The 71939-nt window shown below is 44.7% G+C and overlaps 3 protein-coding genes and 1 long non-coding RNA gene across 13 annotated transcripts; 2 read left to right on the top strand and 2 right to left on the bottom strand.

The window, feature by feature from the left end:
- Window positions 1–43630: 43630 nt before the first annotated feature.
- LOC109756127 (uncharacterized) lies at window positions 43631–49686 on the top strand. Of its 10 annotated transcripts, none has more exons than XM_073510760.1 (8): window positions 43821–44208; window positions 44708–45070; window positions 45464–45589; window positions 45677–46953; window positions 47044–47735; window positions 48509–48624; window positions 48808–48899; window positions 49215–49686. In XM_073510760.1, exons 2-8 carry the CDS (start codon window positions 44740–44742, stop codon window positions 49350–49352), a joined length of 2772 nt encoding a protein of 923 aa, XP_073366861.1. In that variant the 5' UTR covers window positions 43821–44208; window positions 44708–44739; the 3' UTR covers window positions 49353–49686. The 10 variants fall into 10 exon arrangements, with proteins under 10 accessions (XP_020170582.1, XP_020170579.1, XP_020170578.1 ...); XM_073510759.1 differs by having other exon boundaries at window positions 43831–44231; XM_040404277.3 differs by having other exon boundaries at window positions 43989–44208; window positions 44689–45070.
- A 5063-nt stretch (window positions 49687–54749) lies between these two features.
- LOC109756128 (calmodulin calcium-dependent NAD kinase-like) lies at window positions 54750–58465 on the top strand. The gene is made up of 8 exons (XM_020314996.2): window positions 54750–54771; window positions 55319–55542; window positions 55652–55710; window positions 55855–56085; window positions 56182–56311; window positions 56385–56704; window positions 57999–58140; window positions 58220–58465. Exons 1-8 carry the CDS (start codon window positions 54753–54755, stop codon window positions 58463–58465), a joined length of 1371 nt encoding a protein of 456 aa, XP_020170585.2. The 5' UTR covers window positions 54750–54752.
- A 2426-nt stretch (window positions 58466–60891) lies between these two features.
- On the bottom strand, window positions 60892–65939 carry LOC120962007 (uncharacterized). The gene is made up of 4 exons (XR_006672330.1): window positions 65359–65939; window positions 65201–65250; window positions 62769–65119; window positions 60892–62665 (listed from the first exon to the last, which is right to left on the bottom strand). It is a non-coding gene; the product is annotated as an uncharacterized lncRNA (long non-coding RNA).
- A 450-nt stretch (window positions 65940–66389) lies between these two features.
- On the bottom strand, window positions 66390–67534 carry LOC109756125 (transcription factor BHLH148). Its single transcript, XM_020314988.2, has 3 exons — window positions 67115–67534; window positions 66724–67023; window positions 66390–66530 (listed from the first exon to the last, which is right to left on the bottom strand). Exons 1-3 carry the CDS (start codon window positions 67532–67534, stop codon window positions 66390–66392), a joined length of 861 nt encoding a protein of 286 aa, XP_020170577.2.
- Window positions 67535–71939: the final 4405 nt, after the last annotated feature.

The following is a 71939-nucleotide window of genomic DNA, read 5'->3' as shown; positions in this document are numbered from 1 at the left end:
TAGATCGCGAGCGGAAGCGTTCAAGTGAACAGGGTTGATGGAGTCGTACTCGTCGTGATCCAAATCACCGATGACCGAGCGCCGAATGGACGGCACCTCCGCGTTCAACACACGTACGGAGCAGCGACGTATCCTCCTTCTTGATCCAGCAAGGGGGAAGGAGAGGTTGATGGAGATCCAGCAGCACGACGGCGTGGCGGTGGAAGTAGCGGGGATCTCGGCAGGGCTTCGCCAAGCACAGCGAGAGGGAGAGGTGTCACGGGAGGGAGAGGGAGGCGCCAGGGGCTGTGGTGCGGCTGCCCTCCCTCCCCCCACTATATATAGGGCCCCTGGGGGGGGCGGCCCTGGGAGATGCAATCTCCAAGGGGGGCGGCGGCCAAGGGGGTGGCTTCCCCCCAAGCCAAGTGGGGGCGCCCCCACCCCTAGGGTTTCCAACCCTAGGCGCAGGGGGAGGCCCAAGGGGGGGCGCACCAGCCCACCAGGGGCTGGTTCCCCTCCCACTTCAGCCCATGGGGCCCTCCAGGATAGGTGGCCCCACCCGGTGGACCCCCGGGACCCTTCCGGTGGTCCCGGTACAATACCGGTGACCCCCGAAACTTTCCCGGTGGCCGAAACTGGACTTCCTATATATAATTCTTCACCTCCGGACCATTCCGGAACTCCTCGTGATGTCCGAGATCTCATCCGGGACTCCGAACAACTTTCGGGTTACCGCATACTAATATCTCTACAACCCTAGCGTCACCGAACCTTAAGTGTGTAGACCCTACGGGTTCGGGAGACATGCAGACATGACCGAGACGACACTCCGGTCAATAACCAACAGCGGGATCTAGATACCCATGTTGGCTCCCACATGTTCCTCGATGATCTCATCGGATGAACCACGATGTCGAGGATTCAATCAATCCCGTATACAATTCCCTTTGTCAATCGGTACGTTACTTGCCCGAGATTCGATCGTCGGTATCCCAATACCTCGTTCAATCTCGTTACCGGCAAGTCACTTTACTCGTACCGTAATGCATGATCCCGTGACCAACCACTTGGTCACTTTGAGCTCATTATGATGATGCATTACCGAGTGGGCCCAGAGATACCTCTCCGTCATACGGAGTGACAAATCCCAGTCTCGATCCGTGTCAACCCAACAGACACTTTCAGAGATACCTGTAGTGTACCTTTATAGTCACCCAGTTACGTTGTGACGTTTGGCACACCCAAAGCACTCCTACGGCATCCGGGAGTTACACGATCTCATGGTCTAAGGAAATGATACTTGACATTGGAAAAGCTCTAGCAAACAAACTACACGATCTTTGTGCTATGCTTAGGATTGGGTCTTGTCCATCACATCATTCTCCTAATGATGTGATCCCGTTATCAATGACATCCAATGTTCATAGTCAGGAAACCATGACTATCTGTTGATCAACAAGCTAGTCAACTAGAGGCTTACTAGGGACACATTGTGGTCTATGTATTCACACATGTATTACGATTTCCGGATAACACAATTATAGCATGAATAATAGACAATTATCATGAACAAGGAAATATAATAATAACCATTTTATTATTGCCTCTAGGGCATATTTCCAACGGGAGGAGGGCCACGGAAGGAGCGATGCCCACCATGGCCTCGCACAGGAAGGCGAAGACGGCAAGAAGGGCCACAGATTGAGGGTCGAGGTGGAGCATGTGGATCTGATAATGCTCGAGCACCGCGTTGAAGAAGGCTGAGAAGGGAGGAATCAGGCCAGCCCAGAGGGCCTCTATGAAGATCGGAACTTCAGTGGCTGCCCGAGCCATGCGAGTGCGAGACGCGGGCCCAGCCACCGTCTCTCCCCACTCGTTGAAACCGGAGGCAAGCATGGGGTGCACCTTGTCCATGGCCTCGTCGTTGAGCACTCGAGGCCGGCCGAGCGCTGGCTCAAAGGGCGGAGGCACAGGTAGCGGAGACAGAGGTTTCTTCCCCTTTTCGGTTTGTTTCGGCGCCATGGCGATGAAGCGGGCGGAGCGCAAGTCAGATTAGAAGGGCAGAGCAGGGCCTCGAAGGAGCAGGGAGATTGGGAGAGCCAGGCGTGGGCGAAGGAAGAATAACTGTGTGAGAGGCGGGGGCCGCATAGCCATGCGGATTCAAGGGCAGCGTGGGGAAGCGGAGACGCCCACGTCCAATCAACCGCCACGCGTCAACCGAGGCCGCAGGCTTTTGGGGCCCGCGGTGCTCTGCACTTGACCCTTGGCTTCGCCGCGAAGCCAAGCCCGACCGCACCTTTGGCCCGGGGGCTACTGTCGGCGTTCTAGGAACGGGGGTCCCCAGACTTGCCTGCCTGCGGCCCACGGCGTGGCTAAGCCAGCAGGCCGTACGGCCCATCTTCATCAACAAGGCATCCAAGACCCTCGCGAGGGGCCAAGCCTCGTGAGGCGGATGACGCAAGACCTCCTCAGGAGTGGCCTAGTCAGGCAGGCTCACGAGGAGCGGAGATATCAAGGCGGGGCAAACCTCACAAGGCTCTCATGACGTGAGCCATGATGATCGGCACCAGGCGGGTGCCAGCGCGCGCAACGTCCTTGTTTCCTCTTTGGTGCTAAGGAGACCAGCGCAGGCGAAGAGTACCGAGGCATCAGGCAAAGGTTGCTATATCAGTGCAACGAGACCAAGACTAGAAGGACGGCAAGACGGAGGTCATCGTGGAGCCCAGGATGGCGTCACCACCAGAGCCTTTCGCAGGCGAAGACCACTTTTGTCAGGATAGCTTGTACTAGCTGCCCCCTTCAAATTTGCCCGCCGTTGTTGGCTCCCTTCCCTCTCAACATTTGGGAAGAGGACCAGGGCCTATATAAGTAGAGCTAGCCACCACAGTAGGGGCATCGAGCAGTTCATCCAGCTCTCACCCACTAAGTCACCAAAGCACAAGAACACCTCAACCTCAGGAGGTTGTTCCTTCCCTTGTACTGTTCATCATCAGCCCAAGAGGCAATCCACCACCACACACTAGAGTAGGGTATTACACCACAACGGTGGCCCAAACTAGTATAAATCTCGTGTCTTCCTGTGTTGCGAGTTCGTCGAGTTCGGCCGCGAGATCTTAGTGAGGTAGGGCGTAGATCGGTAGGAGGGAAAGTCTTCGTGCGCACCCCAGTGTTCGAACCTTAAGGGTTTGCCGGAACCCCACATCTGACAGGAGCGGCCTCCTCAGGCGGCTTCCCGATGACGCAAGCCATGACGACCAAGGCAGGCGGGCGCCAGCGGGCGCAGAAGAGGCAGTTTCCTCTTTGGTGCAAAGGGGGCAAGGACAGGCGTGGGTTCCCGAGGAATCTGGCAAAGGTTTCCATTCCGGTGCAACAAGACCAAGACCGCCAGGACGGATGTCATCGTCAATCCCATCGCTGCATCATGACCTGAAGCTTTGCAGGCGAAGACCACCTTTCGTTAGGATAAGATGTACTACTTGTCCCCTTTCAAACTGGCCACTTTGGGATCCCTTCCCGCCTAAGTTTTGGGGGAAGAGAACCGAGGCCACTATAAATATAGGTTAGCCACCACCGTAGAAGGGGTCGACTCATTTCCTCACCCCTAAACCTCTGTCCCCTGTACCAGTTCATCCTCAACCCCTCATGAGGCTAATCCACCATAAAGGAGGAGTAGGGTCTTACACCGCAAGGTGGCCCGAACCTGGGTAAACTACCGTGTTCGTCTTCTTCCTTGCTCATGCAAATGGGGCTAAGCTGTGGGGCGATGGACCGGTAGGCTGGATAGTTTGAGTTCTTCGCACACGCCCGTTAGTTCGAACCTTTCTTGGGTCTGTGGAGCCATGAATCTGACATTTGGCGCGCCAACTAGGGGCCCGTCAAAGCTCGGCCTCTTCATCAACCGCGATTCGCGGTTCCCATGGCAGGCGTCGTCCTGCCCGCCGGGCCGCCGGGCGCTTACGGAGGTGCTGCAGGCCTTTACCCCCAGCCTGCAGCAGGTGCAGTGGCCAGAGAAGTTAAGGTCTACGCTGCCCCCGCGTTATGGACCAGAAGGAACGTAATGGGCCCTGGCTGCGCCTGGGGGTGCCCCGAGGGGGGCACAACCCACCAGGGCGCGCCAGGAGGCCCGGGCGCGCCCTGGTGGGTTGTGCCCACCTTGGGTGCCCCCCGGACCGCCTCTTTGCTCTATAAATACCCCAATATTCCAGAAACCCTAGAGGCATCGACGAAATATTCATCCAGCCGCCGCAGAGTTCAGAACCACCTGATCCAATCTAGACACCATCTCGGATGGGGTTCACCACCTCCATTGGCGCCTCTCCGATGATGCGTGAGTAGTTCTTTATAGACCTTTGGGTCCGTAGTTAGTAGCTAGATGGCTTTCTCTATCTCGCTGGATTCTCAATACAATGGTCTCTTGGAGATCCATATGATGTAACTCTTTTTGCGGTGTGTTTGTTGGGATCCGATGAACTTTGAGTTTATGATCAGATCTATCTTTTTATATCCATGGAAGTTATTTGAGTTTCTTTGATCTCTTATATGCATGATTGCTTATAGCCTCGTATTTCTTCTCTGATATTTGGGTTTTGTTTGGCCAACTTGATCTATTTATCTTGCAATGGGAAGATGTGCTTTGTAGTGGGTTCGATCTTATGGTGCTTGATCCCAGTGACAGAAGGGGAACTGACATGTATGTATCGTTGCTACTAAGGATAAAACGATGGAGTCTATCTCTACATAGATAGATCTTTTTTTTTGACCTGGTACTGTAGGGTAAAACACCCCATAGCTCTTGCAATTTTATTTACTGTACAAAGATACAAGGTATGTACATCATAAAAAAGAAAAGATCTAAAGCTAAGAAGATACAAAGCTCACCTCAAGGTGGCAAAAAAGCAATCCATCTAAGAAGATCATCCTTATACTTAGCTTTAATCCTATGGGCAAGCAGAGAAATGTCATGAATAAAACATGCTCTCCACCTTCTAAAGGAAGGGTTTATGTTCCTGAAGACTGTATCATTCCTCACAGTCCAGATATTCCAATAGGCAAGGAAGACCACTTCAGCAAAGAAAGGCTTCTGAAAGTCCCTTCTTGCAGCATAAGCAATGACAGTCATATTATCACCATGCGGCCAACACACTTGTAGATAAGTCCATACCCTGCAGCTGAAGTCACATGAGAAGAAGAGGTGATCTCTGTCCTCTTTAGTCTGAGTGGGGCACAACACACAATGATTACAATCAGAGACATTCCAATGCCTTCTGTCCGACATATCCTGGGTATTAAGTCGGTCCATGATGAGCATCCAGGCAAAGAATTTGATTCTCATAGTACAATAGCTAGACCAGACCCATGACAGCAAAGGATTGGGGTTGATATGCATATGCGGGAAAGAGTAGTATTTTTTAGCTGTATAAGGCTTGCCATCTTCTCTCCACGTCCAAACATCAGGCTTACTAATGTCAGGAGAGAAATCAGACATTAGCTGCTGCAGAGACAACAACTCAGAATGGGCCCTCTCAAAGAGAGGAAGGTGAAATAGAGTAGTGATATCCTGAGTTGCAAAAACCTCCTTGACAGAAAGGAGAGGATCCTTAACAAAGGAGAACAGCCTCTGAAACACCTGATCCAAAGGACCAGCAGGAGGGGTAAGATCGATCTTGTCTACATCATGTCATCGTTCTTATTGCATTACTCCGTTTTTCCATGAACTTAATACACTAGATGCATATTGGATAGCGGTCGATGTGTGGAGTAATAGTAGTAGATGCAGGCAGGAGTCGGTCTACTAATCTTGGACGTGATGCCTATATAATAATCATTGCCTGGATATCGTCATAATTATTTGAAGTTCTATGAATTGCCCAAGAGTAATTTGTTTACCCACTGTTTGCTATTTTTCTCGAGAGAAGCTGTTAGTGAAACCTACGGCCCCCGGGTCTTCTTTCTAATATATTTGCCTTTGCGATCTACTCTTTTTCCTTGCATTTATTTTCAGATCTATTAAACCAAAAATACAAAAATACCTTGCTGCGTTTTATTTCCATTTATTTTATTTGCGATCTATCTTTCAATCTACTACAAATTTATCTCACGTCTGTTTGCCTATCTTGAGGCCCCATTACCCGGAAGGGGTTGACAACCCCTTTAACACGTCGGGTTGCAAGGATTTGTTATCTGTGTGCAGGGGTTGTTTACGTTGTGTTGCTTGGTTCTCCTACTGGTTCAATAACCTTGGTTTCATCACTCAGGGAAATACCTACCGTCGCTGTGCTGCATCATCCCTTCCTCTTTGGGGAAATACCGACATAGTTCTAGCAGACAGGAACTTTCTAGCGCCACTGCTAGGGAGTCATCAAATGGAATTTCTGGCGCCGTTGGCGGGGAGCACCTTCAACATATACCAGGTTCCTAATCACAAATCTCATCTCCTCGCAATTTACATTACTTGCCATTTTCCTCTCGTTTTCCTCTCCCCCACTTCACAAAAATTTGCCGTTTTATTCGCCTCTCTTTTTCCGTTCGCCGTTTTCTCATCAGATCTATTCTTTGCTTGCAAACACGAGTGATTTTGGTATGGCACCAACAGATGATGGCCTAACTCCTAAGATAGGACGTACGGGCGATCTGGATGCTAAAGCTTTTATCTTGGGGCAAGGGAACGTTATGGGAAAAGAACGTATCCAAGAATTTTTCAACTGTGTTGGAAATCTAAGTCTTGATGAAGCTCCTACACTTAAAACTACTAGATCTTATGCGGATGCTATTTCAGCACTAGTTCTGAAACTCGAAAGTAAATTTATTTGTACCCATCCTACTTTGCAAAGATTGTTTTTTGAGCTTCCCGACATAAAGAATCCTAGGGCTAAAAAGTTGGCCACTCTTGTTCTTATGAATGAGTTTGACTACATAATACGGGAAGCTAGGGAAATCTTTGATTTTTATGGTATGAATCATGAAAAACCTGTGATAGGTGAAATTCTTTACAATAGTGACTATGCTTGGAGACATTTTCTTGGGGACAATAAAATATTTGATGAGAATCTTAAAAAGGAAGTTCCCGTTTTAGATATAATCCAACAAGTTTTCAATAATGTTAATCAACATTACGCTTGGATTGTTGCCGGAAACCAAAGGGGTTATGATGAAAACCAACTAAGGAATGCTAAAGTTTCTATGGATAATATGTTTTATGTTGTGTTTACAAAACCCCATGATGAAAATACCTCTAGGAAAATGAAGAACAAGGATGACAAAACTTAGATCCTTGCTTTATGCCTAGCTAAGGGCGTAAAACTATAGCGCTTGTTGGGAGGCAACCCAATGAATAAATTTTATTTTTGCCTTTTGATTTCTGTTTTTGTGTGTTTGCACAATTATGCTACTGTTATGATTGTGTTTTAATTAGTGTTTGTGCCAAGTAGAACCGATAGGATCTTCTTGGGTAATAGTTGTTTGATCTTGCTGAAAAAGACAGAAACTTTGCGCTCACTAAAACAATTCTCATTTTTTATCAGAAGAGATTTTGCCCTGATTCTTTTTGCAGAAGATTAATATACAAATTTCCCTGGTCTTCAAAGTTTATCAGAATTTTTGGAGTTCCAGAAGTTTTCGAAAAAGTCAGATTGCTACAGACTGTTCTGTTTTGACATATTCTGTTTTCTTTGTGTTGTGTGCTTATTTTGATGGCTCTATGGTTTTCTTTGATGAGTTTTTGCCATAGAAAAGTTGGAATACAGTAGATATAATACAAAAAAATATGAATTGGGTTGATACAGTACTTATAGTAGTGGTTTGCTTTCTTATACTAACGGATCTCACGAAGGTTTTGTTCAGCTTTGTGTGATTGAAGTTTTCAAGTTTTGGGTTATCTTACGATGGATGAAGGAAGGATAGAAGAGCCTAAGCTTGGGGATGCCCCGGCATCCCAAGCTATTATCCAAGAATGGGCAACCAACTAAGCTTAGGGATGCCCCCGAGTGGCATCCCCGCTTTCTTCCGACGACTGTAACAGCCCCAAATTGGGTTATCAATTTTTGTGTTGTTATTCCTTCCTGGCAATCATTATTCAAATTTTTCTCCTGAGTTTGCTGGACGACTCTGATGATTCTTGCCATTTCCAACCTTTCAAAACCTTCCTCATGTCTTTGTCAGTGGGCAAGACTTCATTTGCATCATCTCAAATCCTTTTCAAACCCTAATTCCAATTTTTTGGAATTTGGATATGCCCTTTGTGCTTACAAAGGAGCCATCATTTTCCTTGATCTGTTGATCCTCCCAATTGTTCCCAGAGATCCTCCTATCTTTCTGAACCTTGGATATGCAAAAATATTGCTAAGTCCCATGCAATATTTTTGAATTGTGATTTATTCCTTTTCTTGCCTTTCTGAGGAATAAAATCCAAAGGCATAGCTAGCCATCTCCTAAATTCATGAGAATTGGTGGAGCTGATACTTATGCCTAATCCAAGCTCTGGCAAGTATATTGGCCATAATTAAATAAGGAAAATTGCCTTTTCCTATTTAATGCCAATATTGCATTTCTCCCATTTTCCAAAGGAACTACTATTTTTATAGCAGAGAAAATTCCCATATAAATTGTGGAGCTTGTCCTTGCTATATAATCACTAGTTCCATCCTAATCTCATGTTCCTCAGTTCAAAAATTTGGCACATGATCCAATGCAAGTTTCTGCCTTCTCTGAAATTTTGCAAAGGAAGTGCTTTATTACTAATTCCAATGGAGCTGAAATTTGGCAGGGTGATTAACATGGATAAATAACCCATGGATGCCAAATATGAGCTCAATCCATTCATCCTAGCTCCCTGTGCAATGTTTCGAAGTTTCTGACCAGAATACAACTTTGTGAAGGAAGTACCTTCATAGAGTTTCCATATGGGATGAAACTTTTCCATCCTCTCAAGTATCTCAAATCATTAGCCTCCACCCAAATTCAGTTCATTTAATTGAACTATGTGAGCACAGGAGCAAATCTTGGTTTCTGTCCAATTTTTCAGTTTGTGAAGCAAGTGCATTTTATCTTGCTCCATTAGGGCTGATAATTTTCCCAGGCTTTCTACTATCTAAATGATCCATCTCCACAAGATTTTGGCTCATTTCATCTAGCGATTTGCCATGAGGATTTTTCTGAAGTTTCTGGGCAAAACTGATAGCTGTGAAGGAAGTACCATTTTGGCAAGTCCGTTTGGTATAGTATTTTTGCAGCATCTACCTATGCTCAAATCATCAAGCTTTGCCAAGTTGTAGCTCAATCCATCACTCCTAGTGAGTGTTTCTTCCTCATCTAGTTTCTGGACATATTTTAGCAGTTGTACAGCAACTATGCTAAATATTTGTCCTGATGACCTCATAATCTCCAGGACCGTAGTCCTTTCTACCCTAAGCCTCCCAGACATCAATTTTACCTTTTACCCTCTCTGGTTTAATCTCTGAAGTGTGGCCAAGTTTGAAACAGCAAACTTGTGAAGCTTGGTTTACTCAGCTCCATTTGTCTCTGCCCGATCCTTTACTGTAGTAACACTCTATCTTCGAAGGACTACGCGGTAGACATGAGCTGGCATTAGTAAAAAAACTCCAGAGTGCGCCATGCCAGTGGTGACTACGAGGGAAGCCAGCCAAAACGGTGGTCTAGCCACTATTCGCGTCGGCATTGCTGCTCCGACCGGCTCTGGCCTCGCCATTAATGTCCTACAACTCCCCCTCGACGTCGTATTCCCCCTGGACCTCTGGCCCCATTCGTTTTCTTCTTCGGCGAGCCGTGCCAACGACCGAACAGTGAGCTGCTGTAGCCATCGTCTTCTTCCTCGCTCCTGTCCTCTTCTCCCTCTCGTTCGCGAGCGTTGCTCGATTCTGTGAGCCTCAGGCGCTCGTCTGGACCCTCCTCGTCGCCTTCCCACCGCTTCCCGTGAGCTTTGGCCACACCTGCCGACGTTGTGCCCCTCGCCGGCGCACGGACACGTCGCCTGCCGCGTGCCACCTCCTCCCCTCCTTCCCGAGCTCTCCCCGCGGGTATAAAGAGCGCTCCCGAGCCCCCTTCACAGTCCACAACCCTTCCCAACCACTCGCAGCTCTCCCCCTCGCCTCGGAGCTCCCCATCCCCTCCAATGGCCGAGCCATCACCGCCGCCCCATCAGACATTTCCAACCGTCCCCTGCCCCGTCCGAGCCCTCCACTAGATGAGCCACTCTCCGGCGACCCTTCCCGACCCCTCGCCCGTCTGTTTCCCACACCAGAGCACCTACCTCACCGGCGACCGAACCCCCTCTCCACCGCAGGCCCTGCTGCTCTCTGTCCAGCGCTCGTCGGCGGCAGCGGCTACCACCTTCGGATGCGCCTCCCTTCCCTGGTCATCTGGGTAGGTCGCACGACCCCCGTCGTGGCCGGAATCGCCGGCAGTCGCCGTCGGGGTGTCCTCCTCCCTCGGCCAGGCGCGAGCCCGAGCGTGAGGTTGAAGAAGCCAGGCCAGGCAGGTCCCTTCCCGCGCGACCCCACCTGTCGGCGAGAGAAGGGCGTGGCCCAGTCTGCCACGTCAGATAAGTGGACGCGCCCAACCCCGAAGTCGTTTTCACCGCGCGAAAGCGCATTTCTGGAAAGTACGCTTTCAATCTCAGAAAGCGTATTTTTCCTCTCCTTTGGCCGGGAATATGTTTCCCTCTCCGGAAAACGTATTTTTAGAAAAGACACGTTCTGTTTAAACTACCAGGGACCTGTTTGTAGAAGTACTTTTACAGACTAGTCCCTAAGCTTTAAACATCCGTATCTTTTTACCCGTAGCTCCGAATCAGGTGATTCCAACGCTCACGTTCTCTGTTCGTTGAGCTCTTTCCGTTGGTATCATTTTCATAATGTTTTCACATAGTAAAAATGACCATTTTGCCCTTTCCCGTAAACAGCCCCCTTCGAGGGAGAACTATTTCCGACAAATCTTTCCATGATCGCTCCGCATTTTTTTCCGAAGTATTCCTCGACCCCCAGGCAAGCCAACCTCTTATCATGAGCCCCGAACTTGCATGTTGACTTTGCTTGCACCTTGTGTGTGTGTAGTTGCGGTTGTTTCATATCGTTTTCGTCTGCAGTTATTCCATTATGCCTGTCATGCATGCTTGTGTTTTCATGATATCGTTTGCCATGCTAATTAGAATGTTGTTATTGATAATGCCATGTCACTACTCTACTTTATTTGCATGTCATCGTTATAAAATGTTATGAGGATTGTAATGCACCATTGAATATGCTATTACTTGGTATTGTCCTGTTCTTTATGCTATAGTTGTGCACTTGCCAAGTTCAATATTTTGTTCATGCATTTGTATGCTGCATGCTCATTGTTGCATTCATGTTCATGATGATGGAGAAGGAATTAAAATGACTTAATAATAACAAACCTCCTCCGTCATCGATGGGATCGAGTCATAGTGCCACCAAATCGAACTTTTTCAGTGCAGCCACATTTGCCTTTTTGGGAAGGCCTTAATGCGATCTATTGTCATGCCTCTCGCTGGTGCCTCCAACTAGGGAAGGTTATGGGCATGCTTACCCTGATCAGGTAGGCGGACATAACCTTGTGTGCCCGTTGTTAAAAAATTTGGTACCGGTCCCCGTGAGGGACGTTTTGGCCACGACGGTGGTCGTTGTGTCTTTGGTAGACACGGGGCCACCCAGGACTAGCCCAGTTGGGAGTGGGTCGGAGTGGCCGGGAGAGTGTCATGGCAGTAGGTCGGTTTTGTCGGAATGACGTTGGTCCACCCGAATGGGATGACGAGGCCATGCGTTCTGTGGTGTGGGTACAGTGTGCTACCTTTGCAGAGTGTATTCAATCTATCGATAGCCGCGTCCTCGGTCATGGGCATAAGTTCGTAGTAGGTCCCACTATCAGGTCTTGGTCGAAATGGAGGATAAACCTGAAATAATTAAGTTGGTAAATAAATATGTGATAACGAGAATATGGTGACTTGGACTATGAGATAGTCGTGAGAAGTCACGACGATGTTTTGATATGATCAGGAGACGAGGTCTCGATGAGTGTTGGAGACCAAGTGTTGGTCATGGTTGTGATCGCCGGAAAGATCACCGTTCGGTTGCGAGGCAACCCATTGGTAAGAGAGTCCGAGGGACTCGGTGCACAAGTTTGGTTGCATTGCATGAGTAATATGTTGCATTTAAAGAACCATGGCAGAACAGAAGATGGTTGCATAAAGTTAACATGCTATGTCTGCATTGGGTATAATCGGTAGTTTATTTTCAGCATAGTTTCATTATGCCATGCCATGCTTTGATTTATATGTTAAATTATGCCATGACTGAGATGATATGCTATGTTTTGCTATTGCCATGTTATAAGTATGTTTTGATATGCCATGTTATTGCCATGTTAGTAGATGCTATGATATTGTTCATGCTTGGTTGATCTATAGCATGCCGTGTTTAGTAATTGATATGAGATAGATGGTTGCATATGCTTGGTTCTTGCTTTGTCTTCTGCTTGTTTGGATGCTATGTATTTGGTTATCTTGCAAGTACATTCAATGTACTGACCTGGCGTGTCATGCCAGTTTTGTAGGTCGTACCCGAATTGTTCGCTTGGTCCTTCGTGCTAGGCCGTAACCTTGCCAGTCCTGTGAGTTATGGAGCCCAGCCAGAGTTGATGAGCCGCCAAACCAAGACTTCCGCCGCCATTTAAATAGCCTTAGGGCTATGCCAGATAATTGTATTCCTCAATGATGTAAGCTTATGCACATGTATTTGATGAATATTATTGTACCTGGATGCTGTATTATGGACCTGTCGTGCGTCAGGTGTTATCCTGGGCTGACGTGCGAAGGCTCCCTGCTCCATGCGGATCGTGTTGGGGAACGTAGTAATTTCAAAATTTTCCTACGCACACGCAAGATCATGCTGATGCATAGCAACGAGAGGGGAGAGTGTTGTCCACGTACCCTCGTAGACCGACAGTGGAAGCGTTATCACAACGCGGTTGATGTAGTCGTACGTCTTCACGATCCGACCGATCAAGTACCGAACGCACGGCACCTCCGAGTTCTACACACGTTCAGCTCGATGACGTCCCTCGAACTCCGATCCAGCCGAGTGTTAAGGGAGAGTTTCGTCAGCACGACGACGTGGTGACAATGATGATGTTCCACCGACGCAGGGCTTCGCCTAAGCTCCGCAACGGTATTACCGAGGTGTAATATGGTGGAGGGGGGCACCGCACACGGCTAAAATATCGTATATCAAGTGTGTCCATGGGGTGCCCCCCTGCCCCCGTATATAAAAGAGCAAGGGGGAGGCCGCCGGCCTAGGGAGGAGAGGCGCGCCAGAAGGGGGAGTCCTACTCCCACCGGGAGTAGGACTCCTCCTTTCCTTGTTGGAACAGGAGAAGGGAAGGGAGAAGGAGAAAGAAGGAAGGGGGCGCCCCCCTTCCCTAGTCCAATTCGGACCAGATCATGGGGAGGGGCGCGGCCACCTTTTGAGGCCTTTCTCTCCTTTCCCGTATGGCCCATTAAGGCCCAATACGAATTCCCGTAACTCTTCGGTACTCCGAAAAATACCCGAATCACTCGGAACCTTTCGGAAGTCCGAATATAGTCGTCCAATATATCGATTTTTACGTCGCAGCCATTTCGAGACTCCTCGTCATGTCCCCGATCTCATCCGGGACTCTGAACTCCTTCGGTACATCAAAACTCAATAAAACTGTCATCGTAACGTTAAGCGTGCGGACCCTACGGGTTCGAGAACTATGTAGACATGACCGAGACACCTCTCCGGTCAATAACCAATAGCGGGACCTGGATGCCCATATTGGCTCCCACATATTCTACGAAGATCTTTATCGGTCAGACCGCATAACAACATACGTTGTTCCCTTTGTCACCGGTATGTTACTTGCCCGAGATTCGATCGTCGGTATCTCAATACCTAGTTCAATCTCGTTACCGACAAGTCTCTTTACTCGTTCCGTAATACATCATCCCGCAACTAACTCATTAGTCACAATGCTTGCAAGGCTTATAGTGATGTGCATTACCGAGTGGGCCCAGAGATACCTCTCCGACAATCGGAGTGACAAACCCTAATCTCGAAATACGCCAACCCAACAAGTACCTTTGGAGACACCTGTAGAGCACCTTTATAATCACCCATTTACGTTGTGATGTTTGGTAGCACACAAAGTGTTCCTCCGGTAAACGGGAGTTGCATAATCTCATAGTCATAGGAACATGTATAAGTCATGAAGAAAGCAATAGCAACATACTAAACGATCGGGTGCTAAGCTAACGGAATGGGTCAAGTCAATCACGTCATTCTCCTAATGAGGTGATCCCGTTAATCAAATGACAACTCATGTCTATGGCTAGGAAACATAACCATCTTTGATTACGAGCTAGTCAAGTAGAGGCATACTAGTGACACTCTGTTTGTCTATGTATTCACACATGTATTATGTTTCCGGTTAATACAATTCTAGCATGAATAATAAACATTTATCATGATATAAGGAAATATATAATACTTTATTATTGCCTCTAGGGCATATTTCCTTCAGTCTCCCACTTGCACTAGAGTCAATAATCTAGTTCACATCACCATGTGATTTAACATCAATAATTCACATCACCATGTGATTAACACCCATAGTTCACATCTCTATGTGACCAACACTCAGAGGGTTTACTAGAGTCAATAATCTAGTTCACATCGCTATGTGATTAACACCCAAAGAGTACTAAGGTGTGATCATGTTTTGATTGTGAGATAATTTTAGTTCAACGGGTCTGTCACATTCAGATCCGTAAGTATTTTGCAAATTTCTATGTCTACAATGCTCTGCACGGAGCTACTCTAGCTAATTGCTCCCACTTTCAATATGTATCTAGACCGAGACTTAGAGTCATCTAGATTAGTGTCAAAACTTGCATCGACGTAACCCTTTACGACGAACCTTTTGTCACTTCCATAATCGAGAAACATATCCTTATTCCACTAAGGATAATTTTGACCGCTGTCCAGTGATCTACTCCTAGATCACTATTGTACTTCCTTGCCAACATCAGTGTAGGGTATACAATAGATCTGGTACACAGCATGGCATACTTTATAGAACCTATGGCCAAGGCATAGGGAATGACTTTCATTCTCTTTCTATCTTCTGCCGTGGTCGGGTTTTGAGTCTAACACAGGCAAGAACTGTTTCTTTGACTGTTCTATTTTGAACTACTTCAAAATCTTGTTAAGGTATGTACTCATTGAAAAAAACTTATCAAGCGTCTTCATCTATCTCTATAGATCTTGATGCTCAATATGTAAGCAGCTTCACCGAGGTCTATCTTTGAAAAACTCCTTTCAAACACTCCTTTATGCTTTGCAGAATAATTCTACATTATTTCTGATTAACAATATGTCATTCACATATACTTATCAGAAATGTTGTAGTGCTCCCACTCACTTTCTTGTAAATACAGGCTTCACCGCAAGTCTGTATAAAACTCTATGCTTTGATCAACTTATCAAAGCGTATATTCCAACTCCGAGATGCTTGCACCAGTCCATAGATGGATCGCTGGAGCTTGCATATTTTGTTAGCACCTTTAGGATTGACAAAACCTTCTGGTTGCATCATATACAACTCTTCTTTAATAAATCCATTAAGGAATGCAATTTTGTTTATCCATTTGCTAGATTTCATAAAATGCGGCAATTGCTAACATGATTCGGACAGACTTAAGCATAGATACGAGTGAGAAACTCTCATCGTAGTCAACACCTTGAACTTGTCGAAAACCTTTTTGCGACAATTATAGCTTTGCAGATAGTAACACTACTATCAGCGTCTGTCTTCCTCTTGAAGATCCATTTATTTTCTATGGCTTGCCGATCATCGGGCAAGTCAACCAAAGTCCACACTTTGTTCTCATACATGGATCCCATCTCAGATTTCATGGCCTCAAGCCAGCGGAATCTGGGCTCACCATCGCTTCCTCATAGTTCATAGGTTCGTCATGGTCAAGTAACATGACCTCCAGAGCAGGATTACCGTACCACTCTGGTGCGGATCTCACTCTGGTTGACCTATGAGGTTCGGTAGTAACTTGATCCGAAGCTTCATGATCATCATCATTAACTTCCTCACTAATTGGTGTAAGTATCACTGGAACTGATTTCAGTGATGAACTACTTTCCAATTTGGGAGAAGGTACAGTTACCTCATCAAGTTCTACTTTCCTCCCACTCACTTCTTTCGAGAGAAACTCCTTCTCTAGAAAGGATCCATTCTTAGCAACGAATATCTTGCCTTCGGATCTGTGATAGAAGGTGTACCCAACAGTCTCCTTTGGGTATCCTATGAAGACACATTTCTCCGATTTGGGTTTGAGCTTATCAAGATGAAACTTTTTCACATAAGCATCGCAACCCCAAACTTCAAGAAACGACAACTTTGGTTTCTTGCCAAACCACAGTTCATAAGGCGTCGTCTCAACGGATTTTGATGGTGCCCTATTTAACGTGAATGTAGTTGTCTCTAATGCATAACCCCAAAACAATAGTGGTAAATTGGTAAGAGACATCATAGATTGCACTATATCCAATAAAGTACGGTTATGACGTTCGGACACACCATTATGCTGTGGTGTTCCAGGTGGCGTGAGTAGTGAAACTATTTCACATTGTTTTAACTGAAGGCCAAACTCGTAACTCAAATACTCTTCTCTACGATCAGATCGTAGAAACTTTATTTTTCTTGTTACGGTGATTTTCCACTTCACTCTGAAATTATATGAACTTTTCAAATGTTTCAGACTTATGTTTCATTAAGTAGATATACCCATATCTGCTCAAATCATCTGTGAAGGTGAGAAAATAACGATATCCGCCACGAGCCTCAATATTCATTGGACCACATACATCTGTATGTATGACTTCCAACAAATCTGTTGCTCTCTCCATAGTTCCGGAGAACGGCGTTTTAGTCATCTTGCCCATGAGGCACGGTTCGCAAGTATCAAACGATTCATAATCAAGTGATTCCAAAATCCCATCAGTATGGAGTTTCTTCATGCGCTTTACACCAATATGACCTAAACGGCAGTGCCACAAATAAGTTGCACTATCATTATTAACTTTGCATCTTTTGGCTTCAATATTATGATTATGTGTATCACTACGATCGAGATCCAACAAACCATTTTCGTTGGTGTGTATGACCATAGAAGGTTTTTATTCATGTCAACAGAACAACAATTGTTCTCTAACTTAAATGAATAACCGTATTGCAAAAAACATGATCAAATCATATTCATGCTCAACGCAAACACCAAATAACACTTATTTAGTTTCAACACTAATCCCGAAAGTACAGGGAGTGTGCGATGATGATCATATCAATCTTGGAACTACTTCCAACACACATCGTCACCTCGCCTTTTACTAGTCTCTGTTTATTCTACAACTCCCGTTTCGAGTTACTACTCTTAGCAACTGAACCAGTATCAAATACCGAGGGGTTGCTATAAACACTAGTAAAGTACACATCAATAACATGTATATCCAATATACCTTTGTTCACTTTGCCATCCTTCTTATCCACCAAATAGTTGGGGTAGTTCCGCTTCCAGTGACCAGTCCCTTTGCAGTAGAAGCACTTAGTCTCAGGCTTAGGACCAGACTTAGGCTTCTTCACTTGAGCAGCAACTTGCTTCCCGTTCTTCTTGAAGTTCCCCTTCTATCCCTTTGCCCTTTTCTTGAAACTAGTGGTCTTGTTAACCATCAACACTTGATGCTCTTTCTTGATTCCTACCTTCGTCGATTTCAGCATCGCGAAGAGCTCGGGAATTACTTTCGTCATCCCTTACATACTATAGTTCATCACGAAGTTCTACTAACTTGGTGATGGTGACTAGAGAATTCTGTCAATCACTATTTTATCTGGAAGATTAACTCCCACTTGATTCAAGCGATTGTAGTACCCACACAATCTGAGCACATGCTCACTAGTTGAGCGATTCTCCTCCATCTTTTAGCTATAGAACTTGTTGGAGACTTCATATCTCTCAACTCGGGTATTTGCTTGAAATATTAACTTCAACTCCTGGAACATCTCATATGGTCCATGACGTTCAAAACGTCTTTGAAGTCCCGATTCTAAGCCGTTAAGCATGGTGCACTAAACTATCAAGTAGTCATCATATTGAGCTAGCCAAACGCTCATAACGTCTGCATCTGCTCCTGCAATAGGTCTGTCACCTAGCGGTGCATCAAGGACATAATTTTTCTGTGCAGCAATGAGGATAATCCTCAGATCACGGATCCAATCCGCATCTTTGCTACTAACATCTTTCAACATAATTTTTTTCTCTAGGAACATATCAAAAATAAACACAGGGAAGCAACAACGCGAGCTATTGATCTATAACATAATTTGCAAAATACTATCAGGACTAAGTTCATGATAAATTTAAGTTCAATTAATCATATTACTTAAGAACTCCCACTTAGATAGATATCCCTCTAATCATCTAAGTGATTACGTGATCCAAATCAACTAAACCATGTCCGATCATCACGTGAGATGGAGTAGTTTCAATGGTGAACATCACTATGTTGATCATATCTACTATATGATTCACGCTCGACCTTTCGGTCTCCGTGTTCCGAGGCCATATCTGCATATGCTAGGCTCGTCAAGTTTAACCTGAGTATTCCGCGTGTGCAACTGTTTTGCACCCGTTGTATTTGAACGTAGAGCCTATCACACCCGATCATCACGTGGTGTCTCAGCACGAAAAACTTTTGCAACGGTGCATACTCAGGGAGAACACTTTTATCTTGAAATTTTAGTGAGAGATCATCTTATAATGCTACCGTCAATCAAAGCAAGATAAGATGCATAAAGGATTAACATCACATGCAATCAATATAAGTGATATGATATGGCCATCATCATCTTGTGCTTGTGATCTCCATCTTCGAAGCACCGTGCTTGTGATCTCCATCTCCGAAGCACCGTCATGATCACCATCGTCACCGGCGCGACACCTTGATCTCCATCGTAGTATCGTTGTCGTCTCGCCAACTTATTGCTTTTACGACTATCGCTACCGCTTAGTGATAAAGTAAAACTATTACATGGCGATTGCATTTCATACAATAAAGCGACAACCATATGGCTCCTGCCAGTTGCCGATAACTCGGTTACAAAACATGATCATCTCATACAACAAATTATATCACATCACAACATGCCCTGCAAAAACAAGTTAGACGTCCTCTACTTTGTTGTTGCATGTTTTACATGGCTGCTACGGGCTTAGCAAGAACCGTTCTTACCTACGCATCAAAACCACAACGATAGTTTGTCAAGTTGGTGATGTTTTAACCTTCGCAAGGACCGGGCGTAGCCACACTCGGTTCAACTAAAGTGAGAGAGACAGACACCCGCCGGTCACCTTTAAGCAACGAGTGCTCGCAACGGTGAAACCAGTCTCGCGTAAGCGTACGCGTAATGTCGGTCCGAGCCGCTTCATCTCACAATACCGCTGAACCAAAGTATGACATGCTGGTAAGCAGTATGACTTATATCGCCCACAACTCACTTGTGTTCTACTCGTGCATAGCATCAACGCATAAAACCAGGCTCGGATGCCACTGTTGGGGAACGTAGTAATTTCAAAATTTTCCTACGCACACGCAAGATCATGTTGATGCATAGCAACGAGAGGGGAGAGTGTTGTCCACGTACCCTCGTAGACCGACAGTGGAAGCGTTATCACAACGCGGTTGATGTAGTCGTACGTCTTCACGATCCAACCGATCAAGTACCGAACGCACGGCACCTCCGAGTTCTACACACGTTCAGCTCGATGACGTCCCTCGAACTCCGATCCAACCGAGTGTTGAGGGAGAGTTTCGTCAGCACGACGACGTGGTGACAATGATGATGTTCCACCGACGCAGGGCTTCGCCTAAGCTCCGCAACGGTATTACCGAGGTGTAATATGGTGGAGGGGGGCACCGCACACGGCTAAAATATCGTATATCAAGTGTGTCCATGGGGTGCCCCCCTGCCCCCGTATATAAAGGAGCAAGGGGGAGGCCGCCGGCCTAGGGAGGAGAGGCGCGCCAGAAGGGGGAGTCCTACTCCCACCGGGAGTAGGACTCCTCCTTTCCTTGTTGGAACAGGAGAAGGGAAGGGAGAAGGAGAAAGAAGGAAGGGGGCGCCCCCCTTCCCTAGTCCAATTCGGACCAGATCATGGGGAGGGGCGCGGCCACCTTTTGAGGCCTTTCTCTCCTTTCCCGTATGGCCCATTAAGGCCCAATACGAATTCCCGTAACTCTCCGGTACTCCGAAAAATACCCAAATCACTCGGAACCTTTCGGAAGTCCGAATATAGTCGTCCAATATATCGATTTTTACGTCTCGGCCATTTCGAGACTCCTCGTCATGTCCCCAATCTCATCCGGGACTCCGAACTCCTTCGGTACATCAAAACTCAATAAAACTGTCATCGTAACGTTAAGCGTGCGGACCCTACGGGTTCGAGAACTATGTAGACATGACCGAGACACCTCTCCGGTCAATAACCAATAGCGGGACCTGGATGCCCATATTGGCTCCCACATATTCTACGAAGATCTTTATCGGTCAGACCGCATAACAACATACGTTGTTCCCTTTGTCATCGGTATGCTACTTGCCCGAGATTCGATCGTCGGTATCTCGATACCTAGTTCAATCTCGTTACCGGCAAGTCTCTTTACTCGTTCCGTAATACATCATCCCGCAACTAACTCATTAGTCACAATGCTTGCAAGGCTTATAGTGATGTGCATTACCGAGTGGGCCCAGAGATACCTCTCCGACAATCGGAGTGACAAACCCTAATCTCGAAATACGCCAACCCAACAAGTACCTTTGGAGACACCTGTAGAGCACCTTTATAATCACCCATTTACGTTGTGACGTTTGGTAGCACACAAAGTGTTCCTCCAGTAAACGGGAGTTGCATAATCTCATAGTCATAGGAACATGTATAAGTCATGAAGAAAGCAATAGCAACATACTAAACGATCGGGTGCTAAGCTAACGGAATGGGTCAAGTCAATCACGTCATTCTCCTAATGAGGTGATCCCGTTAATCAAATGACAACTCATGTCTATGGCTAGGAAACATAACCATCTTTGATTAACGAGCTAGTCAAGTAGAGGCATACTAGTGACACTCTGTTTGTCTATGTATTCACACATGTATTATGTTTCCGGTTAATACAATTCTAGCATGAATAATAAACATTTATCATGATATAAGGAAATATATAATACTTTATTATTGCCTCTAGGGCATATTTCCTTCAGATCGGGGTGCCACAACGACCATCGGTATTTTACTCGAAACTATATTTTTATTCGTCACATGATATGTGTTTTGCTTGGAGCGTCTTGTATGATATGAGTCTTTGCTTGTTTTATTTTGTGTTTTAAGTCATCAATCCTTGCTGGACACACCTATTTGAGAGAGCCAAAATTATGTTATGACTTGTTATAATTTCTCTCTATGCTTCACTTACATTTTTTATGAGCTATGGACTTGCTCTAGAGCTTCACTTATATCTTTTTTAGCACGGTGTGCTTTAGTATTTTTGAAGAAATGCTCTCTTGCTTCACTTTGATTGATTTGAGAGTTAGTAAAATTTTCAAGAAATTCTCTCTTGCTTCACTTAAATTATTTTGAGAGAAAGAAAAAATTATGCTCATGATCTTCACTTATATTTGTTTGAGCTTATGAAAAGCAACACATGAAAATTAGTCCCAAAGTGATAGCTATCTAAGAAGGATATAAAAAAACTTTCATGAAGATCATTGGACAAAATAAACTTGATTCTTAGTAATAGTTTTGAGATATGATGATGTGATATGTGAGTTATGTTGATGAGTAATTATGCTTTAGTAAGAATATTGGTGTTAAGGTTTGTGATTCCCTATGCAAGTACGGAAGTCAATAGTCATGCAATGAAATTATATCCTACTTGTGGTGCATTATTCGGTGTTTATTATGCTTAATGCTTGCTTATGAGATTATTCGTTTCTTGGTTGGTCGCTTCTCAATCTTTTTGCTAGCCTTAATTTTGCACTAAGTATGATCTCTACTTGTGCATCCAAAATCCTTTAAACCAGTTTTGCCACATGAGTCCACTCTATATACCCATATGCAGTATTCTTTTGCCGTTCTAAGCAAATTTGCATGTGCCATCTCTAATTTTCAAAATAAACTTCTCTTTTGTGTATTTGTTTCGCTTGCGGAGCGGTGAGGGGTGGCTAATATTTTCCATGCTGGATGTGTTATTCTCACGATGAGTGTTTATTCACTTGTCATTGCACGAGAGTAAGGCAAAGGTTTTAGGGATGCCCAGTTCCAAAATACAAAAATGAATTTACTTTATGTTGTCAAATAATAAATTCCTTGGAAAGTGTTGGTATGGAGGGCAACCGTGGATTCGGCTAGCCATGGAAAGTGAAAGTATGGTGAAAAAAGGAATAAACTTATTTTATGTTTGGGAACCGCCTATGATATATCTAGCATGGAAAGTGTTGGGAACTCTAAGTCATTTTCGTTGGTGGGATGGATACACCTCCCAAAATGTTTCTATCTCTAAGTTTTTCGCTTTGAGCTCTGTCACCTCTACAAATCCCTACTTCCCTCTGCGAAGGGCCTTTCTTTTACTTTATGCAATTTTTATTTTTGAATTTGAGTCTCCATCTTCTCTTATAAAAACACGAACTAGGAGGCAATATGATCGTACTTAAGTATTGGGTATAGCTAATATTCGAGTGTGTTTCATGAATGGATCAATGGTTGAGCATGATGGGCTAGGGATAACTTATTTTAGCGTTGATATTTTGAAAGACATGGTTGCTTGTTGATATGCTTGAGTATCTAAATTATTATGTCAAAACTAGACTATTGCTTTGAATCACATAAAAGTCCAAATGTCCATGCTATAAAGAAAAGACTATGATATGACATGTTAGGCATCATTCCACATCAAAAATTCTGTTTTTATCACTTACTGCTCGAGGACGAGTAGGAGTTAAGCTTGGGGATGCTGATACGTCTCCAACGTATCTATAATTTTTTTGATTGTTCCATGCTGTTATATTATCAATCTTGGATGTTCTATAATCATTTTCTAGTCATTTTATATCATTTTTTGGTAGTAACCTATTGACATAGCGTCAAGTGCCAGTTGCTGTTTTCTGCATGTTTTTTACATCGCAGGAAATCAATATCAGACGGAGTCCAAATGCAACGAAACTCCACGAAGAATTTTTATGGACCATAAGGAACGTAATGGACCCTGGCTACGCCTGGGTGGTGCCCCGAGGGGGGCACAACCCACCAGGGCATGCCAGGAGGCCCAGGCGCGCCCTGGTGGGTTGTGCCCACCTCGGGTGCACCCCCGGACCGCCTCTTTGCTCTATAAATACCCCAATATTCAAGAAACCCTAGAGGCATCGACGAAATATTCATCCAGCCGCCGCAGAGTCCAGAACCACCAGATCCAATCTAGACACCATCTCGGATGGGGTTCCCCACCTCCATTGGTGCCTCTCCGATGATGCGTGAGTAGTTCTTTGTAGACCTTCGGGTTCGTAGTTAGTAGCTAGATGGCTTTCTCTCTCTCGCTGGATTCTCAATACAATGGTCTCTTGGAGATCCATATGATGTAACTCTTTTTGTGGTGTGTTTGTTGGGATCCGATGAACTTTGAGTTTATGATCAGTCATATCTTTTTATATCCATGAAAGTTATTTGAGTTTCTTTGATCTCTTATATCCATGATTGCTTATAGTCTCGCATTTCTTCTCTGATATTTGGGTTTTGTTTGGCCAACTTGATCTATTTATCTTGCAATGGGAAGTGGTGCCCGGTAGTGGGTTCGATCTTACGATGCTTGATTCTTTGATCTCTTATATCCATGATTGCTTATAGCCTCGTATTTCTTCTCCGATATTTGGGTTTTGTTTGGCCAACTTGATCTATTTATCTTGCAATGGGAAGTGGTGCCCGGTAGTGGGTTCGATCTTACGATGCTCGGATCAAGCATCGTAAGATCGAACCCACTACCGGGCACCACTTCCCATTGCAAGATAAATAGATCAAGTTGGCCAAACAAAACCCAAATATCAGAGAAGAAATGCGAGACTATAAGAAATCATGGATATAAGAGATCAAAGAAACTCAAATAACTTTCGTGGATATAAAAAGATATGACTGATCATAAACTCAAAGTTCATCGGATCCCAACAAACACACCGCAAAAGAGTTACATCATATGGATCTCCAAGAGACCATTGTGTTGAGAATTCAGCGAGAGAGAGAACGCCATCTAGCTACTAACTATGGACCCGAAGGTCTACAAAGAACTACTCACGCATCATCGGAGAGGCACCAATGGAGGTGGTGAACCCCGTCTGAGATGGTGTCTAGATTGGATCTGGTGGTTCTGGACTCTGCGGTGGCTGGATGAATATTTCGTCGACTCCCCTAGGGTTTCTGGAATATTGGGGTATTTATAGAACAAAGAGGCGGTTCGGGGGGCACCCGAGGTGGGCACAACCCACCAGGGCGCGCCTGGGCCTCCTGGCGCGCCCTGGTGGGTTGTCCCCTCCTCGGGACCCCCCCCCCCCCAGGTGCAACCAGGGCCCAACATCATCCATCTAGTCCATAAAAATTCTTCGTGGAGTTTCATGGCATTTGGACTCCGTCTGATATTGATTTCCTGTGATGTAAAAAACATGGAAAAAATAACAACTGGCACTTGGCACTATGTCAATAGGTTAGTACCAAAAAATGATATAAAATGACTATAAAATGATTATAAAACATCCAAGATTGATAATATAATAGCATGGAACAATCAAAAATTATAGATACGTTGGAGACGTATCACTAGGGAGTCATCAAAAGGAATTTCTGGCGCCGTTGACGGGGAGGGATTGACAACCCCTTTAACACGTCGGGTTGCGAGGATTTGTTATCTGTGTGCAGGGGCTGTTTACGTTGTGTTGCTTGGTTCTCCTACTGGTTCGATAACCTTGGTTTCATCACTGAGGGAAATACCTACCGTCATTGTATTGCATCATCCCTTCCTCTTTGGGGAAATACCGACGTAGTTCTAGCAGACAGGAACTTTCTAGCGCCACTGCTAGGGAGTCATCAGCACACGCTACAACTACCGCACCGAGCTCATTGACTTCGACGTTGCCCACATCGGCCTCCTGTATAACGCCATCCTTGGGTATCCGGCCCCTGCCAAGTTCATGGTGGCGATGCACCCTGGCTACAACGTCGTCAAGATGCCTGGAAGCAGCGGCATCATTACCGTGGCGGGGGACACCAGGGATGCACTCCTGGCCCTCAAGCTCGCCTACAAGGCTATGGCGGCCGCACGGCCAGGCACTGGGGACGCTCCAGAGACCCCGGAGGCCGCGCTCGTGAAGAAGAAGCAGTTGTTCTCCCAAGACCGGGCCGAGACGAAGCAGGTACCCATCGACGACGAAGATTTAGGCCCCACCTTCACCATAGGTGCCGGCCTCCCCCTAGAACAGGAAGATGCCTTGGTCGGTTTCCTCTGCGTGAACAAGGATGTGTTTGCGTGGGAGGCAATAGACTTGGTTGGCGTCCCGCAGGATGTCATCAAGCACCACTTAATGGTGTGCCCCAGTGCACGCCCGGTGAAGCAGAAGGCGAGGCGGTAGGCTCAGGAGAAGCAGTCGTTCATCATTTTGGAGGTCCGCAAGCTACAGGAAGCCGACGTCATTCGGGAAGTGCGGCACCCGGATTGGCTGGCTAACCCGGTCATTGTCCCCAAGAAGGGCGGCAAGGAGCACATGTGCGTCGACTTCACGAGCCTCAACAAGGCATGTCCTCAGGACTCGTTCCCTCTTCCATGCATCGATCAGATCGTGGATTCCACCGCCGAGTGCGACTTGCTGTGCTTCCTGGACGCCTTCTCGGGCTTCCACCAAATCAAGATGGCAGTGCAGGACGTCGAGAAGACGACCTTCCTATCCCCGTGCGGGGTGTACTGCTACATCTGCATGCCCTTTGGGCTACGGAATGCTGGCGCGACCTTCCAGCGATTGATGCACATCGCTCTGGGCCGGCAGCTCAGGAGGAATGTCGAGGCCTACATCGGCGACATACTGGTCAAGTTGCAGGAGACAAGGACCCTTGTCGAAGACCTAAAAGAAACGTTCGCCAACCTGCGTAAGGTGAACCTGAGGCTCAACCCGGAGAAATGCGTGTTCGGTGTCCCATTCGGCAAGCTGCTGGGATATGGTGTCATATAGGGGGATCGAGGCCAACCCCGAGAAGGTCAAGGCGAAAGAAAGGATGAGCCTGCCGCAGACCCTCAAGGAGATGCAAAAGCTCACGGGCTGCGTAACCTCGTTGGGGAGCTTCATCTCCAAGCTTGGCGAATGCGCCCTCCCATTCTTCAAGCTGATGGAAAAGAAGGGCCCTTCGAGTGGACTCCGGAAGCCGAGGCGGCCTTTCAAGACCTCAAGAGGTATCTCACGAGCCCGCCGGTGATGGTGGCGCCTCGTCCTCTTGAGCCCTTGGTGCTCTACCTGGCCGCCATGCCCCACTCGGCTAGCGCAGCGCTCGTGGCAGTCAGGGAGGAGCGTGCAGGTGCGGGTGCGCGGCGTAGCGCCCCGCGTACAGCCGCGCCGTCGCCACCTCAAAATAGTCGCCATACTCACCTATCATGGCATTTCCATAGCCATTCCAAGATATATTGCCATGCAACTTCCATTACTATCCACATGACTTGTGTGTTCATCGTCATTTTGCTTTGCTGATCATATATAGTTGACATGATATTTGTGGCAAAGCCATCATTCATCATTGTATTACATATTACGCTAGATCATTGCACATCATGGCACACTGCCAGAGGCATTCATATAGAGTCATATCATTCAGTTTATCAAGTTGTAAATAAAAAGAAGTGTGATGATCATCATTATTAGAGCATTGTCCCAGTGAGGTAAAGAATGATGGAGACTGATGAGTCCTCAAAAATGTGGGGATGAGGTTCATGACATTGTTCTGAAAAAATATAAAAAATAAAAATGAGAGAAAAAGAGAAAAGGGACAATGCTACTATCATCTTACCACACTTGTGCTTTAAAGTAGCACTATGTTCTTCATATAAAGAGTCTACATGATTTTTCGCTTTCATATACTAGTGGGAATTCTTACATTATAGAACTTGGCTTGTATATTACGATGAAGGGCTTCCTCAAATGCCCGAGGTCTTCATGAGCAAGGAAGTTGATGCACACCTACTTAGTTTCACGAGCGAGCTTTGATATATACACTTACAACTCTAGTACATCTGTTGCATGGAAATCCCTACTCCTTGCATTGATATCGATTTTAAGGCTTCTCCATTGCCTAATGATCCACCTAGTTGATGCAAGACTTTCTCCACTTTTTGTTTTCCCTTATAAACCTCTACCAACATATTCTACTCCACCCGTAGCGCTAAGTCCACGTCTCACTATCATATATTGAGTGAAGTTGAACATGCTGAAGCGAGAAAAGGTATGATGCAATTGCTTGGTTTGGCACCGGGGTGCTCATGATTTGTACTTATGTTAGAAAGACGGAGTCATGCCATGCTAACATAATTCAATGAGTAGGGATAACATTCGTTAAGCATCGTATATTTTGAAGAGTAATGATTATTTTCTAGTATTCATGGATATTATTATGTTGATATATTTCAGCATTGTAATATTCATACCGTAAAAGAGATTACATGATAAGACATGTTAGGTAGCATTTAACATCAAAATTTCTATTTTTACCATTTACCTACTCGAGGACGAGCATGAATTAAGCTTGGAGATGTTGATACGTCTCTAACGTATCTATATATTTTTATTGTTTCATGCTATTATTTTATCAATCTTGTATGCCTTATATGCAATTTTATATAATTTTTGGGAACTAACCTATTAACCTAGTGCCCAGTGCCAGTTCCTGTTTTGCCTATTTATTGTTTCGCAGAAAACCATACCAAACAAAGTCCAAACACTATGAAACTTTACGATGATTTTTTCTGGACTAGAAGAGACCCTAGAAGCTTCGAGGGGACACTAGAGACTGCACGAGAGAGGCACAAGCTCACACGGGATGCCCCTAGGGGGCGGCACCTGAACTTGTGGAGAGCGATGCAATGCTTTCCAGAGAGGCACAAGCTCACATGGTTCTCTCTCTCTCTCCATTTGATCTTCAATACAATGTTCCCTTCGCAGATTGATATGATGTAATCCTTGTGTGTGTGTGTGTGTGTGTGTGTGTGTTTATTGGGATCTGATGAATTGTGGGTTTATGATCAGATTATTCATTGAAAGTGGTTGAGTTATTTCTGAACTTTATTATGTGTGATTGTTATATCTATTTAATGCTTTCCGGTCTATTACTTTTCTTTGGCCAAGTTGATGATTAGATCTTCAGTGGAAGTGGTGCTTAGTGGTAGGTTCAATCTTGCGGTGTCCTCACCTCACAACTGAAGGGGTAATGAGGCACGTATCTGTCTTGTTGCTACTAAGGGTAAAACTACGGGGTTCAATCATATTGATTGGTCATATTTTGTCTACACTGTGTCATCATGCTTAAATCATTACTCTGTTTGTTATGAACTTAATACCTAGAGAGGCAAGCATAGAAGTGCTCTCGAAGTGGAGTAATAGTAGTAGATGCAGATGGATCTCGTTCTACTTGTCATGGACATAATGTCCGAGTACTGATCATGCCATGAATAACATCATAACTATACGCTTTTCTATCGATTGCCGAATAGTAATTTATGTATCCACCGTTTGGTATGTTCTTGTGAGAGATGCCTCTAGTGAAAGTTATGGCCACCAGGTCCATTCACCTCATATTACTAAAACCCTAAAAACCTTGTTGCCATTTATTTACTTTTATTTATTTTTGCAATTTATATATCTACCACTATCAGAATTAATCCTTGTAATTAACGAGTACAAGGGAATTGACAACCCTCTTTCCCACATTGGGTGCAAGTATTTGTTTGTGTGCGTGCAGGTACGGTCGACCTTTGTTTGTGTGAATCTCCTATTGGTTCGATAAACCTTGGTTCTTTACTGAGGGAAATACTTTCTGCTACTATACTACATCACCCTTCCTTTCCGGGAAAATTCCAACGCCTATCACAAGTAGCAACGCGCATAATGAAAGAAGGCCTACTATACGAGCGCAAGCACTCGTATCTCCAGTCGTATGAAGTGCCAGGGGCTCCCCCTCATCTATAGAAGACACTTTGGTAAATGACACATCATCATTGGAGAAACCTAGCTAGCCGCTGATACGTCCATTTTGCATCATCCTTTTATATCGATATTTATTGCATTATGGGCTGCTATTACACGTTATGTCACAATACTTATGCCTATTCTCTCTTATTTTACATGGTTTACATAAGGAGGGAGAATGCCGGCAGCTGGAATTCTGGGCTGGAAAAGGAGCAAATATTAGAGACCTATTCTGCACAACTCCGAAATTCCTGAAACTCCACGAAAGTTATTTTTGGAAATAATAAAAATACTGAGTGGAAGAAATACGTCAGGGGGGCCACCAATTGTCCACGAGGGTGGGGGCGCGCCCTACCCCCCAGGGCGCGCCCCCCTGCCTCGTGGCCCCCCTGTTGGCTCTCCGGTGGCCATCTTCTGCTATATGAAGTCTTTCGTCCAGAAAAAAATCATAAGCAACCTTTCGGGACGAGACTCCGCCGCCACGAGGCGGAACCTTGGCGGAACCAATCTAGGGCTCCGGCACAGCTGTTCTGCCGGGGACACTTCCCTCCGGGAGGGGGAAATCATCGCCATCGTCATCACCAACGCTCCTCTCATCGGGAGAGGGCAATCTCCATCAACATCTTCACCAGCACCATCTCCTCTCAAAACCCTAGTTCATCTCTTGTATCCAATTCTTGTCTCCAAGTCCGGGATTGGTACTAGTAGGTTGCTAGTAGTGTTGATTACTCCTTGTAGTTGATGCTAGTTGGTTTATTTGGTGGAAGATCATATGTTCAGATCCTTTATGCATATTAATACCCCTCTGATTATGAACATGAATATGCTTTGTGAGTAGTTACGTTTGTTCCTGAGGACATGGGAGAAGTCTTGCTATTAGTAGTCATGTGAATTTGGTATTCGTTCGATATTTTGATGATATGTATGTTGTCTATCCTCTAGTGGTGTTATGTGAACGTCGACTACATAACACTTCACCATTATTTGGGCCTAGAGGAAGGCATTGGGAAGTAGTAAGTAGATGATGGGTTGCTAGAGTGACAGAAGCTTAAACCCTAGTTTATGCGTTGCTTCGTAAGGGGCTGATTTGGATCCATATGTTTCATGCTATGGTTAGGTTTACCTTAATACTTTTATTGTAGTTGCGGATGCTTGCAATAGAGGTTAATCATAAGTGGGATGCTTGTTCAAGTAAGAATAGCACCCAAGCACTGGTCCACCCACATATCAAATTATCAAAGTACCGAACGCGAATCATATGAACGTGATGAAAACTAGCTTGACGATAATTCTCATGTGTCCTCGGGAGCGCTATATAAGAGTTTGTCCAGGCTTGTCCTTTGCTACAAAAAGGATTAGGCCACCTTGTTGCACTTTATTTACTTTTGTTACTTGTTGCTCGTTACAAATTATCTTATCACAGAACTATCTGTTAACTATTATTTCAGTGCTTGCAGAGAATACCTTGCCGAAAACCGCTTATCATTTCCTTCTGCTCCTCGTTGGTTTCGACACTCTTACTTATCGAAAGGACTACGATAGATCCCCTATACTTGTGGGTCTTCAAGACTCTTTTCTGGCGCCGTTGCCGGGGAGTGAAGCGCCTTTGGTAGGTGGAATTTGGTAAGAAAAAATTTATATAGTGTGCTGAAATTTACTGTCACTTGTTACTATGGAAAGTAATCCTCTGAGGGGCTTGTTCGGGGTATCTTCACCCCGACCAGTAGAGCAAAGAGTTGCTCCTCAACCTACTGAACCTACTGAAAATGAAAATGAAAATGTCCACTTTGAGATTCCTTCGGGTATGTTAGAAAAACTGCTAGCTAATCCTTTTGCAGGAGATGGAACAAAGCATCCTGATGAGCACCTAATATATGTGGATGAAGTTTGTGGATTATTTAAGCTTGTAGGTATACCCGGTGATGTTATTAAGAGGAAGGTCTTCCCTTTATCTTTGAAGGGAGATGCATCGACATGGTATAGGCTATGTGATGATACGGGGTCATGGAACTACAAACGATTGAAATTGGAATTTCATCAGAAATTTTATCCTATGCATCTTGTTCATCGTGATCGCAATTATATATATAATTTTTGGCCTCGCGAAGGAGAAAGCATCGCTCAAGCTTGGGGGAGGCTTAAATCAATGTTATATTCATGCCCCAATCATGAGCTTCCAAAAGAAGTAATTATTCAAAGTTTTTATGCTCGGCTTTCTGATAACAATCGCAGCATGCTCGATACTTCTTGTGCTGGCTCTTTTATGATGAAGACTATTGAATTCAAATGGGATTTATTGGATAGAATTAAACGCAACTCTGAAGATTGGGATCTCGACGAAGGTAAGGAGTCAGGTATGACACCTAAGTTTGATTGTGTTAAATCTTTTATGGATACCGATGTTTTCCGTAAATTTAGCACTAAATATGGACTTGACTCTGAGATAGTAGCTTCTTTCTGTGAATCTTTTGCTACTTATGTTGATCTCCCCAAGGAGAAGTGGTTTAAATATCATCCTCCCATAGAAGTAAAAGTAGCTGCACCTATTAAAGTTGAAGAAAAGACTATCACTTATAATGATCCTGTTGTTCCTACTTCTTATGTTGAGAAACTACCTTTCCCTGTTAGAATAAAGGATCGTGCTAAAGCTTCAACTGTGGTTCGTAAAAGCAATATTAGAACTTATACACCTCCTGAGCAAATTAAAGTTGAACCTAATATTGCTATTGTTAAAGATCTCTTGTCTGATAATATTGATGGGCATGTTATTTATTTCTGTGAGGAAACTGCTAGAATTGCCAAACCTTGTGCTAAAGATAAACATAGACCTGTGGTAGGCATGCCTGTTATTTCTGTTAAAATAGGAGATCATTGTTATCATGGCTTATGTGATATGGGTGCTAGTGCTAGTGCCATACCTATTGACTTATACAAAGAAATTAAGCATGATATTGCACCTGCTGAGTTAGAAGATATTGATGTCACAATTAAACTTGCCAATAGAGATACTATTTCACCAATGGGAATTGTTAGAGATGTTGAAGTCTTGTGCGGGAAAACTAAATATCCTGTTGATTTTCTTGTTCTTGGTTCCCCACAAGATAGCTTTTGTCCCATTATATTTGGTAGACCCTTCTTGAACACCGTTAATGCTAGGATAGACTGCGAAAAGGATGTTGTTACTATTGGTCTAGGTGATATGTCTCACGAGTTTAATTTCTCTAAATTTCGTAGACAACACCGTGAAGAGGAATTATCTAGTAAGGATGAAATTATTGGTCTTGCTTCTATTGCCGTACCTCCTAGTGATCCTTTAGAACAATATTTGCTAGACCATGAAAATGATATGTTTATGAATGAAAGGAGGGAAATAGATGAAGTATTCTTTAAACAGGAACCCATTCTGAAACACAATTTGCCTGTTGAAATCCTAGGGGATCCTCCTCCACCCAAGGGTGATCCCGTGTTTGAGCTCAAACCGTTACCTGATACTCTTAAATATGCTTATCTTGATGAAAAGAAGATATATCCTGTTATTATTAGTGCTAACCTTTCAGAGCATGAAGAAGAGAGATTATTGAAAACTCTAAAGAAGCACAGTGCTGCTATTGGATATACTCTTGATGATGCATTAGTCCCACTCTATGTCAACATAAAATAAATTTGGAGGAAGATGCCAAACCAGTTCATGATCATCAACGACAGCTGAATCCTAAGATGAAAGAACTGGTAAGAAAGGAAATACTAAAGCTCCTTGAGGCAGGTATAATTTATCCTGTTGCTAATAGTCAGTGGGTAAGTCCTGTCCATTGTGTCCCTAAGAAGGGAGGTATTACCGTCGTTCCTAATGATAAAAATGAATTGATTCCGCAAAGAATTATTACAGGTTATAGGATGGTAATTGATTTCTGCAAATTAAATAAGGCTACTAAGAAAGATCATTACCCGTTACCTTTTATCGATCAAATGCTAGAAAGATTATCCAAACATACACATTTTTCCTTTCTAGATGGTTATTCTGGTTTCTCTCAAATACCTGTGTCAGCCAATGATCAATCAAAGACTACTTTTACTTGCCCTTTTGGTACTTTTGCTTATAGACGTATGCCTTTTGGTTTATGTAATGCACCTGCTACCTTTCAAAGATGCATGATGGCTATATTCTCTGACTTTTGTGAAAAGATTTGTGAGGTTTTCATGGACGACTTCTCCGTCTATGGATCCTCTTTTGATGATTGCTTGAGCAACCTTGATCGAGTTTTGCAGAGATGTGAAGAAACTAATCTTGTCTTGAATTGGGAAAAGTGCCACTTTATGGTTAATGAAGGTATTGTCTTGGGGCATAAAGTTTCTGAAAGAGGTATTGAGGTTGATAAATCCAAGGTTGATGCTATTGAAAAGATGCCATGTCCCAAGGACATCAAAGGTATAAGAAGTTTCCTTGGTCACGCCGGTTTTTATAGGAGGTTTATTAAGGACTTCTCAAAAATTTCTCGGCCTCTGACTAATTTATTACAAAAAGATATACCATTTGTCTTTGATGATGATTGTGTAGAAGCATTTGAAATACTTAAGAAAGCATTGATCTCTGCACCTATCGTTCAGCCACCTGATTGGAATTTACCCTTTGAAATTATGTGTGATGCTAGTGATTATGTTGTAGGTGCTGTTCTAGGGCAAAGAGTTGATAAGAAATTAAATGTTATTCAATATGCTAGTAAAATTCTAGACAATGCTCAGAGAAATTATGCTACTACTGAAAAAGAATTTTTAGCAGTCGTATTTGCTTGTGATAAGTTCAGACCTTATATTGTTGATTCTAAAGTAACTATTCACATGGATCATGCTGCTATTAAATATCTTATGGAAAAGAAAAATGCTAGACCTAGACTTATTAGATGGGTTCTCTTGCTACAAGAATTTGATTTGCATGTTGTTGATAGAAAGGGAGCTGAGAACCCCGTTGCAGACAACTTGTCTAGGTTAGAAAATGTTCTTGATGACCCACTACCTATTGATGATAGCTTTCCTGATGAGCAATTAAATGTCATAAATGCGTCTCGTACTACTCCATGGTATGTTGATTATGCTAATTACATCGTTGCTAAATTTATACCACCTAGTTTCACATACCAGCAAAAGAAAAAGTTCTTCTATGATTTGAGACATTACTTTTGGGATGACCCACATCTTTATAAGGAAGGAGTAGATGGTGTTATTAGACGTTGTGTACTTGAGCATGAACAGGAACAGATCCTACGCAAGTGTCACTCCGAGGCTTATGGAGGACACCACGCTGGAGATAGAACTGCACATAAGGTATTGCAATCCGGTTTTTATTGGCCTACTCTCTTCAAGGATGCCCGTAAGTTTGTCTTATCTTGTGATGAATGTCAAAGAATTGGTAACATTAGTAGACGTCAAGAAATGCCTATGAATTATTCACTTGTTATTGAACCATTTGATGTTTGGGGCTTTGATTATATGGGACCTTTTCCTGCCTCTAATGGATACACACATATTTTAGTTGCTGTTGATTACGTTACTAACTGGGTAGAAGCTATTCCAACTAGTAGTGCTGATCATAACACTTCTATTAAAATGCTTAAAGAAGTTATTTTTCCGAGGTTTGGAGTCCCTAGATATTTAATGACTGATGGTGGTTCACATTTTATTCATGGTGCTTTCCGGAAAATGCTTGCTAAGTATGATGTTAATCATAGAATTGCATCTCCTTATCACCCACAGTCTAGTGGTCAAGTAGAATTGAGTAATAGAGAGCTCAAATTAATTTTGCAAAAGACTGTTAATAGATCTAGAAAGAATTGGTCCAAGAAACTGGATGATGCATTATGGGCCTACAGAACTGCATATAAAAATCCTATGGGTATGTCTCCGTATAAAATGGTTTATGGAAAAGCATGTCACTTACCTCTCGAACTGGAACATAAGGCTTATTAGGCTATTAAAGAGCTCAATTATGATTTCAAACTTGCCGGTGAGAAGAGGTTATTTGACATTAGCTCACTTGATGAATGGAGAACCCAAGCTTATGAAAATGCCAAGTTGTTTAAAGAAAAAGTTAAAAGATGGCATGACAAAAGGATACAAAAGCGTGAGTTTAATGTAGGTGATTATGTATTGCTATACAACTCTCGTTTAAGATTTTTTGCAGGAAAACTTCTCTCTAAATGGGAAGGTCCTTACGTTATCGAGGAGGTCTATCATTCCGGTGCCATAAAAATCAACAACTTTGAAGGCACAAATCCGAAGGTGGTGAACGGTCAAAGAATTAAACACTATATCTCAGGTAATCCTATAAATGTTGAAACCAATGTTATTGAAACCGTAACCCCAGAGGAATACATAAGGGACACTTTCCGAAACGTTTCAGACTCCGAAAAGGAATAGGTATGTGGTACGGTAAGTAAACCGACTCCAAAACAGTTTTTATGGCAATATTTCTCCGTTTTGGAATATTTATAAAAATAGAAAAATAAGAAGCAGTCCGGGAAGGACACGAGGGCTCCACGAGGGTGGAGGGCGCGCCCTACCCCCCTGGGCGCGCCCCCCTACCTCGTGGGCACCTCGTGAGCTCTCCGGACTCTGTTTTATTGCACATTACGTATTTTGGTCGGTGAAAATTCATTATATAATCTCCTGAAGGTTTCGACTCCCGTATCACGCAATTATCCTCTGTGCTTGTTTCGAGCTGTTTTCTGTCAGGGTTGTCAAGGCCGGGCATCATGTCGTCCCCCTCCTCCAACAATGGTGACAACGATGCTTGTCTAATGAAGATAGAGCTGAAAAGGCAGGAACCCATGGAGATCAACAACGATGAAGGGATCAAGAAGGCCACGGAGGACCAAGTTCCGGCAACGGAAGACATCCTTCAACTTGATCACAATCTTCTTACCCCAACTGAGATCAAAGCTCTCAAGATGATTGAGTTAGCTCGTATACAGAACAAGTATCTCACACGTGAAAATATTTTGTTGAAGGAGCATATCGTTGCACTCAAGGGCATTATCCGCAAGCTGGAGGACCTCTTACGCTCGATGTGCGACTATCCATCATCACCTCCACCCTCACCAACAAAGGAGACATAATCACATGGGTATGGGCACTCCCCTTGGCAACTGCCAAGCTTGGGGGAGGTGCCCCGGTATCGTATCACCATCACACTCCTATCTTTACCGTTTTCTTAGTTCGATCCTTTTAGTAGTATCTTGATCTAGTAGAATAAAAGTTTATGCCATGATCTAGTTTTGAGTTTTGCTTTATGATCTCTCTTTGTAATCGAGTCCGTGAGCTATATAATAAAGATTAGTGTTGAGTCAAGGGCTTGATTATTTTGCCATGATCTTGAGTGAATAAAAGAAAAGAGAAAAGAAAAAAAGAAATAAAGAGATCATATTGATCTTATTGAGAGTAATGACTTCACATAGAAAGAGTATGATGATTAAAAGTTGTTGGGAGTTGGCAAACATAGCTTTGGTCATCGTTGCAATTAATAGGAAGTAATAAAGAAAGAGAGGTTTCACATATAAATATACTATCATTGACATCTTTTATGATTGGGAGCACTCATTAAAATATGACATGCTAAAGAGTTGATGTTGGACAAGGAAGACAACGTAATGGGTTATGTTTTCTTATATTTGAGATAAAGTATATTGTCATGGATCATCCAACATGTTGAGCTTGCCTTTCCCCCTCATGCTAGCCAAATTCTTTGCACCAAGTAGAGATACTACTTGTGTTTCCAAAAACCCTTAAACCAGTTTTGCCATGAGAGTCCACCATATCTACCTATGGATTGAGTAAGATCCTTCAAGTAAGTTGTCATCGGTGCAAGCAATAAAAAATTGCTCTCTAAATATGTATGATTGATTGGTGTGGAGGAAATAAGCTTTGTACGATCTTGTGATGTGGAAGAAATAAAAGCGACGGACTGCATAATAAAGGTTCATATCACAAGTGGCAATATAAAGTGACGTTCTTTCGCATTAAGATTTTGTGCATCCAACCTTGAAAGCGCATGGCAACCTCTGCTTCCCTCTGCGAAGGGCCTATCTTTTATTATTACCTTCTACCTTATGCAAGAGTCATGGTGATCTTCACCTTTCCTTTTTACATTTTATCCTTTGGCAAGCACAATGTGTTGGAAAGATCCTGATATATATATCTAATTGGATATGGGTTAGCATGAACTATTATTGTTGACATTACCCTTGAGGTAAAAGGTTGGGAGGCGAAACTATAAGCCCCTATCTTTCTCTGTGTCCGATTAAAACTCCGTAACCACAAGTATTGCGTGAGTGTTAGCAATTATGAAAGACTAAGTGACAGTTGAGTATGTGGACTTGCTAGAAAGCTCTGACATAGACTCTTTCTGATGTTATGATAAATTGCAATTGCCTCAATGACTGAGATTATAGTTTGTTAGTTCTCAATAAAGTTTTTGATCCATATTTTTGCATTGTGAATGGATTATTACTTGAGCATAAGAAATCATATGACAATATCCATATATGTTGCTGTTATGAGAATAATCATGATGCCCTCATGTCCGTATTTTATTTTATCGACACCTCTACCTCTAAACATGTGGACATATTTATCGTTATCGGCTTCCGCTTGAGGACAAGCGAGGTCTAAGCTTGGGGGAGTTGATATGTCCATTTTGCATCATGCTTTTATATTGATATTTATTGCATTATGGGCTGCTATTACACGTTATGTCACAATACTTATGCCTATTCTCTCTTATTTTACAAGGTTTACATAAGGAGGGAGAATGCCGGCAGCTGGAATTCTGGGCTGGAAAAGGAGCAAATATTAGAGACCTATTCTGCACAACTCCAAAAGTCCTGAAACTCCACGAAATTTATTTTTGGAAATAATAAAAAATACTGAGCGGAAGAAATACGTCGGGGGGCCACCACCTGTCCACGAGGGTGGGGGCGCGCCCTACCCCCCAGGGCGCGCCCCCTCCCTCGTGGGCCCCCTGTTGGCTCTCAGGTGGCCATCTTCTGCTATATGAAGTCTTTCGTCCAGGGAAAAATCATAAGCAACCTTTCGGGACGAGACTCCGCCGCCACGAGGCGCAACCTTGGCGGAACCAATCTAGGGCTCCGGCACAGCTGTTCTGCCGGGGACACTTCCCTCCGGGAGGGGGAAATCATCGCCATCGTCATCACCAACGCTCCTCTCATCGGGAGAGGGCAATCTCCATCAACATTTTCACCAGCACCATCTCCTCTCAAAACCCCAGTTCATCTCTTGTATCCAATTCTTGTCTCCTAGTCCGGGATTGGTACTAGTAGGTTGCTAGTAGTGTTGATTACTCCTTGTATTGATGCTAGTTGGTTTATTTGGTGGAAGATCATATGTTCAGATCCTTTATGCATATTAATACCCCTCTGATTATGAACATGAATATGCTTTGTGAGTAGTTACGTTTGTTCCTGAGGACATGGGAGAAGTCTTGCTATTAGTAGTCATGTGAATTTGGTATTCGTTCGATATTTTGATGAGATGTATGTTGTCTATCCTCTAGTGGTGTTATGTGAACGTCGACTACATAACACTTCACCATTATTTGGGCCTAGAGGAAGGCATTGGGAAGTAATAAGTAGATGATGGGTTGCTAGAGTGATAGAAGCTTAAACCCTAGTTTATGCGTTGCTTCGTAAGGGGCTGATTTGGATCCATATGTTTCATGTTATGGTTAGGTTTACCTTAATACTTTTGTTGTAGTTGCGGATGCTTGGAATAGAGGTTAATCATAAGTGGGATGCTTGTTCAAGTAAGAACATCACCCAAGCACCAGTCCACCCACATATCAAATTATCAAAGTACCGAACGCAAATCATATGAACGTGATGAAAACTAGATTGACGATAATTCCCATGTGTCCTCGGGAGCGCTTTTCTCTATATAAGAGTTTGTCCAGGGCTTGTCCTTTGCTACAAAAAGGATTGGGCCACCTTGCTCCACTTTATTTACTTTTGTTACTTGTTGCTCGTTACAAATTATCTTATCACAAAACTATCTGTTACCTATTATTTCAGTGCTTGTAGAGAATACCTTACTGAAAACCGCTTATCATTTCCTTCTGCTCCTCATTGGGTTCGACACTCTTACTTATCGAAAGGACTACGATAGATCCCCTATACTTGTGGGTCATCAGCCGCCGCCGCCACATCGAGAACATAGAGATAAGAGATCGGGAGAACCACCGGAGATCCCTTCTAGTTTTGTTCTTTCATCTCCATATTCATTTCACCTTCACTATTGTAAGAGGAATTCCTAGTTGTAAGATTAGGGTGTAAAAATCTATTCATAATCATTTGGAGATTGAGATTTGTTTAATCCTTCATCTTATTGTGGATCTTCACGGTATTATCGATATGGCTTTCATGGGTTTATTCTCTGAGATGATTGGTTATTCTGTTTTGATGTGTGAGTAATCCCCCCTAGGCGTGGGGGATGTAGGTGAGTGGTAAGATTCATTTGTGCTTATCCTATATGTCATCATTCGTGTTTGTAGTCTTATGATCTGTCTAGTAAGTTGTTATTCTATGGCGAACTCTATGCATGTTGTTCAACTTAAGGGCATATGCAACATGATCTCAAGACCTACATAGGTAACACATATTGTTTAGAAAATTTGTGACCTCTGACGTGACAAGTGGAGACATCTATGAGGGTCGAAGACAATATGAGATAATGGTGACCCATTGAACTTAATGCATGGTTCCAGTTTAATGACCTTAATTGTGGAGACGACCACATTGTGGCAATAGCAAAGCAGGACCATAGTATGGAATATAATCCCGCGAGGAGGAGTTCTGTAACCCTAGGGCGATCCACATACTGAACAAGCAAATCAAATACTAAAATCATGACACAAGGTAACTGGTATTACCGTCGCACTGACATATATACCATGATCCGAATTCTCTACGCGCCTAATCTCCACTGCAGGAAAAACACTTTTACTTTGAGTTTTATTTATGTTCTTTACTTTCAAGCTGCTATTATTCTCGCTGCCACAAACTTATCATATTCACTATTCTGGTTCATTTGCCTCTTGGGACACTAACAACTCTTGCAGAATCACAATAGTTACTTCACATAAGACACACGACAACTTGTGTGCGACAAAAAAGGTTACTTATAAATACTCTCATCCACTCTTCATTGAGATGATTACTATTTAGGATACTTGCGAAGGTGCTATACTAACTTGTGTGTCTTGCAGGCCATCAGAGTCACCCGACGTACCTCGCGAAGGTTCGATGGACATGGGCCTCGCCTACCTGGCTTCTCCTCGCTGTGGAGCCTGACCGGCCAGGTTTTTTTTGGAACACTTGACCACTCTTTGGAGACCGAGAGCGTGTTATGTGTGCGTGTGGCTTGCACATGCTCTATGATCGCGCTCTTCCCCTGGATAGCCTGATCAGCTTGGTTGGTTCCCTTTTGCTAGGATTTGTCCGGGCGAGCGTCGAGCACACTCCTAACAACGACTTTCGTAGATGCTCTGGTTGAGTCAGCCGGTTTTGATTTCCCAACGTCATTCCGGCCAATGGCATACCACTCGATCATGCACTGAAAAGCGTGTGTGTGGGGGCCATTAGTTTCAAGTTTCAACGCTCTCTTCGTACTATTGTGCCTACCCAATTGAAGTATGGCCCGACATTTCAGGTTTGGGATGCAATTGCCTGAGGTCGTCACCTGCTTAGTACGGGCATGTAGTGGCTTCGCCCACCCGGACTCGTCATCGTGGGGCCTAGCCTGACGGCATGTTTTGAATACTAGTATGTTTTGTTTTCCTATATCTATTACCTAATAATAAATGGGCTATTGCTTTTGGCGGTACGTCAATGAAATTGCCCTTAAAGTTGCAAAATATTACCCACTAATGCCACATATAAGTGATAATAAACATTTCACACAGGGGAATTCCCGGCTGGGCCAGCCCATGTAGTAGGAACCATCTATACTACGCTCCGCACGCTCGAAGAAGATACAACACGCCAATTTGGGCCGACCCATGTTGGGTTGTTTTTTGTTTTCCTTTTCTATCTTCGTTTTTTCTACTTTAAATAATTTGTGACTTAAAAAAAGTTCTGAAAATTTTAAAAAATGTGATTTTTTTTAATAATTCATAATTTTTTGTGGATTCATAAATTTTTCGCTATTTTTTAAAAAATGTTTGCATATTCAAAAACTATTCGCAATTTTGAGAAAAAATGTTCGAGAAATAAAAAAGTTCATCATTTTTTTTAAAGTTTGTGTATTAAAAATGTTAATGAAATTGAACATAATTTTAATATCCTAAACTTTTAAAAACAGTTCTTGACTTACAAAATATTTTATTGATTCAAAAAATGTTTGCAGATTCAAAAAATGATCATGCTTCAAAGAATATTCGTGAATTTCAAAATTTGTTCCATCAGTTTCCAAAAAATGTTTGCCTATTCGAGAAAATGTTTAGAAAAATGTTCATAATTCTAAAAAAATGTTTGCAAATAGTATAAATGTTCATGAATTCCAATTTTTTCATGATTTAAAAAAATGTTCACAAATTTGAAAAATGCTCACGAGTTTAAGAAAATGTTCATGATTTTCAAACATTGTTCATGATTTCACAAAAATGAGAGTGACAGCGTATCTCGGTGATGCAACAGAATGTGGTCATGGCTATTGAAGATTATGATTTATTTATTTTCTCCCATTGTAACGCACAGGCCGTTTTGCTAGTATTTCAAAAGGGCATCATGGAATATTTAGGATTTTCTATGCAATCAAATAAACCAAAGTACTACATAGCGAAATCACTAGTTGAGGAGTACTAGTTACAAAGATCACTCCCACCTCCCCAAGTTGCGACAAGTGGCGCGCTGCATGTGCGCCACTTGTCGCAATCTGAGACTTTTCCCTTTTTTCGCAGATCTGTTTATTCAAAACGTTTTATCTCTTAAACCGTGTGTCCAAATCTTGAACCGTTTTCACCGTTGGGATTCTTCGCGTCGAGATCTTCAAAGCTAGATCCCATGTTGATAAGTTTTAATGAACTTTTTTTTTACGAAAAAACCGGACGAAAATACCGACCCGGGAGCACGGATTTTTTCCTTTTCCGAAAGAGGCGCGCCCGGGCCTCTCGCAAAAGCACAACCGTGCCTCTCATGGAAGGAAAAATAAACAGAAAACGTGTTTTTTTCGTTTCGGAGTGGCACGGCCGTGACTCTCGTGAAAGCACAACCGTGCCTCTCGCGGAAGCAAAAAATATAGAAAACGCGTTTATTTTTCGTTTCCGAGAGGCACGGCCGTGACTCTCATGAAAGCACAACCGTGCCTCTCGCGGAAACAAAACCGTGCCTCTCGCGGAAGAAAAAAAAACAGAAAACGCGTTTTTTTTTCCTTTTCTGAAAGGCACGGCCGTGACTCTCGCGAAAGCACAACCGTGCCTCTCGCGGAAGCAAAGCCGTGCCTCTCGCAGAAGGAAAAAAACAGAGAACACATTTTTTTTGTTTCCGAAAGGCACGGCCGTGACTCGTGAAAGCACAACCGTGCCTTTCGCGGAAGCAAAACCGTGACTCTCGTGAAAGAAAAAAAACGCGTTTTTTTACGCAAATTTTTTTTTTGAATTTTTTTGACCCAAAAGATAAGGAAGACCGGTAGAAAACCGAAATGTCGAAAAAACCCGTTTAAAAAGCCGAAAACGCGTGTGGAAAAAAAAATCCGGAGGGAGCGCCCAGAGCTCGACACGTGCCGAATGGCTGAGAGCGCGTCAAGTGGCGCTGATCGTTGCGAGGCTTCCGAAGAAGTGCTCGTTAATTAGTTGCTCTCACTAGTCCTTGTGGACATGACGTTGCAGTTTTCTACTACTCCGTTTTAAAATAAGTGTCGTGCACACGACATTTATTTTGGAAGAGTATTTTTTTTCCTACTTTACATTCTTATAAGGCTTTATTTATAAATTTTCCAATAAAAAGGACACGCACAAACATACTAGTAGCTTCACCTAAAAAAAACATACTAGTAGCTTTTTCGTTCCAACGAATCATCATCATAGCAAAGCAGCTCTGGACACACGGACCGAAAATTCTGGGTGGGGAAGATTCTGAGATCCCACTCTCTTTCCACGCGCACGGCGATTCCCGATCCCACCCTCTTTTTACACTCACTGAGATTCCCCTTATCCTATCCTCGCGAGTCCATAACTACTCCGTAGTTCACTCAACAACCCGTGTTAATCTCCCGCTTATCTCCATCCCCGTCACCTACAGCTACAGGCGATGCTGCCCTACCACGACACGGGCAGCCCCGATCACGAATCCCGCCCCGGCACACGCCACATCCGCCGGCTCGACGACGCGCAGCCGTCGGATCGCCACCATCGTCTTCGTCCCCGCGATTTCTTTCCCGTAATAATAAACCCGCAGCCGTAACGCGGGTGGGGGGACCGATGGACGAAGCCCAGGCAGTCGTGTGTCGCAGGCGCCCTCTACGTGGCGCGGCCTCCGCCTCGCGTTCCGGCGCTCCACCGCCGCATGCGGCGCGCACAGCACAAACAAAGCATCTCCACCCCCACTCCCCACCGCGGCGATGGCGATGCTGCCCTCCTAGACCGCTCCCAAATTCTCCAACCAGAGCCAGGCTAGCTAGGACGCCATAGCCGCCGGCGCCGCTGACCGGATAGATAGGTGCCCTGGCCTCCATTCGCCGCCGCCGACCGCCGATAAATCCCTCCTCCTCTTCCACTCCCACCTACCTCTGCGTGGTGGTGGCGTGCTCTTTTCCGAGGACCGACCGTGGCCGTGGGGAGCAATGCTGTGACACGAGATGGTACTGCCTCGCCGCTCCCAGAGGTCGGCTGTTGCATCAGCGATCACTCTCCTGTACTTACTTGTTTTGTTTATTTATGCTCGCTTTTCTCTTGTTTATATTATTATTCCGCTTCCGGCGTTAAGCCTTTTGATTTTCTATAAGAACGACATTAGTAGCATCACACAAGTCGGTGTTGGGCTGTACTTTTTCATGTATTGTGTTGCCTTGCGTCATGATCCATTCATTTGGCTTTCTAGCCAATACCCAAGGCGAACAGGCAAATAAGGGAGGGAGTATTTGCAAAAAAAACTATTTTTTTAAAATTATTTGGGACGAAATCTATTTATTATTTTGGAAAAAAAGAGAAAGACAGGAAGATAGTTTTTTTTTACAGCTGTAAGTTTGTTTCTAGTTCATGAGCTATAGCATAGTTTGTTTCTGCATCTAGAGTTGTTCTACTTCTTTCAAACATCCTCTTACCTTATAGTCTGCTGAAAGGCATCTGGTGGACATTCAGGTGCAGGTGTAAATGCAATCGAAATATCCGGCATGAGCCCTCTCTCTGAGCTGGTGTGGTCTCCGGATGATGGTCTCAGCATTAAAATCGCAGCGTCCAGCCTAAGCACAAGAAAAGCCTCTCTTCGCTGGAATGCGGATACTTTGAACATAGTGATATCTTCGCCTCAGCAGAGCGGCGGCGGCGGCGGCGGCAAGAGTGGTGATAACGTAGATGCCACCCTAAGGGATGCAGGAGAAATGCCGTCGCAACCTCGAACTCCAAGTGACAGTTCAGTGAGAGTATCCGCGGCTAGTCCAAATAGAACACGAAACCTTGATGCGCAACAATCTACTTCTATAAGATCACAGGAACAAGATTCAAGTAAGTTTAAAATACACCAATCTAATTTGGTGAGTTCGAGTGGTTTAGACACGTTGACGCTTGGCTTTGGCTTAGAGATCTGCATTTAGCAACAACTGCTTAGCTTGCCAGAAGAGTCCAAACTGTACAAACATAACCGGCAGAATTTATTTATTTATTCAAATCTCTCAAACATGATTATTCCCTAATTTGTTAGCGAGATTTGTTAGTAATCATATGTTCTTAGCTTTTCGCACTTTATTTCGTCTACCATGTCTCTAATAGCCGGGTAGTCGGCACTTATGAATTGTCATAATCCAAATGAAAAACAAACCCAAAGAATTTTCCATATTTATCATCCTGTTCTTGGGACGGGTGATTATCTTACCTTATTTAATGATTAAATTCTTGTAGAATGCTCTGGAGGGATCAGTGAGATGAGTGAGGGGGAAGAATTGTCTGACAGCTGCTGTGCAGATAAGTTGAATAAAGAGGAAGCGGATATTTGCCCCACAAGATGCTCCAACGATGCTTCACACAGTAATATATCATTTTTAGTACAGTTAATTAAAAACACACTTATATCTTTTGTTCTTAAAGTTAAAATTTTAGCACGACATTTTACAGGTCCGGCTTCAAAAAAAGGCAGCCTGCAAAGTATTTCGGAAAAACAGGTCTACTGTGCAACCGCTGTCCATAATGAGAGATCTTGGGCAGATAATACCTGGCGAGCTCGATTAGTAAAAGCAATTAGTCAGAGGGACTATGTTTTGCCAAACAATGCAGTGAATGCACAGCCACCTTCATCCTTTGGGAGTTTCAGTAATACAAAAAAGGTCCCAGGCAAGTTGGCAGGTTTTCTAGATAACCAAAGTGATAAGCACCAAGATCTGGTTATGCAGGACAACTGTAATGGTAATCAGGAAGATCAGGTTATGCAGGAAAACTGTAATGGTGATCACCAAGACCAGGTTATGCAGGAGCACCATAAGGATGGGCCTATTCTTGCCAAATTGCAGTCAGCCTCCGGTGTTAACCCTGTTTCAAAATGTGATTCGGCATCCGGTGTTAATTCTGTTGCAAGATATGAGTCAACACCAGATGTTAATCCTGCAAAGCTTGAGAAGGGCAAAGAAAAGGCAATGCACGACCAGAGCAATTATGTTAGCAACACAAAAGAGGGTGATGATAGCAATGAGAGTATGGAGAGTTGTCCTAGGATGAAAGCTCCAAAGCGAGAGTATGCTCAATACTCAACAGCGGAGATGTCTTCTCGGAATAAAAGATATAGAAGGGAATACAATGAAAGTTATTGCTCAGGATTGTTGAACAGAAATGGCAGCTCTTTCTTTAACTGGATGTCTTCTCTGACTAATGGATCAACCGTGTTTGATAAAACTACCAATCAGAAGTTGTCAGAGACTACTGGACATGAACTTGCAGGACATTCTCTGCCACTAGAAAATAACAGTAGCAATCGTCTGCAGTCTGTTGGCTTCAATTCTCTTTTTCAATCTCTTTATAGTCATAACGTTATGATAACTTCAAGAGATACCCCTCATCAATCAGAAATCAATCCCACCGAGCGTGAAGCCGACAGGCTATCACTGGATTTGAATGGTAGCAATTCTATGCTTGACAAGGAAATTAGCACAGGCAGAGAAACTCTTGATGTGGCTGTTGGGACTTTAGCTGCTGACAGCCTTCAAATGGAGTCACCTGGTGGTAAATGGAATTTTAGAGATCAAAGTGGAGTTTTCCCTTTGAGAGCCGGAAGAAACTTGAAGATGCCTAACTCCAGTAAGTCATGTTCTAAAACTCTTGAAGAAAAACAAAATGAGTGCCATGCGAGCCCTTTGAATGCTGCAATGGGAAATAAAGGTGGAATCACAGAAAGCTTGTGGGTAAGTCGGCTTTTACCAAAAAAATCAATGAAATTGATGGATGCAACTCCGTGCAATGTAAATAGTGATTTTTGTGCTGTCAATCCAAAGGGTGCAGGTGATAAGCTGTATCCTTCATCTCAACAGAATGTTAATGTGGAGAAGGAATTCAACAGTTCACAATACTTCACTAGCACAGGAAGTGACAATGAGACAACAAGTAGCAAATGCCCGGTGATTCCTCCAGAGGAACATAAGCAGTCTGAAACAATGGCTTCCATTCTTGCAAAGAGATTGGATGCGCTTAGACATGCGAAGACCTCTGCAATTAGGTTGGCTATCTCCAGTGGAATATCTAAAGACCATAATCACAGAAAGAGTCCCTTTTTTATTAATTACAGCAGCCATGATGGACTAGAGACAGGACAAGGAACTCAAAAATCTTCGAGTGGTGGTGGAAGGCTAGTTTTGTGGTCTGGTGACAAAGGAAAGGAACAATTATATCCTCTCAGTGATGAGGAATTAAGAGGAAACATGTTGGCAAGAGGTGAACATCAGCAATGTGGAGGGAGCATGACTGGAAAGGCTGTAGCTCCTCATGATAATTTAGAAGCAAACACATCTGCTGAATATGTTGATAGAAGAGGAGTACAAATAAAGGAAGTGGGTTCAAATTCCATGGAGAGTCTGCCACATAACAAGCAAATTGTACCCTATAATATTATTACAAGTGACATTGATCAATCAAGTGTTGTTTTTGGAGCCTTGCAGAGGCTTCGTTTGTCTCGATCAGACATCATAAGGTACCCTACTGGATTTTTGCGATCACCTTTGAATTCCTTTCAACATTTTCTCTTTCTGCCTTCTATCTATGGTGCATGATTGCATTCAGGGATGCCATAGTGTTTTCTCTACATAAGAAAAGGGCACATGTTTTTTTTTGCGGGTATGAAAAAAAAGGGCACATGTTAATGGAGATTCCATTGGACAATTATATAGCTTATAGCTTTCTGTGGGTTTGGTGCTCGTTTTTATTTCTGGAACATGGAAGTTCATAGATTTGACTTTACCATAGAGATTACTGGGAGAACTCATTTTAGGTAAGGAGCACATATTAAATGGTTCCTTGTACAAACATCCTATACTATATATGTCCTGTACGACAAACTGTGCCTACTTTGTACTCCCTCCGTCCCAAAATTCTTGTCTTAGATTTGTCTAGATACATGTCTAGATACGGATGTATCTAATACTAAAACGTGACTTGATACATCCGTATTTAGACAAATGTAAGACAAGAATTTTGGGACGGAGGGAGTATATGCTAAAGTACTATTACCATACATCTCTTAATATTATTCATATATTTTCTGCTTAAAGTTTACTATGTTGACTCTAATTTGATACTAGTTCGTATACTCTATCAGTGGGTTCTAGAGTGCCCGTTCATCATATTGATGTACAGAAGGATATCTCTCAGTATTGTTGATTGTGAAGTTGTGCTTAAATTGAGGAAGATACTGGGAACTGAAGAGTTGATGTTTGTTTCTTTATTTACATTGGTGATCCTTGACAGATGGTTGGCGTCACCAATAATGCACACTACCTTGGATGGCTTTTTCTTGCGTCTACGTTTCGGTAAATGGGAGGAAGCATTGGGTGGCACAGGATACCATGTCGCTCGGATAAATGGTAAATGACTACATAATTATGTCTACTTTGTTTCTCCTCCCTGATATTCGAAAAATAATGTCTAACTTGGTGATTGGTTACATAAAATGCTCAGGTTGTAGATTGATTCTTTTTTTCTTCAATTGCTTTAATGAACCTAAAAAAGGGCGTGAAGTAACAATGTAATATGAACTTCTCTTACAGGAGCACTGGATAGAAATCGCCTCTCTGTAACGATCAGGAATTCAACTTGCCAAGTAGATTCTCGCTTTGTATCCAACCATGGGTTCCATGAGGTAATGTATAAAAGGCAGTAATCTTATCAATGTTGTGAAGTAGAACAATGTCATGTTTTGATTTCTCTTGCTGACCGAAGTTTAAGTTGTATGGCCGTCACTGCACAGCATAATAACCTCATTAAAAATATCAAGTCAAGCTTTATAAAATCAGTTTGTAGTTGGTTCACGGCAGTGAACAGATTAATAGAAATGCTTGGTTGTCTTGTCCATGTGATTGCAAAGGGAGATATGTAATCTCGTTTCAATGGTTTTGGTCCTGTCAGTCAGCACGAGCAATCTATGTAGATGACAGAATTTTGTTGTATTTTCTAGGATGAGCTCAAGGCGTGGTGGTCTGCTGCCATGAAGGGTGGCTGGAAACTACCGTCGAAAGAAGAACTTAGCAAGAAGCTAAGAGAAAGAGAGCTACTTCATTTCGGAAATGGAACAGGTCAGCCCGACAACACCTGATGGCAGTACCCAAAACATGAAAGATTTCGGTCTTTACCGCCTTTCATCCGGAAACGCCGGCGATGCAAGCATGACTGTTGGTGTTGGCTTGTCTGGTTAAGTTTTGTGCTGACACTGCTATTCTCACGAGGCTTGGTGTAGTGATGATAGATCCACCATCCTTGGTATATTGAGAGATTGAGGTTGTACTAATACACGATTCTATTTTACGATGGGATTGGCTATTGTGTGAGAATCCTATCTGTAAATAGGAGGCTGCTGCCAGAATAGTACACAATGTACAACTGTTGACTATACTTAGAATAAGATGGATGTTCGTTGCTTGCGGGATTCATTTCGTGAGGCATATTAATTGTATGTACTAAACACTCGGTTCGGATCCTGTGAGTGGTGAGTTGATCACCCAGCATATTTTTAGGGAAAGATTGCAATTATATTAAGGGTTTTTATCATTTATGCCACTGGTTGTATCTCACTACTCAGTTTTGCCACTAGGAATTTCAACTGCTCAAAAATGTCATTGCTATGTTAGGCGCATGCTTAAAGATAACAATATTCTCCCTAATCACCATGTAATGCTCTATGCTGCTAAAGGATCACAGGAGCCATAATGTTTGACATAACAGCAGCACGATCAGATTCAGCTATGATCTTTTCATTACCCATATCAAGAGCAGTCCTCAGCCCAATGGCCATGCACAAGCTTCAGCCTCCTCAACACTAGCACAGGCAGGGAGCTCTGACAAATCTTCCCATGTTATCTCCTATAATGTATCCAACACTAGCTTCACCTGTTTTTTTTTTTTTTTTTTTTAGGAATCACTGGGGAGAGGATCCCCACAGCTTCACCTGTATTGGCCACAAACGCGGCATCTGTGTTAACTTTCAACCATCCATCAGTTGGTTTAGTCCATCTAGACTTTTCAACTTGACCTGGTCCGGATTTGTTCAACACTGACATTTCGCACTTCAGGGGAGCAATAGCATCAACCGGCTTCTTTCCCTTCTCATCAAGAGTGAGACACTCACCTGCAAAAGCCATAATGTAGTTTTACAGGAATCTAACAGAATCCATAATGTAGTGTTTTCCTTGGTCGTGGACCACATCATTTCGTAGGAACCAAGCGCGTCGGAAGACAAGAGGACCAAGCCACGCAACTTCAGTTTGATTCTGGCGAGGAGGATCAGGAGACAGTCAGTCCCTGTGTATTTGAAAACCCTTTCCTCCAGCTTGTACGCACTTCGGACAGAGAAGTACCGGGACGATTCATAGTTCCAAGCCGGCACATCCTCCATCTTCACCAAGCATATTAATGATCCCTTTTTTTCAAGTGGTCTCGTGTGTTGGATCGGGTGGTTGTTCTACTGTGCGTGCCTTTCGAGTGGCAGTGACTGGATTTATTCAGAATCGAAGACCTAGGATAAAGAAAGGGCAGCTCAGTGCATGTAGCTTCTGATTGCGCAGGTTCTGAGGAAATATCCGATCACTTTGGTTCTTTTGTATAGTCTTTTCCTGCATTTCTGTAAGAGGTTGTTTTCAGGACATGAACTTATGACCTCATGCTCAACAAGCCCTTGTGGCTGTTTTCAGGACATGAACTTATGACCTCATGGTCAACAAGCCCTTGTGGCTGTGGTGGTTTGCTTTATTTATAAAGCGGGGCGAAAGCCTTTTTCGGTATGACCTCATGGTCACAAGGCAACAACTTATCGCTGCGCCAAGGACCGAAGACCCAAAATAGAAAAAAAAATCCTTATACCACACTAAGCTCAGTTAAAGGTGTGCTAAATTTTCACACATTTACATATGTGTTTATTGCATTTGTGTCAATTTTTATTTTTTTTCATGAATTCACAAATCTTACGTATTTTTCATTGATAGAAGAGTAGAACAAGGTACGAGGCCTCCGTCACTAGACCAAATCGAAGTGCCGCGAGAGAGGAAGGAGAGAGAGGGGGTGTGGATTACAAAGTACCACATCCGAAGGGAAGACCTGAGCCCACCGCGCGCGGTGTGCAGGGCGTCCGACCTCCTTGTCTTGTTTTGTCGTTAAAATGGTCAGTTTTCGAGGGATCGAGCCCAGTGGCTTCTGTGACGCGTCGCGGTTACTTTGTCTTCTGTAGACACTGGGGCACGACAGTGCACCCGGTGGGCCTTCGATCGACTCGTTGAGTCAGGTGGAGGGTCTAGTGATGGTTGTAGCTGCTTGAATGTAGTCGCGATGAGGCAGAGCCTTCTATCTGCCAAGCAGCAAAGTGATGCCCCCGAGGCTGGATGCGGCGTGGAGCCCGTTTGGGCGAAGGGAAGCCCCCGAGCCCGGAAGCAGCGAGGTTGGAGCCCTCGCGCTCGGATACAACGAGGCTGAAGTACCTGTAAGGTCGAGAAAACAAGGCAAATTTGCGATTGCATTTTGTTAAACACTCGAACACCAAGTGGGCTTTCACATGCATAGTTAATGCAAAAACTTTTATAAGTAGTACAACTTATGAAGTTACTTCACTCCGGTGCGAATAATAAACAATAGAGGGCAACCGGGGATGCCGGCTAAATCTGTGATGCAACCCCCGCGCGGTGCCTTTGAGAGATCGATTTTGATTTAGCCTCAAAGTTAATCATGAGATATTTAACATTGATACTACCCCGGGCTTTGATAGCAAAAGGCTAGTTTTAGATATGTTTCCCAGTATGTTTCTGGTTTATTACGTTGATGCTGCTCCAGGTAGTTTACTCAGGGGAGGTAGGTAAATGACGATACAGTCCCTGGGTCCAGACATTATGGGGGAAACCTCAATGCATCCTCTTAGCTGACTACGGGGAGGTCCACTTTGCGTGATGCAGCCCCCGAGTGTGGCGAAAGAGAGTTCGGTTAACTACTTCCACTAAGTCTCCTAAGTCTACCCCAAGAGGTTCGTTCTATTTTATGCAACCCATGGGTCCGACCTCAGAAAGATCTCCTTTATGGACCATACTAACATTGTGCTTAGGCGCCGGTATTAGACACACACTAGTGAGGAATCCTGACTCCTTGGGAACGCCTTAGTCCTATCGATTTCAACAACTTTAATTCACGTCTCTTGCTACTTTATTTTATTTCAGTAATTTACTTCACCGCTCGCTACACCACTTTCACCCATATTACTATTGCTTTGGATTTCCTTTAACTTGCAGGCACTACTATTTGAACCCTACAAGAGACAAAAGGCTGATTCATGTGCTCCTTGTGCAATCGATACTCTTACTTCAAAAAAAGCTACAACAAAATCATGTGCACTTGCAGACCATCAGTCGCCCTGACATGTGGGCCATGTCTGTCATAAACATGTTTAAAATCATAAAAATGGTCATCACTTTCACTTGATAGTTTTTTGCCTCAAAACTAGAAAAAAAGTTTTTGGTTTTCCCACTCCCAACAAAGTGGTAGTTCTATGGGACGTAAGCCCCAATTGTGGTTGTTTTTTTTGTTAAATATTGATTCCTTCATGATGGACTAGTTGAGACAGGGGCTCCAAAGTGCATGGTGAGCGAGTGTTGTGTCAGCGACCAACCAAATCATGAGAGGGAAGAAAATGACATTTCAAACAGGCGGCCCATTTGAAAGCCTCGACTCCAGCTCGGCTTGCAGGTCCGGAATTAGCCTTGGGCCCGGTGCGTGTATAAAGCTCCTCCTACCACCTTCGGTGCGAGGCGGACGACTGACAACGGCTAGGAAATACTTGGACAGAAAGTAGCTCACCTCTCTCCCCCTCGATCCTCTCCCCGAGTTGTGATTTGTGTTAAGTTTCATGCACTAGCCAACGCAACCAAAAGTCCGGATGGAAAGGGCTAGGGCAATCCACATATACTGTAACACCCTCTCTCACGTGTGACGGAGAAGACAAGTCAACACGTGCAACCGGAAGAGAGCGACAACGCGTGAAACTCAGGTATGACTCAAGAGACCAATACGTGGACACAAAGGGGGGCAACATCAATTTTTAGATAAATTGCGTAAACCAGGTCTTGAACTCAAAACCTTAGCTCTGATACTATGTTAAGTTTCATGCACTAGCCAACACAATCAAAAGTCCGAATGATGGAAAGGGCTAGTGCAATCCACATATACTGTAACAATTTAAATTCCATTTCATGGCGGTTTAGATAGAGAGCTAACAATCTGGTATCGGAGCCAACATTGCCATGTCTTCCTGAGAGGCTTCCTAGGGGGATGAGATGTTAGGGCTGCTGTAGGCCGGTGAGGCTGACTCGAGTTTAGTCCCACCTTGCTTACGGGAGAAGCCACAACCATCTTATAAGGGAGAGATTTCTTCCTCCTTTCAATTCGGGCTTTTGGGATGAGCGGGCTCTTTGCTGAATGGTGCCCCGTATGCGCATAAATGTCCACAACGTGGGGCAGAGTGTGAGCTAAGCCGAGTTGGACGCTAATATCTGGTATCAGAGCTTGCTTGATGATTCCGATGATCTTACCACTTGGGAGGATATGGAAGCCATCCAGCAAAAATTTCTGAGGGCCCCGGCTTGGGGACATGTCGTTTCTAAAGAAGGGGATTGTCGTTGACCAGTCAGATCATGAACGGGAATAAAATGGCATTTCAAACAGGAAACCCATTCGCAAGCCCCGACTCTCGGCTCGGCTTGCAGGCCCGGTGCGTGTATAAAGCTCCTCCTATCCCCTCCCGCGTGAGGCGGACGGCAGGCAACGACTAGGAAATACTTGGACAAAAAGTAGCTCACCTCTCTCCCCCTCGACCCCCTCCTCGGGTTGTAATTTGAACTCCATTTCATGGCGATTTAGACCAAGAGCTAACATGCTGCTATTTTGTCGGTATGTGTTACAAACTGCCGAGCAAACCCATAGGGCGACCGCACATGGGCCGGCCCGCGAAGCCGATTTCGTTTACCGACCTCTCCCCTCTGGTTTTCCAACGATTTGTTTTTCTTTTGGTTTTCTCTATTTGCTCCAGGTATTTAGTCAGGTTTTTTTTTCATAGAAACATGAACATTTTTTCTAAAGTTAAACAATTTGCAAAAAAATAGGCCTATAAGTTTTGTAGTCTATAAATCCTAGAATTAAATAGCATGGTGTGGCATGTAGAGACTTTTGATGGTACGACGTTGAACAGGGACCACCCTTCGCTCTTATTACATCCACGCCGTGCCCGGCGCATGCATGCGTTGGTCTCCACCTCCGCACACCTTGGATCTCATCGCATCTCCCCCAGCTCCCTTCATCGAGTTCGACGCGGTGCAGTTCTTGGCGATAGGCATGGGCAGGTGCTCTGCATTGTTATTGTCCTCTTCGATCGCCGCGGCCGCCTGAGGAGCCGGCGCGGACGGGGTAGAAGATGAAGAATAACGTCGCGGCGGCGGTGCCTCGGCTGGTGGCTCACCGCGAGGTCGAGATGTTCTCGCACTACGTCGGTACGATTCGCGGCCATAGGTTTTACCTTTTTTCTCCCCCCAGGTCAATGTAGCTTGCGTTCTCGAAGCCGAGCCCATTCGTCGCCCATTTCCTTCGGGCTAGGAGTAATTCAGGCCTTCAATGAATGGGCAACTCTGCAGAATGAATCGAATTACATGTGTGTTCTGATTTCATGGCGGATCAGGCCAGTTCTGCATTTGTTCGACCAGGAGACAAACACAGTTTATTCGATCACGAGGAATTGATGATGCCTCGGATTTCATTTGATACACGAATGACGAATCTTGCATTTCAGCATGTTCTCCGTGGGTTACACTGAATTTTTCTGCTAATCGACCTGTTTTCCTCGTAACTTTTCGTACATGTATTTCAATGTTACTGTTTTCGCTGAACATGTTTCCCCTGCATCATTGTTTTATGCTGACCGTTGCTGCATGTACTGTTCATTTATTCCGAGTAGCACAAGCAATTATCGCTGAACATGTTTCCCCTGCATCATTTCGCTGAACATTCATTCATCAGCATTTATCTGAATTTGTTCTTCAGCTAATCAAATCGGGATCGAGGATCCGAACCAGTGCCCCCACCTTTGTACAATGGCCTACGAGTACCTGAAGAAGAGCGAGGGCTACGAGCAGAATCTGCTCGCCTTCTTCCACAACAACATGGACCCGGACGCCCTGCTCGTGAAGCTGATCGAGGAGCTGGACAGATGCATACTCGGCTACTTCTCCTTCCACTGGAAGTGTGCAACCCACGTGATCACGCAGGTACTATACGGCAAAGGGGGCGGATTAAACGAGAGGAGAATTTTTGCACACTGACCTACTGACCTTTTGTTCGTAAAAATATGTTTATCTGCATCACTTGCTTAATTAGGTTCTGACAGCAGAGCAACCTAAACGCAAGCTCAGGAGCTTGGTGTTTGAGGCCACTAGGTAATTAATCAACTGTCTACTTTTCATATATGAAATGATTGACTGATCCGGCCGGCACAAAATGCGCAAGAGAACAAGCTAGCCGTATGGATTCTCGATGGAATCTGGTTTTTGGTTCTTGATGATTGGGCAACGTTCGTCCAGGAAGATGAGGTTCGAGAGGGTGACGAGAGAGCTCAAGGTGACGAGGCTCTTCTCGACTCTGATGGAGGAGCTCAAGGTGATCGGGATAAGCTACCACGACAACCGGCCGCGCTACCCCCCCGCGGAGGTGATGGTCCCGGCGGCGCAAGGCGACCGCAGCCCGGTGCTGCTCCTGATGGGCGGCGGCATGGGCGCCGGCAAGAGCACCGTGATCAAAGAAATCATGAAGGAGTGAGTCTCGTCGATCGATCGAGTCGCCGGCAAGAGCATGCAGTGAGCACCGTCTGTGCTGTGCTCGAATCAATGAGAGTTAATGCGTGCTTGCAGGATGTTCTGGTCTGGCGCGGCGGCGAACGCGGTGGTGGTGGAGGCCGACGCGTTCAAGGAGGCGGACGTCATCTACCAGGCCATCAACTCCCGCGGCCACCACAACGACATGCTGCAGACCGCCGAGCTGGTAATCAATCAATGGAGCACTAGTAGTTTTCTTGCGCGTTGCAGCGGTACATATGCGTGCGTGCATGGTGCAGGTGCACCAGTCGTCGACGGACGCGGCGGCGTCGGTGCTGGTGACGGCGCTGAACGAGGGGCGGGACGTGATCATGGACGGCACGCTGTCGTGGGAGCCGTTCGTGCTGCAGACCGTGGCCATGGCGCGGGAGGTGCACCAGCAGCGGTACCGCATGGGAGCCGGGTACAAGGTGGCCGCCGACGGGACCACCACCGAGCAGTACTGGGAGGCCGTGGAGGAGGAGGAGGGCGTCGGGCCCAACTGCAGAATGAAGCCCTACCGCATCGAGCTCGTCGGCGTCATCTGCGACGCCTACCTCGCCGTCATCAGAGGGATCAGGTAACCAACTAAGAGCAACTCTAGCCGATCCTTTTTTTAATACTCCGCAATTAAAACTTTTTACTCCACACTACTTTTTGCCGGATCTAGCTGACCTTCTAAATTTAGTGAGTAAAAAAATGATCAAATGCATTTTATGTTCGGTCACCCAAACAAATTTTGATGTTTCTTTATTTCATTAAATGATATTTTAATATACCGGAGTACATAATACACCGATTTTTTGCTAAGAGAGTTGAACTAAAAAAACGAGAACCACAATTAGACACTTTAATAGAAATCCAACTTACATAACCGCTCTCACTAGTTGAATTAGTAATACTTTCTCCATGTCTTCATTTTGAACATTGTTGATTCTCTCAATTGGTTTCTCGAGTTTGCACACTTCTTTCTTCTTCGGTTCCGACGAATTCGACATTGTGTCGCCTCTAGTCTCTACTCTAGTAAGGATGCACGGACATCTATCAAATTTCTCGCTATCAATAGACGATGTAATCTTGTCTCCGATACCAAAACTTGCATCCATCCTACCCACAATTTTAGGCAAACAATGAGGTAATAATTGCAAGTAATCCGATGAACAACCGGATAAACAAGCACTCACCCCATCTCTTTTACACTTGAAGAACACCCATCCAGAATGTTCCAGCATGGTCGAAACTCGGCGCACCACCTGCCACGGATAGTCGTCGCACTTGATGACCGGCAATGGGGAGCCGACGAGTTGTTGGGACAGTGCTGAGCCCGGCCAACGGCTGGGGGTGTCTTTGCTGGCGGTTCGCCGATGAGTGAGATTCGAGCGGCTAGAGGAGGAGACCATACTTACATGCGGCGTCGAGTCTTTGTCGGGACTGTGCGGTTTGGTAACCAGCCAATCTATGACAAAGGCGTCGTCGCCAGCGGCCGAATGCATCAAATCCAGCAGCGCGGGCGGCATCAGCCGATTTCTATGCCGCCGACGGCAAGGGAGGCTCAAATCCGGGTGGCGGAGGACCGCGGCGGGCCTACGGAGCGTCGACAGTGACTGGTGGTGGCCGGCGGAGGAGGGAAGGCTGACGTCGACATAGATGTGGCGAGGGAGTGGGATGGGCGAGGCTACGGTGGAGAGCAGATTTTTGCTGGAGTTGTGAGCGGCCGACTAAATACAAGAGTCCACTAGAAGGCCGAGTATGAATTTTACTTCATTATTCGGTTTAGGAGATCGGCTAAGTGCGGTTGGCTAGAGTTTCTAAGTACCCATGCACAATGACACGATTCGTTTGTACGGCGGTGCCGGTGATGTACATGCACGCAGGCGAGCCATCATATGCGGGAGGGCGGTGCGGGTGACCTCGCAGCTCAGGTCCCACAAGCGGTTCGCCTCCGCCTTCCGGAGGTACTGCGACCTCGTCGACAACGCCAGGCTCTACAGCACCAACGCCGTCGGCGGCCCAAAGGTATCTTTCTCCTTCTGCGCCGATCGACGGACGTCTTCTCTGTGTTGTGTTGTGATGCGTTGATCCATGGATGTGACAGCTGATAGCGTGGAAGGACGGGGGCAGCAGGCTGCTGGTGGACGTGGAGGACATCCAGCTGCTGGACCGGGTGAGCGGCATCAACGAGGAGGCCAACTGCGTCCACGAGCTGTACCAGAACGGCCACCCCACGGGCGGCGCCGGGTCGGTGTGGGAGGACCTGGTGACGTCGCCGGAGAGGGCGTCCATACAGCGGGAGCTCAAGGCGGCGATCCTCAAGAGCGAGGCCTGCTTCCCGTCCCCGTAGCCACGCGCGCTGCTGGCCGCATTTTTCCTGTCTGTCCAGAGTGTTTCGTCAGTTTTCGAATAGGAGGATAGATTTCTGGGTTCTGGTCTCTGCATCCAATCGATGCAGTGCACGCAGCCATTCCGTACGTACTGTTTGGTCATCATATATATTTTTTCCAAGAGTTTTGTTTTGGTAAACTTTATGAACTGCTGTAGTTGTAAACTTGTAATTAGGTTGGTTAATACAGGCCCTTGTGAGGCAAATTATTATGGAATAAGAGATGGATCAAATGCGCAACATGCATGTTGGTTTTACTTTCAGCCGGGTTGATTCATTTTCGAGGAAATCGTTTTCTGTAGATTTTGGTGCGTTGAGAGACACCTAAATTTTGTAAAATGCCACGCCAAATTTGAGGTGAAGCGGCGCTCGGTGAATTTTGTAAAAGAGTCAACGTTGTGTTCCGTGCATTTTGTGACCAACATCTAAAGTGGTGGTTTTTGCTAATGACAACATAATTGTGATGGTTTTATGGATTTAACTTGAATATTTGGGTTAAATTCTGTTAATTCATGTTGGTTTCACGTGAAACCAACATGTGGTTGGATGGTTAGGTGGACAGTGGTATCCTCAGCCCATCAGGGTTCAACTTCTAGTGCTTGCATTTATCCTGAATTTATTTCAGGATTTTTGACGATGCGCGTTTAATGGGAGGAATCGTTCCCGTCGACTACGAGGCGCCTGTAGGGTGTGCGAGCGCTTGCGGCTGTTGAATAATCATGTTGGTTTCAGTCGTCATAATACTCGCTAAATCGGGACAATTCAAACTTGTGTGAGGTTTTGCTTGTTGGAATTCTCAGTCAAATTCAAGGCAGCATTCTAGTCATTTGGCCGAATTCAAAACTGAGATAACCGTCGTTGGACCATATGATTCCCTTTTTTTTGTACATCGATCAACTCATCAGTTAACCACCACTTAAAACTTCACAGGTAAGTTTTCACTTACGTCTCGCTGGACCGTGCAAGCAGCCGGATTTGATTTCCCCGGGCTGCACCAAGGCATTATTTATATATTTATTTATTTTGCGGGGAAGGCATTTGTTATTCGCATGTGTACATCGATCAACTCATCAGTTAACCACCACTTAAAACTTCACAGGTAAGTTTTCACTTACGTCTCGCTGGACCGTGCAAGCAGCCGGATTTGATTTCCCCGGGCTGCACCAAGGCATTATTTATATATTTATTTATTTTGCGGGGAAGGCATTTGTTATTCGCATGTCCATCAGGGTTCAACTTCTAGTGCTTGCATTTATCCTGAATTTATTTCAGGATTTTTGACGATGCGCGTTTAATGGGAGGAATCGTTCCCGTCGACTATGAGGCGCCTGTAGGGTGTGCGAGCGCTTGCGGCTGTTGAATAATCATGTTGGTTTCAGTCGTCATAATACTCGCTAAATCGGGACAATTCAAACTTGTGTGAGGTTTTGCTTGTTGGAATTCTCAGTCAAATTCAAGGCAGCATTCTAGTCATTTGGCCGAATTCAAAACTGAGATAACCGTCGTTGGACCATATGATTCCCTTTTTTTTGTACATCGATCAACTCATCAGTTAACCACCATTTAAAACTTCACAGGTAAGTTTTCACTTACGTCTCGCTGGACCGTGCAAGCAGCCGGATTTGATTTCCCCGGGCTGCACCAAGGCATTATTTATATATTTATTTATTTTGCGGGGAAGGCATTTGTTATTCGCATGTGTACATCGATCAACTCATCAGTTAACCACCACTTAAAACTTCACAGGTAAGTTTTCACTTACGTCTCGCTGGACCGTGCAAGCAGCCGGATTTGATTTCCCCGGGCTGCACCAAGGCATTATTTATATATTTATTTATTTTGCGGGGAAGGCATTTGTTATTCGCATGTCCATCAGGGTTCAACTTCTAGTGCTTGCATTTATCCTGAATTTATTTCAGGATTTTTGACGATGCGCGTTTAATGGGAGGAATCGTTCCCGTCGACTATGAGGCGCTTGTAGGGTGTGCGAGCGCTTGCGGCTGTTGAATAATCATGTTGGTTTCAGTCGTCATAATACTCGCTAAATCGGACAATTCAAACTTGTGTGAGGTTTTGCTTGTTGGAATTCTCAGTCAAATTCAAGGCAGCATTCTAGTCATTTGGCCGAATTCAAAACTGAGATAACCGTCGTTGGACCATATGATTCCCTTTTTTTGTACATTGATCAACTCATCAGTTAACCACCACTTAAAACTTCACAGGTAAGTTTTCACTTACGTCTCGCTGGACCGTGCAAGCAGCCGGATTTGATTTCCTCGGGCTGCACCAAGGCATTATTTATATATTTATTTATTTTGCGGGGAAGGCATTTGTTATTCGCATGTCCACTTCAAACGAAGATACCTACACGCACGACATGAACGGAGTTTAGCAAGTAGTAGTAGTATAATTGAATTTCGCATGATACTGAATCAAACCATGTTGACTATGCTGACTGAAGAAGCAGTCAACTTGCGACTATATTATACAGTACTCCGTTGACTAATTCGGGCACTCGTGAATGTCGTTGGCCGTACTGAGGCACTGATAGTACTGAGCAATTCATAATTCGAAAGAATTCAAGTCGAATTGCCTTTTCCAGCGCACGCACCGTGGGCTCCACCCTGACGTCCATGCAGATGACGATGTCACAGGAGCACGACCGGATTGCCGTCACCCGCAGCTCCTGCATGGCCTTGAGCCGCCGGAGCACCGCCGCCTGAAGCACGCCAGCCATAGAAGGGCACCCGCCCTCGCCCCGCACATTGACCACCATGCCGCCGCCGTCATGAGACGACGACAAACCGGCAGCCCCAGACCCAGAGGGCTAAAATAAAAACTAAAACCATATTCAAAATGAATTCTTCTAATGAATTAGTGACACCGGTATTACCCTTTAAAAAGAAAGAAAATGATTTTGTTAAAAAGACTTGCACACTAATTTGCTTTGAAATTGCACATTTTGTAATATGCAGAGAATAAACATATAATATTATAATTTTCGCACTCTAATATAATTTACACACATATTGTATAATAATTACATCTATACATTTGCAATCACCTAGCATCAACGAAAGAATCAATGATCAAGAAGTCGACTTATTTAAATTTGAAAAGCAAACAACTTACATATAGCTAAAGTGTTCCGTTATCAATGCCCTAAGTTGGTACAGTTCAAACTTATGTCAAGTTTTGGTTGGATTTCTCGGTCAAATTCAAGTGGACATTCTAGCCATTTGGCTGAATTCAAAACCGAAATAGTTGGTTGTTTGAAAATTCCGGAGATCCCAGTGGCACTTTAATCTCCCACTAGAAGCGGATGCGCGCTTTGCCACACTGCTAGCTAGTGGCTTGTCAGGATTGGGCCAGGCTTCATGCCACCTCGGGTCACCTTGGAGCACGGTAGCAATGTAGCTAGCTACAGTGATTGCTACAATCAACACAAGAATTGGGCCTCACGCCCCAGGCCACAGGCTAGGCTACCTAGGGTATATCTTCGTCGTCGCTCCCAGTATCTCTCTTGTAATTGCTCTCGTGTTGCTATGTTTTAAGCGAGACATCGTCCTAAGGTTGCCTCAGTGTTCCTTATATTGGAAGAACACGAGCCAACCACATACGCAAGAACAAAGGCCTAGGCAACAAAGGTAGAAAGAAACAAAAAGACTCCAACAGACCAATATAGAGAAACAAAAACAATAGACAAAATCGTGAGACATTGCCCCTAATAAAGAGATAGACTACACCGCTCCCCAATGCAAGAACCATAGCATCTGAGCACCATCACAAATAGGCATAACCCCAAAATTCCATCAAATCAAAGTGAAAACACATAGCCCAGAGACCACCGACCAAACATCGAATCTCAAGAGTTAGGATGACATGACCTCTACTCGTGGCCTAACCCCAAACCGAAACTAAAAGAAGGACGACAACAAAGGGGAAAACAAAGGATGGTTGATGAACTACTCTAAATGCAGTCACACGGCATGAAGTAGTTTAATACACATACTGGTTGGACTCGTAACGTATTCTGGTGGCCTCAGTGATGTGGAACCCAACCTTGGGCTCCGTGATGTCGAAACTGAACGTTCTTCTTCCCCTCCTTCATATTTGGTAGACTGGACTGTAGGAAGTTCCTCAACTCATCTGTCATGGTACCTACACTACCAAAATTATCACCCACAAGGCCAAGAGATCATTTATTTGTCGTGGCAGAGTTACACTGGTTCAAAGGGTCGACGGTGAATGGAAGGTGGTGAACCTGGCGAGCTTGAAGGCTTTGCTGAAACAATTGATGTCCAACGCGGAGGAGTGGATGATTTCCACACTCTACCCAATCTCGTTGATGCAATAGGCGTGGAAGAGCGCAGACTCGAAGAGAAGTTATAGCACCATCTTGCGGCTTTCTATGCCGCTGACGGCTGAGAGGTTTGGGACGGGAAGTCACAACAGAAAGATAGAGCAGGGTGCAGCGATACAACCGTCGAATGAACCGAAACCGAGCCAAATTCTCGGTGCAAAAAACAATGGAGTTACTCCATTGTTTCTGAGGAGTCGGTTACTCCATTGTTTATGGCTCAAAATTTGACTCTTGATTTGTTCCTCCCAGAAAATATCGGTTATAACCGAAACCGAGCCAAATTCTCGATGCAAAAAACAATATGTTTTGCATTTGTGGAGTAACCGACTAGTCATCACATATACGAGGGAACCGACTTTCTTTATTACTTGAAGAACCGATCGGTTCAGTTAGGCCAAGCGCCCCGGCTGGTCGAATCTCATGCAACTAGATCAGGAGCGCGCCTTGGCGCGGGGTGCCAGTTCCAACTATGTGGTCAAATAGGTAATGATCGGTTAGCAGGAGGCATGGTTCGACAGTACAACAAAACTTCCGGTTCAACAGATATGTTTAGTATAGAGTAACCACATAGAATAAATATGTATAAAGCATACTGATTAAATATATATCAAAAACAAAGTGTAGTTGTTGCCCAGGAAAACCGCAATTTCACTATAAAGCATAAAGGCACAATTTGTACCAAAAGCAGGGCACAATGTTTGCTCAGGACAACTGACTTGCATCAGATAGTACAAAACATAAACATATAAGTTACATAAATATAGCCAAGTAGTTCATACCAGCAGGTGTTATACTAGATATTTTATCTGCTCATAAATACAATTGAGATGACAGACAATTGGAAACGCTTCTCTGGAAACATCGATAATAGTAAGGCACTGTTTTCGTTAATCAAAGAACACCTACGATAGCTAATAGCTTACCATTACAGAGAACTTCCGAGACAAAGCTAATGCAATTAGCAGTGGACAATACTTGTCAGGCTTATTCTTCCTAATGATAATATGGAAGCTCTACAAAAAATATCAGAATTAGCTCATGAGCATAGGCACTATAAAAACTATACAAAATTCAGATAGACTGGAAACAAATCAGTAACATTATGCCTGTAGAGTATTAAGTAGAAAATATATGTTGCTGTGAGATCCAAATGAAATATTGCAGCTAAGAAAAGGTGCCTGCAAGAAAAGATGATGTAGGTGAGAGCAACATATCAGCCACTTGATACTTGAGTAGGAAAAGGATGGTACATACATACAGCTGGAGTAACTTCTGTCACACGATGCCGCGACAATAGCGAAGATGAAACTGTGTAATATGACTTCGGATTAACAGCATATGCGGGTTATTGTCTAACTCATTACAACCACATGTCACTAAAATTAAACTTTCTAAATCACAATAAAGAATAATAATCCGCAACCATGTGAATAAATATGAAATTTTACATTCCCATGAAATAGCTACCTTTCGATTCAATAATGCAGTTCATTGCAAAGGGATAACCAACATGCCAAAAGGAATATTCTCAATAGAGAGCGAATAAGCCAGATTTGCTGCAAGCGGATCATGGTCACAGGGCTCATATTTTTGTGAGTTTTTTTTTGCCCTTGACTGCAAGATCATTAGAAGCTCTTTCATCACAAGAGAACAGTGAAAAAGGAGAAAAAGGGGGCAATTAGCCAAAGGGTAAAATGCACAAGATGAGCATATACCAAACATCTTCAGGGAAAGAACCGTGAAGCGATCATATAATTATACTCTAAGCTAGGGAAAACAGTAAATGATTCCCACTCGTGTTTTTATTTCCATTCATGAGTCGTTGACCCCGAGTCTTTTCTCTTTCTTTGTGTGAGACTGCACCTACATATTCGAATTTCTGAAGCTCATGCAGGAATCTGAATATGTAGGTTACTAACACCAAGACAATCATCCGAACAGAACTGTTCAGTCGAATAACTCATTTTGCTAGGTAGTTGTCTAGACAATGCAGGCACTGTCTAGCTCATCTAAGAATCTAAATATGTAGTCCAGTTGAATACCTCATTTGGCTAAATAGCTCGCTATCGAGACAATGCATGAGAATTTCGCAGAAAGTAGGTGAAACGCAAGTTAGAAAATGCATGTAGACACTTCTATAAAGCATGAGCTGCAGAAGAAAAGAAAGGCTCTATGGTCAAGGCCAGATCGCTCACCAGACACCAGCTTCATGCAATTTCATCGAACATCTTGGAGGCGTACAGAAACAAAATCTGCACAAACAAAATGAGAAGTTCTGGGAGCAGCACACTGGAAGGAGGAATAAAGCAGGAAGAGGACAAGAGTGTGTGCACCTGCTTGAGAGGGCCAAATACGGCTAGGATGGGAGCTGTCTGTGCTTCACCTATTGAGCACCGAAGAGGAAAAAGTCAACCAGAGCAGCAATATGAGCTTGGTGACATAGAAAGGGATAGCAGCAATATGAGAAGGGTCGAGGCTAGCGGCGACTCACCTCAATGCACCTCCTTTTTCCATCACCGCATGGGGAGGGACAGCCGCGCAACCCCTTCTCGTCGGGCTCGGGAAGGCAGAGTTGACCGCCGCGCCATTGCTGGATATTGCCGGCTCGAGTTACACGGCTGGATAGAAGAGGCGAAGGGGGCAAACCACGGCGACGGCGACATCCAGATCGAGGGGGGCGAGGCTGAGCCCCCTCGCCCGCGGCCCCGTCCCGGTCGGCTGCGCGCGGCGAGGTGGGATTGGCTCTCCTCGACCTCGCAGAAGACGGGACGATGAGACGCCGGCCTCATCACCCGTGGCCCCCATCTCTCTAGATGGGTGGTGTGAGGCCGAGGATGGGTGCCCGAGCGAGCAGCAGCGGCGACGGCGGGGCAGGGAGGCGGGCGCGGCAGAAGACGAGACGACGGCACGTCGGCCTCTTCGCCCGCGGCCCCCATCTCTCTAGATGGGTGGCGTGAGGCAGGGGATGGGTGCCCGGGCGAGCAGCGGCGGCGGCGGGGTAGGGTTTGGAGGGGAGAGAGAGGTGAGGGCGCGGCGCGCGTGCGGGAGGAGCGGGCGCGAGTGCGGGAGTGCTCGAGGAGGCGGCGGCTAGGTTATCTCCACGGGGAGCGGCTGCCTTTTATACGCCTACGTGCGAAATGACGAAAATGCCCTTGTGGGGGCGCTGGAATTACGCGCGGTGGCACGAAACGGAAGTAACTGTTCATTGTAGTAGTAGCTCCGGGTCGATCCGACGGCGCAGGTGATCCGGGAGCTCAATCCAACGGTCCAGAACGCATCAAGTAAACGATCCGACGGCCGAGAGTCGCTAAACTCTGAGAATGCTCATGTTCTCCCAACTAACATAGTAGTCTGATGACCAGAATAAAATCTCATGCAGTGACCAAAGGGACCCACCGAGACGATGACCGAGTTAAAATCGTGGGGCAAAATCTTAAATTGTACACCTCTATTGCTTGTGAGAGGTCTTCACATCATAGGGAGCATGTAGTGAATTAAAGGGTGATGCTATTTCCTAGTACATCAACTCATGAGCTCACCACTTACAACTTGACAACTAAAGTTGGAGCTACGCTTCACTGCATCCTGCAAGCGGCCGGATTTGATTTCCTCAAGCTCCATCAAGGCATTTGTTATTCGCATGTCCACCTCGAACGAAGATACCTACACGCACGACATACACGGAGTATAATTAATTTCGCATGATACTGAATGAAACCACGTTGACTCATTCTGACCGAAGAAGCAGTCAACCTGCGACTATATTATACTAGTCCGTTAACGTAGCTTTCGGGTAGTGATAGAGAGCAATTCGTCGAAAGAACTAAAGTCGGATTACGTTTTCCCGCGCACCTACCGTGGACTCCACCGCGACCGCGACGTCCATGCACATGGCGCCGTCACAGCACCACGACCGGATCTCCGTCACCCGCAGCTCCTGCATGGCCTTGAGCCGCCGGAGCACCGCCTCAAGTGCGCCAACCATAGAAGAACACCCGCCCTCGCCGCGCACCTTGACCACCATGCCGCCGCCGGACGCGCCGTCTGATTCAGACGATCTCACCAGCTCTGCATGCCGCGCGCCAAGCCGGCCCTTCCTCCCCTCCAGCTCCCTGATGTAGTCGACCGCCGCGGCGAGGACAAAGTTCTTGGCACCCTGCGTACGTACGAGGAGAAGAGAATTGCTCGTGTCACTTGCAGTTGCAGCTGCAGTTCAGCGACCGATTGATTGTAATCAATGTACGTACGTTTGGTGCCCGTCCCGGTGGCAGGAGGGCGCGGATGTCGGCGTAGCCCTGGCTGAGGCGCTCCCGCCGCAGCCGCTCCCGCGTGATGTGCCGGAACGCCGAGCTGCGCGGCACCTGCGGCTCGATCGGCTCCTTCGCCGGCGGCGCCGCTCGTGCTCCCGAAGATGTCCCCTGGGGAGACGACTCAAGGCCATTCATGCGCCTCAAGTACTCGTGCATGCTCCGGTGGGCGTTGGCTCTGCCCCGCGCGCGCTGCCGCCGGCCCGGGGACACGAGCAATGACGTCGCCGTACTACGCCGCTGGTACGGCGCGAAGGCGCTGCCCTGGTGCACCACCGCGGGCGGGGGCGAGAGGAGGCCCATCAGGCTCAGCAGGTCGTCGTCGTCGTCCCGGTCGACGGAGAAGAACCACTCGTCCATGGCTCAAGGACCAAGTTCTCGCCGGTGGCCTCTGGGTGCTCTGAATGCCGAGGCTATGCTTGCACGCATGCCGCTGTTGCCGCTGTTGGTGGTGCCGCGATCGCGCGCGTGTCTGCGCTTATATACGCGCGCGTCCGGGTGTGGCGGCACGACAAAAAAAAGACCGAGGAGGAGGAGGAGAAGAAAGGTTGTCACGCCCGCGGGTGGTTTGGTTTGACCGGGCACGCTGTTTGAAGGCTGGCTGGCTGAAAAGTGAAAGCAGAAGCAGCATGGCTTGTCACTGCAGCACTGCGTCTGCATGGTGTGTACGGTGTACCTGTTTTTCATTTAGAAAGACGGCCCGTACAGTACCCGCGCGTAGTCTGTATGCCATGCATATACGTACGGTGGAAGGGGCTCGGTGTCCTCTGCCCCGAGGCAAACTCAGAAAGCACCGATCGATCGGTCAGATAGAGGGTTGAAAACTTCTACTTGGCCCTCCTTGTTTCGGCGTGCGGTGTATACGCACGATGCGTGCGTTGATTGCTGGCCGTAATGCGGTTCTGGGAGAGATGGCCAGTATCGCGGAAGCTGCAGCCTGCGCGGAACAGCGGGATGGTTTCTTTCGATCGCATGCGCATGGTTTACATGCTCTATATGGAATGTCTACGCACTCCGACTAGAGTTAAATACATTGAAGGGGGTTCAACTTGTCTTGCATGTTCGGTTTGATGTCTAAAGTTGTAAAATACACAAAATATGTGTTTAAACTTGTCTGGCCGTGCAAATACGGTGCCTCATTCTAATCCAAACGCATGTCTAGCCCGCGTGGCATGCCAACATGGCAGTGACCCACCTGTCAGCTGCTGAGAGCGGGGACAGTGTTGGGTACTCCGTGCGTGAGGATTTTTTTAGCAGAAACCCCCCTCATGAGAAAGACCTCAAACACAGTGTATGGTGGTGAGAAATAACATGAAAAAAATTATAATGTAGGGGTTTGGAACCTGACACTTCCTGATCAACTATGGCTCGATTTGTCCACTTGGCCAAAATACGCCATGCGTTCACCTCTTAGCTAGAAAGGTATGTGGACGCTTTCCATGCATCGTTCTGCAATTTTCCTACTGTGTTATCTATCGGGTGTTTTAAAAGATCATGTTTAGTTTTGTGGCATGTAAATTTTCTGGTATAAAAATAGAATATGCAAATATTTTTTATTTTAAATATTTTTTCTATTTTCATGACGTACTTTGAAGAGGTAGACATGATTTTTTTTCCAACAATTTATGGGGATTGAAATAGTTTAACCTATATTAGAAATTATTGTGTAAATATATGTATGTTCATTCTCGACCATAAGGTACACACTATTATTGTTTATCTTTATTGTATTTCTAAAATACCTAATTATTAACAAATTGATAATGTTGTATTTCATAAACTATTCCACATGCATTAAAAAAATATTGTGTTGAATTTTTTAATAAAAATATTCAAAATGTTATAGAATAATTTTTAATACACATTGAACTTTTTTTAAACACATTGCCAATTGTTTAATGCAAGACGGACATTTTTTCAAGAACATGTTATAATTTTATTAATACATCTGAAACATTTTCCAAAAACATGTTGAACAGTTTTCAAATGCACTAACAATTTCTTCAAGTTTATGGCAATTGTAATTTTTCTTACATTTCTTTTTTTGCACGATAAAATATTATGAAAAATAAAAATAAATAACTTGAAAAAATAAAAATAAAAACTGTGCGGGTCCATAGAAGCGCCATATAAATAAAAATTGCTTGAAGAGGTACATAGCAACCAAAGAGGTGTTTTGAAGCACGGTGGCCACTGAGCATGTTTTAAAGGCTAAAAACTCGCACTTAAAGGTTAAAAAAAGATTTTTTTTTCTGTTTTCACGCAAAAAATGTATGCATGTGCTCTAAGTGACATTCAAATTTTGTTCACAATTGTACTATATTATACCCTGCAAAAAAGACAAAGATCCGGTCCAAGAAAACAAGCTGATTTTTGCATGTATTTTCCTTTTCTATGTCTCACATACAAGCACAAATTTTGATGAAAATTCACACAGATATATTACACTTCTATGTGTGCATATACAAAAAAATTCAGAATTTTGTTAGCTGTAAAAATCCATTTATTTAAACTTTGGAAAAAATGACACAATATGCCTATGGTCCAAAGTTACTTTTTGTATATCAATGCAATATATGGAGTTCAACCTCTACAATATGTACTGAGCAGAGTATGGCACAGTGGACAACCCCTCCGTGCAATTCCATCAGTGATCACGAGGGCTTAGGTTCGATCCTGAACCACGTTTTCCTTTCTGATTTGTGGGGTTTTCCTACGTGATTAAATAAAATAGGAGGGGATTTATACAAAAAGTTCCTCCTTCCGCTCTCAGCCGCCCACCGCCATGCTGGCACACCACGCGGCCCGGATATAGATGGAGGCACTGTATTTGCAGCCGCCCACCGCCATGTTGGCACACCACGTGGGCTAACGCTCGGATATAAATGGAGGCACTGTATTTGCATGGCCGGACAAGTTTGAGCACCAGCTTGATGTATTTTACAACTTTAGACAATAAACTGACCTCTCAGGACAAGGTGAGGCACCTCAGCTTGATTGATTTTACAACTTGTGAGGCACCTCAGCTTGATTGATTTTACAACTTTAGACAATAAACTGACCTCTCAGGACAAGGTGAGGCTGGGGATGGCAATGGGGACAATCCCCTATGGGGATACCTACAACATCCCTATCCATCCCCATAAACAAATACTCATATACATAATATGACACCCTATAATCAACATACATGGATATCGTCCCCATCCCCGTTGTACCCTATGGAGAATAAAATAGTTTGGTAAATATCCTCATGGGGATGTTTTTCGCCCATCCCCACCCCCTAATAGATGAAATCCCCACGGGTTTGGCGGGTATGGGGCCCCGTTGCCATCCCTAGGTGAGGCACCTCGTGTTGGGGAATGTTGCATGGGAAACAAACAAAAAATTATATGCACACGCAAGATCTATCCATGGAGATGCATAGCTACGAGAGGGGGAGAGCATCTACATACCCTTGTAGATCGCTAACCAGAAGTGTTTATCAATGCGGTTGATGTAGTCATACACCTTCACGATCCGTTCCGATCAAGTACCGAACGTACGGCACCTCCGCGTTCAGCACACGGTCAGCTCGATGATGTCCTCACCTTCTCGATCCAGCAAGAGAGGCGAAGTAGCAGATGAGTTCCGGCAGCACGGCGGCGTGGTGAGAGTGGTGATGAAACTATCCGCAGGGCTTCGCCAAGCACAACAGACGTGGACGGAGGAGGAACTAGAACTAGAGGGGGAGGGGGCACCACACACGGCTTGGGGATCATGGTGTGTGTTGCCCCTCCCCCTCCTCTCCTATATATAGGTGGTGGGAGGAGGGCTGCTCTAGGCGCCCCCCTTTCCTTCTTAGGGGGGTGGAGGAGATGGCAGGAGGGGGACCGGTGGCTGCCCTGCCTTAGGCGCCCCCTTTCCTTCCCTAAGGGTTGGCAGCCTAGAGGTGGGGCGCACCAGCCCCTTGTGGGCCGGTGTGCTTCCCTCGTTGGCCCAATAAACCCAATAACTCCCCGTAGGTCTCCCGGAACCCCTTCCGGTAATCCGATAAATACCCGGTGCATTCTGAAACCTTTTCGGAGACCAAATACTATCGTCCTATATATCGATCTTTACCTGCGGACCATTTCAGAGCTCCTCGTCATGTCCGTGATCTCATCCGGGACTCCGAACAACATTTCTCTCTATCTTCTGCCATTGTCGGACTTTGAATCTGACTCAATTTCACAACTTGCAACACATGCAAGAACCCTTTCTTTGACCGGTCCATTTTGAACTTCTTCAGAACTTTCTCAAGGTATGTGCTTTGTGAAAGTCCTATTGAGTGTCTTGATCTGTCCCTATAGATCTTGATGCCCAATATATAAGCAGCTTCACCAAGGTCTTTCATTGAAAAATTCTTATTCAAGTATCCTTTTATGCTATCCAAAAATTCTATATAATTTCCAATCAGTAATATGTCATCCACATATAACACTAGAAATGCTACAGAGCTCCCACTCACTTTCTTGTAAATACAGGCTTCTCCGTAAGTCTTATAAAACCATATGCTTTGATCACATCATCAAAGTGTATATTCCAACTCTGAGATGCTTGCACCATTCCATAAATAGATCGCTAGAGCTTGCACACTTTGTTAGTACCTTTAGGATCGACAAAACCTTCTGGTTGCATCATATACAACTCTTCTTTAAGAAACCCGTTAAGGAATGTACTTTTGACGTCCATTTGCCAGATTTCATAATCATAAATGCGGCAATTGCTAACATGATTCGGACAA

Source organism: Aegilops tauschii, chromosome 3 (genome assembly GCF_002575655.3).
Source record: "Aegilops tauschii subsp. strangulata cultivar AL8/78 chromosome 3, Aet v6.0, whole genome shotgun sequence".
NCBI classification, from domain to species: domain Eukaryota; kingdom Viridiplantae; phylum Streptophyta; class Magnoliopsida; order Poales; family Poaceae; genus Aegilops; species Aegilops tauschii.
This window is presented reverse-complemented; position numbering and strand designations above follow the sequence as displayed.

Bases quoted from the DNA above. Each gene is read 5' to 3' on its own strand.
- LOC109756128 (XM_020314996.2), top strand. The intron at 56,086-56,181 runs GTGAGTCTCGTC...GCGTGCTTGCAG, and splicing joins ATCAAAGAAATCATGAAGGA to GATGTTCTGGTCTGGCGCGG. The intron at 58,141-58,219 runs GTATCTTTCTCC...TGGATGTGACAG, and splicing joins ACGCCGTCGGCGGCCCAAAG to CTGATAGCGTGGAAGGACGG.
- LOC109756127 (XM_040404276.3), top strand. The intron at 48,625-48,807 runs GTAAATGACTAC...CTTCTCTTACAG, and splicing joins CCATGTCGCTCGGATAAATG to GAGCACTGGATAGAAATCGC. The intron at 48,900-49,214 runs GTAATGTATAAA...TGTATTTTCTAG, and splicing joins CCAACCATGGGTTCCATGAG to GATGAGCTCAAGGCGTGGTG.
- LOC109756125 (XM_020314988.2), bottom strand. From the start codon at position 67,534: ATGGACGAGTGGTTCTTCTCCGTCGACCGGGACGACGACGACGACCTG. The intron at 67,024-67,114 runs GTACGTACATTG...GTACGTACGCAG, and splicing joins CACCGGGACGGGCACCAAAC to GGTGCCAAGAACTTTGTCCT. The intron at 66,531-66,723 runs GTAGGTGCGCGG...TCGTGCGTGTAG, and splicing joins CGGTCGCGGTGGAGTCCACG to GTATCTTCGTTCGAGGTGGA.